Source organism: Phragmites australis, chromosome 3 (assembly GCF_958298935.1).
Source record: "Phragmites australis chromosome 3, lpPhrAust1.1, whole genome shotgun sequence".
NCBI lineage: Eukaryota > Viridiplantae > Streptophyta > Magnoliopsida > Poales > Poaceae > Phragmites > Phragmites australis.
Genome location: NC_084923.1, coordinates 25901605 through 25973693, shown reverse-complemented (window position 1 = coordinate 25973693; position 72089 = coordinate 25901605). Strand labels below are relative to the sequence as shown.

At 43.5% G+C, this 72089-nt stretch overlaps 3 protein-coding genes across 3 annotated transcripts; 2 read left to right on the top strand and 1 right to left on the bottom strand.

Moving 5' to 3' along the window:
* Window positions 1-14914: 14914 nt before the first annotated feature.
* On the top strand, window positions 14915-22759 carry LOC133910620 (UDP-rhamnose/UDP-galactose transporter 4-like). Its single transcript, XM_062352954.1, has 4 exons — window positions 14915-14985; window positions 21266-21359; window positions 21791-21952; window positions 22254-22759. The coding sequence occupies exons 1-4, from the start codon at window positions 14915-14917 to the stop codon at window positions 22572-22574; spliced, it is 648 nt and encodes a 215-aa protein (XP_062208938.1). The 3' UTR covers window positions 22575-22759.
* Window positions 22760-29083: 6324 nt separating this feature from the next.
* Window positions 29084-30842, top strand: LOC133910619 (uncharacterized). The gene is made up of 2 exons (XM_062352953.1): window positions 29084-29189; window positions 29275-30842. The coding sequence occupies exon 2, from the start codon at window positions 29307-29309 to the stop codon at window positions 30840-30842; it is 1536 nt and encodes a 511-aa protein (XP_062208937.1). The 5' UTR covers window positions 29084-29189; window positions 29275-29306.
* A 26454-nt stretch (window positions 30843-57296) lies between these two features.
* Window positions 57297-59550, bottom strand: LOC133912737 (uncharacterized). The gene is made up of 3 exons (XM_062355626.1): window positions 58756-59550; window positions 58303-58656; window positions 57297-58199 (listed from the first exon to the last, which is right to left on the bottom strand). Exons 1-3 carry the CDS (start codon window positions 59245-59247, stop codon window positions 57570-57572), a joined length of 1476 nt encoding a protein of 491 aa, XP_062211610.1. The 5' UTR covers window positions 59248-59550; the 3' UTR covers window positions 57297-57569.
* Window positions 59551-72089: the final 12539 nt, after the last annotated feature.

The window sequence follows — 72089 nt, the reverse complement described above, 5'->3', positions numbered from 1 at the left end:
GCTTACGACGAGCCCTTTCTAATAGATATGAGATTGACTAAATATTCCCTATAGTTTAGTTAGAGTTAAAGAACAAGGTGCTGCACTAACGTATCGGACCCTGTTGGGTCTTGTAAACGTGTCGGGGTCAGAGTCCAGGTTGTACACACCTCTTTCCATGGCTGCAGAATCCTAGGTCGACCTCCTCACAACCCTCCTATATACATAGTAGCCGTCGTAGTTTAGGCTCGAGTTTAGCTTAGATTACTCTATTTTAGACAGTTTCACCATTTATTGGTTTGTTGAACCCCAACTTGAGTACTTCAATGGTAATTAGCAATATTCAGATTGCATCTATTGTTCTTGCTTGTGTTCTCGATTCGCTTGCAGGAAAAGCCTTCTTGGCGAGGTCAAGCGTGTCTTGGCACAGTTGATAACAATATAGTAGTGGTGTAGTGGTTGTGAGGGTTCTCGATCTGTTCTGTTCAGAGCCTTTGGATCATCAACATTGAAGCTCCACCAATCGACTTATCATATTACCTTTCGGAAGATCGGGCAAACTCGCATCACACCATCCCCGACGGGCATTGGCCAAGTCAACTAAATGCTTCATTCCCGCAGCAGCATACCCACCGTGGATCCAAACTCATCCACCATGCTCTACTGCCCCCTCTCTCCGATCCAAACTCCCAACGAATGCCACCATCCGAGTTGAAACCCTAGGCGGCCATAGCAGACCAGAAGTGGTGGTCGCTGTTGAACGCGTGAGGTTGTTTTGTCTCGTCATTACCACTATTGGACATCGGTCCTTCTCTGTCCCTCCTCCCAATCTGCATCGCCAATGCTGCACCCTCTGCTCCCTGTGGCCCTACAATGGCACCCGCCGACGTACGCCCTAGGTCCGGATACTTGACAATGGATTCCTAAAGGAAAAGGACCAAATGCACACGGCGCCCCTAACTCATTCTCCATTGGATGCCTCATGCCTCGTAGGAACCCCAACCGAGCAATTCTCTACAGGTACTGTTGTCTTCATCCTTGGCTTGCAATGAACCGCTGCTACATCTAGGTTGTGGGGCATACTAGCACTAATCCAATCCATGCTTGGGATGAGATGATCTCAATAGATCATGGGTCATGCTTGCCCCGCTCGGATGAGCTCTGTGCTGCAGGCCTCTAGATCCATGATGGTGCCTTCATGCACTGTAATGGGTCAGCCGCCATGACCAAGCTCGTGTTGGAACAGTGATGTGTGCTGGTCCATGGGGCTTGGTGGCGAAGATGGTGCGACTGTAGCGAAAATGGCCCTATTAGGCTATAATTGTGATTTTGGTGATTAATAAAAAGATAGTCAATGAGACTAACATGTTTGTTAAGAATATATGTTAGTAGGTATCATAGATGCAATACATGAAGAAGCCACCGGAGATGGGACAAAGTTGGACTGAATTGGAGAAGTCCCAGGAAAATTTGCCTCACCAGATGGTACGGTGCTCTGGGTGTTGAACTCGCTGGAGCATATTTGACAAATGGGGAGACAGACTTGAAGATCTCACTGGAAGGTCTGGTGATTAGCTAGTGTGCTCACTAGAGCAATTCTTCTGGAGAAGGGGGTCGTACTGAAGAATGAAGGCTAAGCATCACTGGATAGTCCGGTGATCAAAGGTAAGCAACACCGGAGTGTTTCTCTCCAGAAGGCAGAATGGAACAACCCACTGGATGGTCTGGTGCTCCAGATGTTGAACACATTGGAGCATTTCCACCAGAGAAGGTTGCCGCCGTGGAAGATCGAATTTCAACATGTCGGAAGATCCGGTGATAAAGCAAGGCTACACCGAACAATACACCGGACAATGAATAGTGCAAAGAGGCATAACGAAATTCAAGGCATCAGATAGTCCGGTGATAAAGTGATGTGCATCGTATGCTTTCACCAGAGCAATTTACACAGAGAAGAAGGAAAAGCTCGGATGGCTCAGGATAACTCACCGGATAGTCTGATGATGCAGATGAAGTATACTCCGGTGTGTCTGGTGTTCACAGAGGCTTGAGTGGGGTTCCAACAACCGGATGATCTAGTGTTAGTACTATTGTTCTCACTGGATCATCCGGTATTAACAACTTTTCTAAGTCGTTGGGTTAATGGCTAGTACACGGGTTTGAGGCTATAAATACCCCTCTACTCAGACATTTAAAGGTGTGATGTTGCTGGAGTTTAGAGGAAGCACATACACACTTGAGAAGACATCCAAGCCACGAAAGTGCTTAAAGTGATTATCTAAGTCAATGAAGCACAAGATTAGAGACTGTTTAATGCTTATAGGCCTAGAGTGAGTTGTAGCTAGATGCTGCAGCTTGAAGAAGGGATGAAGGTATGATCCTAACTTGTACCGAGTGGTACGCCGACACCTTGGAGTCTTGGTGACTCGCTGACATATTGGATCTTGGCGGCTCAAACTTCTTGACCCTCCAACATGGTGTGGAGAAGCAATAAGAAATATGTATGGGGATGCGGAGACCCTTGCCTTGGTGGCTCAAGCTCTGAAGTGATCACGGTGGCAAGGAACCGGAAGAGAGGCTAATAGTGAGACCTTGCCTTGGTGGCTTGGTGCCTCATCCAGGTGGATGCCTTATCTTTGTGATTTGGTGGCTCAAGAGCCGTGTCAGGGTGTCGACTGAGAGCATATCCTTTGTGGAGCTCCAACATGGACTAGAGGTGGCATTCATGCCATCAATACCGCGGGATAAAAAATTCCTTGTGCCAAGTTTGCACTCTCTACCATATTTATGTTTCTACATTTACATTCTTGCAATTTACCTTCTTAGATAAGTTGCAAGCGCTTTGATTGGTAGAGTAGCCTCACTAGATAAACCTAGAGCGCATTTATATAGGAATTGATATAGGTTTATCTTGTGTAGTTTTTGGAGCCGAATAGATTCTAAGTGTCCTAATTCACCTGCCTATTAGAATGTCACTGATCCCTTCGGCGGCCATGGCATTGGTGCCCCCACATCATCGACCTCCTCAAGTTCATGACATCTTGATCACCGTCGCTTGCAGCCTGCCCCACTACATGAAAAACAGACAAAGGAGACACATACGTGATGGGTCATTACACGACCTGTCACTTATATCACCTTAGGCCGGGACCAGGTATTTACCCATCATAGATAACAGGTAATAGATGATGGGTCCTAATATTACTTGTCACCTATAACATTAGTGACAGGTAATGACTTAACCCATTACTTATGACTTGGTCACAAGTGACAGGTCTCCCTGCACCAGTCATAAGTGATGGGTCATGTTACGACTTGTCACTTATGACTTGGTAAAGGTGACAGATCTCCCTGGGCCTGTCATAAGTGATGGGTCATAATATGACCTGTCATTTATAACAAATAATAAGTGACAGGTATTATTATCACCGTCACTTATTACATGGATCTATTTTAAGACCTGGCAAGCCACTGTGCGGGCGAACAGTTACTCAACAGTTCTGCCCACACAGTGCTGGCGGTTTTCACCGGATCTGCTAGAGATTTTCTAATATCTTGTTGATGTGATGTTTAAATTGGTGCTAGGTCTTTCAAAGTTTGCATCTCCCCCTTTCCTCCTCCTTTTCTCCTCCTCTAATCCCTATTTGGTAAATTTGTTGTGCTTTGAGTTGTATTCGGCCATTTTGCTTATTTATCCAAAATCTTAGTACAAGTGAGTTTTATTTATGTTACATTTGATACTAGATTTGCCCGATCTATAGCGAAATGCCATAGATCTAGTGTTAAGGTAATTGTTAATGAAGAATGAATGTTTTTACATTAATTGTAAATGAGAAAAAAAGTTTGATGTACCCCGAGACCCGAACTTGTCCGGAGTACATGAACGGGGTGAAGCATTTCATGAGTGCTGCCTTTATGGATATGAAAGATTGTGGTAAAATAACAATATATTGTCCATGTTGCAATTGCAGGAATGAAAACAAGTTATCGAAACCAGACAATATCCATGCACACTTAGTCATGCGTGGATTTAAAGAGAATTATACATGTTGGAACAAACATGACGAGGAAGCCCTTAACGAGGGAGAGATGGATCATGCCCTCCATGCCGACAGTGTGGATCAAGGACTTACACCTGGTGAAATGGATCATGATCTCAGGGATGAGGACATATTAGGTTTGGATGATAATGATCTTGACGATTTTTTGTAGAATTTGGACCAGATGGTGCGGGATGTCGGGCAAGACATGAGTATAACAATGGTGAGTTTGCTAAATTCCAGGAATTTGTATGCAATTCCAATACACCCCTTTATCCCAACTGTAAGGAGAATTACACGCGGATATTTGGGAACCTAAAGCTTCTATAGCTGAAGGCAACTTGTAAGGAATTGTCCAAATAATATTCTAATTAATCACTAAGTTGATCATTTTCATAATCACGACTACAATAATTAACTAAAATACCACCCCGGTAGTCACAACATGTGTTGATTGCCCAAGATCGGAACACATACCTCTCCAACATATGGCATCACAACGCAGTTTAAGAAAGAGCAAATAATTAAAGTTATATTACAAGTTCTTAAGCATTTACCAAGTTATTACAATTGACAATAAAAGAGAGCTAGGAGGAGATAGAAACTGACTCAACTCCTAACCAACAAAAAAAACTATATAGCAAAAGACTAAAGACTATACAACAAAAGAAGGATAAAGCCATATGCCCTTAGACTCCATCACAAATGCCCGACCTCCAGGTAGTTGCCTATTCATGCCTGCCGCCACCCTCGATGGGCGTGAAGTAGACAAAGACCAATTCCTCCTCGCCGGTAGCACCTGAAATAGCAGTGTGAGTATGAAGGTGCCCACAAGACTTAATGCATAATGGGCAATTATAAATAGCCCGACTCCAAGGATTATGCATTGGGATGTTAGCAAGAATACGACCACATGGTTAAGTAAATTCATATGAGAAAGCAAATTTGACATAAACATGTGTGAGCATCTATACTTGACCAAAGTAACAAACTAGCCCATAAACATCAACTGAACATAATGTAAAATGAACCATAGGAATAAAATCTGTAAAGTGCCATCTCAATCCATCAACCACCTCAATCCACATTCGTAACTCTACGACTGCTGCAAATGGATAGAAGCATTCTCATGACTGAGAATACAGCTTGCACGATCACACAAGTCCATACAAGGGGTACTCATGTCAACCTTTTCCACTTTGATTAACTCCCGGAGCAACCACAAGTGTCTCTACAAGCCCGCCCGCTCACACCATCAATGTTCAAACCCAAATGATCACAGCTACACAGGTATTTAGCTTGTCTTACAATTAGATTGATATGTGGTAAGTACGGTAAGTGCTAGAGCCAACTGCAACAACGATCGGTGCTTAAGCGACGCAAGCGGTCTACGGTGTTCGAGTTCCTCTCCCGACCTACCAATGGGAACTCCACGTTCGGGTAGGAGAAACACCCCTAACACCGTCCACATCTCGTCTCATCCTCACCACTCATCCAACCAACACCATCAACCCATCATTATGATCAGTGTACAAGTAAGCCTATGTTCGCGGACGATGAAACATTTCACCACTCAACTTCTACCGAAGACCTGAGCACTTGCTAAGCATCACAAATAACATCTTAAGTTAGACAATATCATATTAAATCTAGGCTACAAGGATACGGATCAACAATTATTCATGATAGGAGAATTAGTGCATTAACATAGGTTCTACCCATCATAAACCCAACATTGACTCGAATGCATGCATAACATACATAAAGCATATTTATCATATTAGACACATATGATCCAAATTAATAAGAGAAGTATGCTTAGATACTTGCCTTATTGCTCTTAATGCTTGACTCATAACTGTTATTGTAGGAGAATTCTGGAAATGGCAAATAAATCTCCCACTTCTTGCCATATGTGAGGAAACAAGCCTGCAACATGTCCTCCAGAACCTGATTCACTCTCCCGGTTTGACCATCGGTTTGACGATGATATGCGGTGCTATAGAAGAGCTCGGTTCCCATGCCTTCATGAAGGCTCCTCTACAAGTGAGAGGTGAACTGCGTGCCTCAATCAGAGATGATCTTCTTTGGAATCCCATGAAGGCAAACAATTTGAGTGAGATATAGCTCAGCATATTGCTTGACCGAGTACGTGGTCTTGATGGGCAAGATAAGAGCGGACTTTCTCAATCGGTCCATAATTTGTCCTTTAGGACTGGAAATAGAAAAAAATACATGTATGTAAGCAGGATTGTATCTTGTTTCGTGGAGAGTATGCAGAGTTGGATAAATGCCCCATGTGTGGAACCTATCGATATAAGCGAAGAAATGATGGTGGTGACGGGGACGAAGGCAAGAAAAGTAAAAGTGGTCTTAGGAAAGTGGTGTTGTATTTTTCTGTAATTTTCTATCTGAAGTGTCTGTTTTCCAACAGAAAGGAGGCACAATTGGTGCGTTGGCATAAGGAAGGTTGTAAGAACGGCAATGATATGACACTCGGCGGATTCCACTCAGTGGAGAGTCATTGATTCCACATTTGGTTGGTTCGCTAAAGAATTGAGAAATATTAGGTTTGCTATGAGCACAGATAGCATGAATCCATTCGGTAATATGAGTACCTCATATAGCACCTGGCCTATTGTATTGTCGATCTACAACCTTCCACCCTAGCTTTGTAACAAGTGGAAATACATTATGTTGTCTATCTTGATATTAGGACCAAAACAACCTAGCAACGATATCGATGTGTACATCAGGCCTCTAGTCGATGAACTTAAGAAACTCTAGTCAGAAGGCGTCGAGGTTTGGGATCAGTATAAGCAAGAGTACTTTATCATGCACACCATATTGTTCATCACCATCAATGATCTGTCAGCACTTCGTAACTTGTCAGGTTAGGGCAAAAGAAAAGGTGAAGCTTCCCCCCATTACTTAGATGAAACATGCAGTTTGACGTTGAACAACTCAAAGAAAATAGTGTACATGCGGCATCGACATTTCCTTTCTAGGAAGCACCTGTACCAAAACATGGACAAGCAGTTTGATGGTACAAGGGAGAAATCGTTACCTCCGAGGTATTTCAGTGGGGAAGATATCCACAATCAGGTTAAGAATATCAATGTTGTCCGTGGCAAGCGAAAACAATCCTCTAAGGATGATGAACAATTAGGAATGTAGAACAAAAAAACATCAATACTATTTGAGCTAAAGTATTGGGAAAAATTAGATGTTCTCCACTCTATCGACAACATGCATGTAAAGAAGAATATTTGTGAGAGTCTGATCAGTCATTGCTTAAAATGAAGGAAAAAGGAAAGGATCATGAGAACGCACGAGCTAACCTTAAAGAAATGGGCTTAAGGTTAGAGCTCTATGCACAAGATACGGACAAAGGAAAACACCTACCCCCAGCAGTATCGCTCTCTCCAGGAAGGAGAAAAAAGAATTATGCGAGTTCTTCAACAGTGTGAAAGTTCTTGCTGGTTACTCATCCAACATCGCAAGACTTGTTTTGGTGGAGGAGCTAAAAATGAAATTCTCCATGATGAAGTCCCATGATTGCCAAGTGATGACGACATCATTGCTTGAGGTAGCTATTAGGAACATCCTCCCAATAAAGGTTCGCGAGACTATCCTGAGCTTGTGCTTTTTCTTCAAAGCAATTGAACAAAACATGCTTGATCCAGACTCGCCGAAGAAGCTAGAAAGAAGACACTTTGAGACTCTATGTATTCTTGAGGTGTATTTCCGACTATCCTTTTTTGATATGATGGTACATCTCTTCTCACCTTGTGAAGGAGATACATTACCTTGGCCCCATGTTCCTACATCACATGTTTCCTTATGGGAGATATATGGGAGTTCTCATGTCGTACGTAAGAAATTGAGCCTTTCCTGAGGGATATATCATGCAGGGTTACATGACAGAGGAAATATTGGAGTGGTCTATTAGTTACATTGACCCAAATTACCCAATTGGCATTCCTAAGTCTCCCCATGAGGGGAGGCTTGCAGGTGCGGGAGTTCTAGGGAAGATGGAAATAACATAACCCGTCACCTATGACTTATATGTACATGCTGAGTCGAAGTAAAAGGTGACGGGTGATATTCTTAACCCATCACCATTTACTTACAATAAGTTACGGGTGATACTCATAGGTGACAGGTGATATTTATCACACGTTACCTATGACTTGTATATACATAACCCTAGCTAGTCCCCCCTGTGCGCACTCTCATTTTACACAAGTCTTTTTGCCTATGCGCACTAGAGTTCACCATCGCCATCGCCCTCCTTCGAGCCGGTCACCATCATCGCCGAGCCCATCACCATCATTGCTGAGCTTGTCACCGTCACTGCTGAGCCTGTCACTGTCGTGGCTCCCGAGCCCTCTCTGCCCCTGTCGGAGCCTTGCCGCACTCGGAGCAGCATCATCACCCCAGGCATGCTGTTGTTGCCATGAGCCACCTCCCCCAATCTCCGTAGAGCTCAGTGTCCACCTCCCACCTCCGCCGAGCCCTGTGTCTGCCCACCCCCATCTCTGTTAGGTACGCCCCCGCTCCTCCCCCTCCATCTCTTCCTCCATCTGCGAAACTGTTATCGGCGTATCTACATAGGGTCCACTGCTCAGTGCTTGCCAAGATTGTGGAGATGTTGAGGTCGAGAGAATAGTAGCTCATAAGGCAATTGAATTGGAGCTATCGAATTTGTACTCACAGGCTGGCTTGTGGGAGGAGGTTGACCAGCTACGGGAGGTGATGAAGGAGAAAGGGTTGGAAAAGGATGTTGCTTTTACTTGGGTTCAGCATGGTTCTCGAAAGAACATGAAAACACTTCATGTTGACATTTCCATATGATTTGGCCATTATGATTGGAGTGGCAAGAGGTGATTCCCTTTTTGTGATGAGCTAACAACATATCCTACTATCCATAAGTATCAACAATAAGTGTAAGTATAACCGATTGGAGTGACAGGAGGCCATTCCATTGTTGATAGTCTCGGTTTGCACTGTGAGTTTTTATTCTTTTTGCACTGAACAGCATGGTTGTACATTCTTTAGCTCGATGATGATGTAGTACATTGAAAATTGAACTAGCAAGTTGAGTATAATAGATGAGATCTTGAGTAGTTCTCTTATTATTGGATGATCTACTCAGAAGATATTTTTGCACTTCGATTCCTATTGGTCGGTGCTATTGTTGTCCATAATTTGAGTTAGATCTGGTTGATTGAGTTATGGAAGAGTAGTATATATTATGGATTCAGTAATAGAGGTTTTAGCCTTGCTGGTCTATTATGCTGCTAGTCTTGTGGTATATAAGTGCTTGATTCTTTTTCTAGTGCTTAAGCACCTGCTCAATAGCCGTGTCCATGAAGCGTAGCATTTTTAGACAATTTGTGCTTAGGATCTTTATCTAGGTGTGATCTCATTTTCTTATTCAATTTTTTATTTGATTAGAGATCAGCTTGGGAGCAAACTTTAATAGTTTTGGAGCCAGCTGATAGAATTTTCTAAGAGATCTGATTCGGCTACCTATGATAGTTAATCTCTTAATTACCATGGCATGGCCCAACCATGATGATTCTTAGGATAGCAAGATTGTAAAGACCACAACTTCTTGATTTGGCTTATCTGTTTGTATTTTTTCGCCATCTCTTTTGAGCGCTGACATCTTAAGGTGCAAGTTTATTGTAATATGGGCAGTTTATAGTAACCTTGATTCCTTTTCTTTCCTCTATTGAGAATAGAATATAATACACTTGATTTCCATGGGGCAGAAGAGGACTGTCAGCCCTGAGAAACCAAAAGCATAGAGGATGCTAGCATTAGAGACCGCCTCGGCACAAGATGGGGTAGATAGGAGCCCAAGACCGCACCCATCGTCCTCCTCTAGCAGCAGCGAAAGCTAGTATCGTAGCCCAAGCGTTATTCCATGTGAGCGATAGAGCTGATGTCAAGAAAGTGACAAAGAATACAATCCCAACGAAGAGGTATTGATATGAGTCAATGCAGTTTATGCTTGTTGAGTGGTGGAATATTTTTTATTTATGTCAACTCTCCTTGTTTTCTCTCTAGATGGAGGAAGCGCAATCTCCAAGCCAGACATCTGGTAGTGGTTCATGAGACCTAAATCCAAGGATACAAACACAGTGGCCGATGGACAAGTTTACCATCATGGGAATCAATGCTGACGGTTGCCTAAGGATGAAAAGGCCCTGAATAGATTCTGAAGGGTCGTAGAGCTCATTGCTTGGGAGAGGGTGCCGATAACCACTAAGTTCGATAACCTCAGTGAGGAAGCAAAGAGGGACTTGTTTGATAATATCATCAAGGAGTATCTGGGGTACCCTAGAAACATGAGCAAGCATCAAACAATCGCCGCAGCCAACGTAGCAATATAAGTGATCGCAAAAGTTCATTGAAGCTTTAAGAGCAAGGTTGTGAGTCTGTACTTGGTTAAATGGGTGGAACCCTTCGAGAGCTACAAGCACTTGAAAGAGGAAGATTGGGATGCTTTTGTGCAGATGAAGAACTCTGAGCAGCTCAAAATGGAGAGTGAGGAGAAGAAGCAGTTCCGGCAAAGAACAAGCATAACCACAGAACCAGCACAACCGGGTACACTAGGAAAAGGTCGAAATGATAGGCAGAGAACAAAAAATTAGCTAGAGAAGGTTGTGACAACCGGAGTCTCAACATGGTAGTTCAACACCAACCAAGCAAGATACCCAAGAGCTCAATGATCAAGGTGGAATAGAACCCTCAGTCCTGATCGCGACCACAATGCCTCGAGACACAAACCTAGAAACCCGAGGGCTTGGTTCCAAGACTAATCCCGAGCCCTTATAAAAGCATCTACACTACCGCCGAAGTAACAAGGGTCACTACTTATCGGCTTAATCTAGCCTATGTCATTTAGGTTTAAGATAATAGGTCTACATAACTCGTTGGTCATCAATAAACTCTATAAGTCCCAAGTGTAAGTACTAAGAGTACATTTTTATAATAATAAAGATCATATTGCCTAGGAAGTTGATCGAATTCTTTTCCTGCCTTACTCGTTTTCTGCGCATCCTCATGCCCGACAAGCGGGGTAAGTCGCTTCTCAGGTCCTTCATCCCAAACGTGCACCCAAGGCAGTGAATAGCGTTTCTCAACTCAAAGGCAGTATGAGCTTTCTTTGCGTTATTATGTTTTAACTATTTAAACTACCTACACGCAATCCTTCTTTTCGAGTAGACAATCAGAGGCTTAATAAGTACTTGGCGTTGAAAACCGAAAATAGCATATTATGTACCTTCTGAAAGCAGATTCTAACTAGAAGAGATGAATCATTGCATTACAAACTCGGGGTTATGAAAAGGCTCCTTATCGCCTTACACGAATGACTGGGGGCTACATCGCCTCCTACTCAAGCGGACCTAAGGCTGGTCATAATAAGCACTCTGACTACCAACCAACGTGACCCAAACTAATCGAAGTAAAAATTCAATAAGAAGTCCATGATATGCTCTCAAGAGAGTCCAACACAAAGTACTCCTATCAAATGTAAAAAGCGTTTAAAGTTCCCATTCAAACTGATGAAAGCTACCAAGTGTTTTAATAGACTGTAGGTAAAGAAAAAGAAAAGGACTACAACAGGGATGTGATCCCAAAGTCCATCTCATCAACGAGGACTTTGGCGGCCCCCGTTGCCTCTTCCACCTTCTACACCGAGTGCTCCTCCAACTCGTCCTTGAGGCCCTCCTGGAGGATGTCAACGTTGGTCTTAGGGTAATGGGGCTTCAAGATAGCCAAGGAAAAAGCCACTGCTTGCTTCGTGCTCTGTCGGGATTGGCTCAAGACGTGCTTTCCCACCTTCCCTCGGACTCCCCCGAATGCCTCGTCAAGCTTGGTCGCCTGAGTGGCCAGTCTGACGGCATCATCATCACCATCAGCCTCCATCTGGATTTTGAACCTGGCAAGCGCTTCCTGGAGGATGTTCAGGGCTGTGATGAGTTATTGGTGGGTGGTCATCATCTTGGCCTCCTCCTGGGCTATGGCTTCTAGGTCTACAGAGAGTTCTGCAGAATGGCATGTTAGGGTGCAAGGGTGAAGAGATGTCAAGTCAGGAATACCAGAGATGTAGCCTTGGTCTGGCCCTCCACTACGGCGATCGCCCTTTGATTATTGATGGTCGCCTAGGATAGTTGCTGGCATATCACGACAGCGTCTTCTTCAAGCATGCCCACTCGGGTGGTTGCTAGCCAGGCCTCCTCGCAGACTCTCTTTAGCCGTACCACGTACACCTGTAAACCTCACCGTGTAGAAGGATGAGATGACACTATCCGGATCGTGACTAGGAGGTTCTTCAATGATCCACTTCAAAGTCATACCCTAGGGCAGCCCGTGCACCTGGATTGAAGGGAAAGCTTGGGATTCTGAAGGATCATTTTTGTTGTCGGTAACTGTCATCGGGGGCTCACTGGGCTTTCCCACATCTCCCTCAGAGGAGGTCACGACCAGGGCATGGGAAAGCTGAGGCTTGGGGGCTTCAGATAGCGTTCTGAGTAGCTTGCAAAAAGATTTTTTTTTTTGAATAATATGCTCCTATTTACATAGGAAAGAGGTCTACGGTACTTACGCATACTTGGGCCGCTTCTTGGCTAGGGAGGGTTTCACCGGGATCAAGAAGGGCACCGACCTCTTGAGGGTCTTCTCGAGGGTGCCTCCCTTGGTTCCTAATCCCATCGAAGCACCACTTGGCGAACTTGTGGGGACGACGACCTTCCCGCAGTTCTAGGTTGAAGGCTAAATGTGCCTGAAGTCAAGAATAAACCAGCTGTAAAGGCTCTAGGTAAAGCTCAACTTACCAGAGTTGGGGCCGCCACTCTGAGTGTGTCACACCTGGTTTTAAGACCAAACCAAATGTAAACTGTATGTATGCCAGGATTAGTTTACACATACATATAGCGATGTCATTAGTGGAAAATAGACATAGATCTCATTATTACAATGTTATTTATTACAAAATCACCACCACACAGTCTAAAGAAAAAATATGTAGCAACGGAAATAAATAACAACACAGTGCACACTCCTCAAGCAGTCGACCGGAAGCTCCATAAGCCTAGAAATCTGCACCGTCTTCAGGATATTGTTCAAAAACTTCACCTTCTGAAAAGAAAGCATGAGTATTTCCAATACTCAGCAAATGGAGGAAAGTATGACATGTAGGCTCAAACCAAGATTTCTTATCCTCTACGGTTCAATTTGCATAAAAGCCAATTTTTGCCTGAAGCTACGAAAAAGCAATTTTCAAAAGGAAAGATGTGCAACAGATCTCCTTTAACCACTAGAAATTCAACCATTTCTTAACCAAGGAAAAACATCCACCCAACTAATAATGTGAGAGTCCATGCCGCTCATAACCATGAGCACAACTGAATATTCAGTTTGATACCCTTCAGAGGTTGTATATTTTACCCACGAGTCATGACCAACTCTTTTGCCAGTACCCATTGCTACCTTACACACTTCCAAGTTGTGTACCAAGAGATCACTACAAGGATTTTGCAAAGAGTTTCTCAGTATGCACTTACCCATTAAGGTTTCACCGCTACACATAAGTGGAGTAACCCTCCAACCCAGAAGCCCCTTCTTGTGTCAGGTAGTCTCGAGAAGTTCCCCTTCCTTCTCTACACATCCAACTGGCTCATACATCACTGGGAGAACATCTAGTTACTTAGTCAAGCCATACCATGTAGGTCTCATGGTTGTACTGTTGTCATGGGTTGTCGCTCCACGAACCGGTCCTTAACATGGTCTGGGTAAGACTGCCAACCATCTAGCAAGGGTAATCACCGAAAATATCCATCCAAGGATAACCATGCCTGGAACACATCAACGGGCACACACCAACATTCCCTTCTTGCACAAACCCAATATTCCTTGTTGCTAATTCCCTTAACAACAACAAATATAATAACCTACTTTTATCTCAACTTTTAATTTCATAGCTCATAATTCATCACCTACATACTACAAGTTCATCTAAAAGCATGGCTAAGCCGAAACATGACATTATTGAAGTGTAAAATCTGTATATAAAGCTAGTGTTTGCTATATTACCCATTTCACCACAAAAATAGCATGCACGTTTTGTGAAACTGACTTTAAATAAAAACTGGGCTCACAACATGGTCAAGATACTTGCCTTCGTCAAGGTGACGCACAGTTCCTTCAAAGTCTTCTTCCTGGAAATTCTCGAAGTAATTTGTCTACACGAGCACACAATGAAACATAATAACAGTGTACCAAACCGTAATAAAACTTGGCAAAAAAAACCATATATAAAGATTCTACGCATTGCTACGAGAATTTGACCACAAAGATGGCCTAAATCGGAGTTATGTGCAAAAAGTTATGAGCGTTTAAAGTTCTAGGGGCTTTTCTATAAAGCTACCAAATTTTAGTGTTTATTTTATACTAAAAACTAATTATTGCGCAAGGCATTACTGATGCTGCTGTCATAAATCTAAAAGAATTATTTTAAAAGGGAAGAAGGGTGTGGGCCGGGTCTATATGGCCGTGGACTGAGAAGGTCCATGGTGGACCAGAGCAGCTGACGGCAGCGCTATACGGCGGAGAGTGGCCAGAGTTGGCTGGAATGGGGGCTTCATTTGCCGGGTTTCACCGACGAGAGGCGGAAAAGAGATAGGGAGAGTTGGCGATCTTACCCCCGAGTGTCAGCGAGGTGGCCAGGCGACGAGGACAAGCGGCGGAGATGGTCGGAGTGAGCTGGGGAGAAGGTTTCGGTAGCCACTCAGGGACGAGGACCTTCGGACTGGCCTCCAGAGTTCCCTGCGAAGCCGAAGGGGAGGTTAGTAAGGTCAGAGATGGCATGGCAGCACGAAATGGCGATGATGGCAAAACTCACTGGAGACGACAGTAATGGCAAATTGGATGAGGAGAGAGAGAGGGAAAGGTTGGACGGGGTGCACGAAAGAATGGCAAACTCGGTGGCATAGAATTTATAGAGGGGAAGGGAGAGGGAGAGACACATAGGGTGGAAATGGCAACGGGTGACCGTTTCACGCGATTGAAGAGGGGAAAGGGAGGCGAAATGGCATGTGTGCGTGGCGGTTCGGTGCTCGGATAGGGAGGCAAAAATTGGCGGCTTCGCCACGTGTCTCTACCTATTTTTCAGGCTGTATTTAGAATGTGCGTTCCATGGGAATCGAACTTGCGATGGCCCCTCGCGCGCATAGATGCGTAACCACCTCAACCTCGTGTGCGTCCTGAAGGGACTCGGATAAAAGATCCTTTTAACTATTTTGCTGAGGGTCATAAGTGACGGGTCACAACTGTGACCCGTCACTTATTACAAGTCATAAGTGACGGGTCACAGTTATGACCCGTCACCAATGTTAATTTTACAATAGATATAAAACCAGTTGACTCAGAGTGCCTTCAGTTAAATGGCCATAACTTTTGCATACGGATTCCGATTTTGACAGAAAAAGTTACATCCATTTCTCCCCAACTTTGTTGGGTTCGGTGAATTTTTCGAGGCCTAAAATAGCTTGGAAGATTGAGTTCTCGCCTCCGAAAGTTTCTGCACTGTTTTTGGAATGAGTGTTTGTGTCCATAGCCGTTACCCCTTACATCAAACTTGAGCAGTAATGTACAATGGTTCATATTCTAGTGCTTCTAAAGTGAGAAAAAATAAGAGAAAAATAAAATAAAAATAAAAAAGTTTTGGAATGTTTGAATCATTTTCTGTATTTCTGAATAACGTCATTAGTGACGGGTCATAACTTGACCCGTCACTTATGACAGGCCTATGAGACCCGTCACCGATGAGTTATTCATTGGTGATGGATCAAAACTTGATCCGTCACCAATGACCAGCCTATGATGACCTGTGAGTGATGAGTCGTCATTGGTGATGGGTCAAGTTTTCACCTGTCATCAATGACTGGTATTAGTGATGGGTTACAACTATGATCTGTCACTTTTATCATAAGTGACGGGTCATATTATGATCTGTCAATTATGTAGTGTTTCCTTTGTCTGTTTTTCACGTAGTGCCAGCAGTGGCTCATCATCACCGCAAATAGTAAGAGGCTTTACTTTTTTCGGCTTAATATCAAAGAACATTGATGCTAATGCCTTTTGAAGAGGAGGGGTGCCAGACAGTAGGAGGAAGGGGTGATGCACTGTGGTGTGGTGAGGTAGCCATGGGAAATTCATCTTAGCAAGATGTATGCTTTGGGATCTTATTCTGAATCGATGAGCTTGGAGGTACTCAGATGCAACCAAGTGATATATAATATATTTGCAAAGCAATGAACCTTGAGAAAGATTTTTCATTGCCATGTGGTCATTAAGAGGGTTAGGATCAATTCATTGTGTCCCTTTTAGCACAGGTTCAGGAGCTGTTTATTGAGCAAAAGCATTTCGGTTATGAAAGAGCAAAAATAGATATTGTTCTGAGGTTATTTCCTTTTGTTATGGAACATGAATCACAATATTTGTATAGCTAAGAACATACTCGAAGAGTTTTTTACATCTACAATTGTTTTTAACTTCTCCCAAAGAGTAGAGTAGTGTGTGAAAAGCAAGCTTACTATCAATATTTAACATTCTAAGTATTAAACAATATTATATTATTCGATACGTTATGGTAATTGTCACCTTTTTATTAGTTGGTTCACATTGTGTGGAAAATAACAAATATTATTGGGTGTAGCATTTGAGAACCATTGCAACGCATAAGCTTTATACTAGTAGTTTAGACATTTACAACTTTTCATATGGGTACGTGGTTGCTCAACTTAACCAATTGCTTCTTAGATGGTTTGTAACCGTGGCGTGTACAAGTAATACTCTGACCACTGACCAGGATAACGTCTATCCTTCCTGTTCGTTCTCACATTGTCCCTTCTTCATCGCATTCAGTTATCCTCTCCTGCACACGTGCCATACTCAACTACTACAAACACGCAGAGTAGAATACACCCCCGTGTTGCTCCCTGGAGTGGCTCGGGCGGCCCCTCCATCCGTCTTTGCAGCCACACGGGCTAAATCGCAGAGTCCAGTGGTCGGTGTTGAGCTCGTCAAGGCGGCAGGCCATGGCGAGTGCAATGGCGGCCTCAAGAGGGGAAGGAGTGCGGGTGTCGCCTGAATCTGTGAGTTGGTGGTGTCCTCCTTCATTTCTGCTTGGCTGCGGCAGAGAAGGCAGCGAGCTGAGCATCTTTGGCGGGTGGCCACCGTCTGCACGTGGGATGGGTAGATATGCCTTCTAGGTGGCCAATCTGCTCATTTGAGGGGGTGGCATGGTGCTGGCATCCATGCTTGACGGCTAGTCCTGCATGATAATGTGGCCGCACAAGTGACAGCTGCCACGCTAGGATGACGGCGGATGCACAAGGGTGACAGACGATGTGCTGGTGGTGGCCGCATGCACTAGACAGCGCCAGAGGAGATGGCCATGCGTGGTGTCCTGAGGGCGTGTCGGTCAGACGGCGCAGAGAAGACGGCCGTGCTTGGGTGATCGAGCGATAATTCGCACATGCCAATTACCAACAACCATTGTGTGGCAGCTCGAGGGTGCAATGGAGGTGGCTGCACGACAGCTAGATGGCATGGTGGAGTTGGCCATGGGTCCCGGTGACCTGTGGCACGGTCCTTCTCATGGCTCATGCCGACGGAGGCCGATTGGTGTTCAGCATGGGCGCAAGATGTTGGTTGGTGCGGAGGGTTTCGGGCGAAAGAATAACATGGATCTACCGATGCGGGCATCGACGACGCTCTTGGGTGCCCTTCCTTCCTGAAGGTGTCACTATGAGATCCTTATCCCCCCCCCCCTCACCCTGACAGGATCCTCCGAGTGAAAACCCTAATCTGTTTCGAGATTGGGCAACTGCGACGCTTTTGAGTCCGTATCCTCTGTGGAGGCATTGCCTTGGAGCTCCCTGCCCTGCGCTGGCTAGGATTGGCGTTGAGATTGACGGTGATGAGGTATGAGCCTGGGGTGATGATGAGGCTTCTGCTTCCTTGGAGCTGCGCTTCATGCTTCATGATGGGTGGCTGACAGGCTTGGGTTGATCGTGTTGGTGTGGAGTCAAAGCTGCTTCGTCGTTGGGGTGCGACGAAGCTTGGTGCTGACAACAAAAATTGACATCTTGTTAGGAGTTTCAGATCTAGAAATTTCAACATATCAGAACATCTGATGTCATCATCAGAACTTCTAGTTAAATATTTTTGTCCAACCCGAGAGGTCTGTGTTTGGAAAAAATAGACCTTTAGATCACATCGGAACATCTAATGTTAGGATTGGAACATCTAGTTAAATATTTTTGTCTAAACTGGGAGGTCTGTGTCACTACGTCAGGACAGGGATGTAGTAACACACATATGTGTTACTATATATCAATAAATGTGTTATTGAGTTACTATATATCAATAAATGTGTTACTGAGGTTTGTAGTAACATATTTGATATGTGTGCTTGTTGCCTATGTTACTACGGTAGGATCTATTATCACACATAATAGTTGTTGCTATATGTAATAAAAGGTGTTACAACTAAGCTATAGTAATATGATATATGTTACTATATGCAGTAGTACCATATTTTTCATAACTATAGTACCATCGTTTGTAACATCTTTTATTAGTTATAGTCACACATCTTGTAACACCTTTTCAAAATATTGCAACACATATCTTTATGGGCAACACGACCTAGTAACACCTTTCTCTAACTGAAGCAACACGACCTAGTAACACTCTTCTCTAAATGTAGTAACACAATTAGTAACACCCTTTTATAATTATAGCAACACGGTAATTTGATAATTGGTTACACTATTGTTTCATCAATGATAGAGAAAATGTAAGAATGGCACGTTGCACGATAACACAAACCACCATGATTATCATAACATTCAAACCTTGAACATATAGAAAATAATAAAAATAACATGTTACAGATAACATACATCACCATGATTATGATTATAACATCCGCCAAAGGAATAAATATGAGTATTGTTGGCATAATTCTACATACAGAATCCATAACAAATTGATTATATAGAAAACATGCATAACAAAATTAAATTTTCTAGTCTAATAGTCTAAACTACACGTAATGCTATCTAATCTTCATAGAATTATTTGATTTCTAATTTGGCCGCATAGAGAGCATCCAGATGTATGGATTTAACCATTCACCTTTTTAACCTGTAAAAAAAGGTTAACCATTAAGATTGCAATAACAAATATAATGTATGCTTCATCAAAATTGATGGAAATTGACATACCAAAATTTTAGGCCAAGCAATCAATCTTCCTATAGCACAGGCTTCACCAATTGTCTTGCAGTGCTTTATTGGCCTTACTAATTCCTCTTTTTCCACAATCGGATATTTGACAATCACCATTACAAATTGGGAACATCTCAACGCCATCAACTCTTTGTTGCGGCCTCTCACTCTGAAAACTAGCATATGCTACACATTCTCTGTTTGGATACGTTGAAGTCTTCAGAACTACTATGGTGCCAATCTATATGTGAGAATTAATACAATCAATAAATGACAATTATGACTGAGTCATACAAACAAAAATTTATTAGGAACATTGTTATATGATATGTTGTTACCTCCATCTCCATTGAAATAGTACGCATCTTCTTTGAGGGGCGTAGAGTCTTCTTTTGAGTGTCTTGTCTTTGTGTGCATGCCATAGTCTATTACGAGGGAAATAAAGAGGAAACAGTTGAAGCAGCAGCCTGACTAAGTAGTAGATTCTAAACACATAAGAGGTACCTCTTGTCTAAAATCATGGGCACAGCGGTGATGGTCTTTCTTGATAAGGCAAATCATTGTCATTTTCATTATCATCATCATGATGCTGGTTCCATAAAACAACTATGTAAACAAACAAATAAATTCAATGGTACTAACTAGTCTATAAGCAGTGGTGATACATCTAAAAAATACAGTATATGTATACATGTCATTCGTGATCTCTCATTGCACAAAGGAAATTAATTAGCGTCGTAACATTGTTTTGAGCTATATACTACTAATGATAGTACTGCAGTACCGCCTTGTCCCAAATGCTGTAAATTGTATCAGGTAGATAGATTCGCTGAAACTAGCTCGTGTACATGATGAAAATGGTTAACTAAATATAACTCATAGAAATATTGCTTCAAACAAATATAAGAAATATTAACACCACATACAAGACCAAAATAGAAGTAGTGAACCTATAACCAACGGTGAGCTACTTCGTCGATACGAACTACATACAGTTATCAACTCATTGCCAAAAATATAAGATACCGTCACTTTTTTAATTTGAATGAACAATCAACTGTGCAATAAACAGCCAAAATACAGTATAAGAACCTAATTATTTTAGAAATTTATGGCACGACAAATTTAGAGACATATAAAAACATCGAACTTATTTGCAACAACCTACATGAGGTTGTATTATCCTACATAAGGTCTAATCAAATTACGTGCTATATCCATGTCCTTTACAAAAAATAGACTATGGATTCAGATTTTATACAAAGGTGGGGATAACATGAGTTCAATCTAAGAAGTATTACACTACAGTGTCAGGTAACTACCAAATGCAACTCTTTTTAGTAAATATTATGTATCATTGCAACAAATAATCAGGAGGGTTTGCTTCAGTACTCCTATTTGAGAAAATTGTACCAATGTAAGTAATTACTGAGTATGGGAAAATACATATATTAGTTAGATTTCACACACTTAAAATAAAAAGAAAAACCATCCCTCTATTCAGCATAGCTCTTTTTCTTCACCGATGAAGACTAACAAGTGATCCTAACAAATCAACAATAATGAAAGGCCTGAGTAAACTTAGCTACTGTCTTAGTGAACATTGTCTGATTGACGAAAGCAGGATGCATGATGAGCTTAAATGTGGTGAGGGTGGGTATGTAAATATAAAGAAACAAAATCGGAAGAAATCATACATTCACACACTTGCATGCCTTTTCCATCTAAAAAGTTTGTAAGCATTACCATCAAAGAAAAGTTTCAATCCCCTAAAATCATGAGATCGAGATCGGAGCAAGAAGTCTCTCATGGATCATAAAAACTGAAAATTCTCACAAGGAGGTGATTTCATATCTTTTTGCTGCAATAAATTATATACATCAAGTGATAAATTCATTTTAAAAAATAATATCAACTTTAAAAACTTATAAGTGTTGCAGTCTGCACGGTTACCGATATCAGTGTGAATGCAAGAGGTCTAATTGCGGCTATTATAGCTGTTTGGAGCACATCTTTGCAGCAATACGTGAGTTTAACCAACTTATGCTGCTTTCTTATCTATCAGCTCACTAGTGAGATTGCTTGGTATAACTGATGGTCTGCTTCTGTTTGCAATTAACTGCAAGTTCTTTGATATGCCTCAAACCTTTTCAAAGGACAGGAAGCATCATGCCAGTATTTTGTATTTGTCATTTTTGTGAATTGTAAGGCTTGGTACAGTGTACTCATGATATTACTTCTTAATCTTTACAGAAGTAATCCTTCCATTTTCCAAATGTGGAATACATAGTTTCGTTTAATATCACAACTTTGGCATTTTTTACTGTTTGATTGCCCTTGCTGCACTACATTTTCAGTAATAGTTCTATGAGCAGTGCATGTGGGTTTTCGACCTATCACATACCCAATTAATAGGAGCCCAATTTTGATTCTTTTGTAATTTCTGCTTTTTTGAAGTATGTTCATTTTCTCCAACGGAAGTGCTCATTGAACTTATTCAATCTCCTGGGCCACACTGCTCCAGCCCAAGCAGGATCCCTGCTGCTAGTGGGGCGATTCATAGATTTCTTGCTGACAGGCAAAAGAGTGGATCACTTCAATTTCTCATATCTTGCTCTGGTAAGGGAACAGTCATAACAATGTTTCATCTTTGATCATATGGTGATCGATGCTGCAGTTTCTCTATAAATAATTCACCTATATATTTGCTTAGAGATAGGATGTTGATTAGCCAGCGTTTAGCAGGTTGAGATTTTTGCTATACTGCATGTGCACAATGGTTTGTGAGTTTATGGAACATTTATATTATGGTCTTGTGGATGTTATGTAAGAAATCTTTCTAGCGACTATTAGTTTCCTGTCATCCTAGAATTTTAGATTTGAGTGTCTTTCTTACCATAGTTTTTCCCTAATTCTGCAGTTTTTCCTTGTACTCTCATTCTTCATTGCCATTGGTGTTAATCTGAGCCAATTCATCTGCATTGGGCAGTTTTCTACTGTGTCCTTCCAAGTCCTGAGCCACATGAAGATCGTGCTTGTTCTGTCCCTCGTGTTTCTCTTCTTTGGCAAGGAGGGTCTGAATCTTCAGGTCGTCCTTGGGATGGTTCTCGCTGATCTTGGAACGACATGGTACAAAAATGCATCAGCCAAACCAGGTGGCAAAGAGCGGCATAGCATCCTGCCGGTGAGGTCTGAGAAGCACAAGGAGGATTCAGAAGAAAAGGTTGGTGCGGAGAAGTAGTCTTGTTATCTGACTCCAACTGAGATGACTGTGGGAGTAGGGAAAAGATCAACCGAGCTGCTGATTCTTTTGAAGACTCCGGTCAGTTATTAGCACTCTCAAAAGTAACAAAAGACCATACACAATTCGTGAATGAAAGCCCCCGAGAAATCTAAAGCAATTAGAGTAGCACTGCAAGAACTCGAATTATGGTACAAGTTTTGTTTTTTCTTTTCTTCCTCCTTGCTTTTTAAACTGTACTCTAACGGTGTAACCTAAAGTTCATATTTGTTTTGTATAAGGTTCAAATGCATGGAAATGCTATGGGCAGAGCTGTAGATTTAGAGAATGGATGGGTATCAATAGTTGATCAATGAGCTTAAAGAGATGTTCGAGATAAAAGACCTCAGCTTGAAAGAAACATGGAAGGTGACTTTCACTGATGATGAAGGTGACACAAGGGAAGTCAGAGATGATCCCTAGCTGTAAGCTTGCTTCTGCATGTATTCTCCATACAATAAAAAATTGATCAGCTATTCAAACTGATAGGAGTTGAATGGGTTATAACTGACATCTATACATTCTTCGACTCCTGTAGGGAATTTTGCCAGATGGTCAAGAAGATTGTGATCTACCCCATTGAAGATGGGAGGAATCTCGAGCCTTGCCCGGAGTAGGATCTCAAGACTGATTTTTAGAAGGGAAGGCATGGCTGAAAGGTGGATTTTTGGAGCCTTTCATTGCTGAAGCATCGGTGGCTATCGTTTTGCTGGAGATGGTTGTAGCTGAAACATGATGGCTAGTTTGTTGTGATGAAGCAACAGATTGGTTGCGGGCATCAGTTCTGACAATCTTCACAAGCATTTTGAAGAAGAATTGACGCGTAACATAGGTTCCCAAAAAGGAAAAGGTTTGATAATGTGGCTCTAGTTTGATTTAAAGAAAATTACAATGTCCATTTAGTAGTCTGCTTATGTTTAGCAAAAGACTTACTAGGGTAAGAAATAATTAATGAAGATATATAAGACCTGTGGGTATGTAAGTTTTGTAAATCTATAATCTGAGTTGAGTTCATATTTGCTTTTTTCTAGAGAACATTTAAGCCATGAGCCATACAATGCATGATCGCACATATATTCAGATCATAATTGACCGACTAGCAGAATAAAGATTACCCGATGATGGTCTGTTGGAGAGGAGTGAGGACTCACGTCAGTTATGCCTTGGCCACCGTCTCTTCGTCCGCTTCCCTTGTTGAGGTGGCCACAGTCAACTGTAGACCATTTGCTATATATATTTTAACTTACTCAAATAATCACCAAAATGCAATAGTTCTACTGGTGGCTCCTCTCTGTATCAGCTGCGCACACAGGTCTTGAGTTCAAGTGGCTCCCTTTAGGCTAACAAAATAATTAATTAGTGTTAAGCGTCTTAGGTTAAAAAAAATTGTACTTTTTTAAAAACTATTTTGTATAGTTTAAACAATAACTTTTAACATTTTTGCAACATATATTATATGTTCCTACAGTATGTCCATGTGTAACACTTTCACACCTAATAGAGTATGTGTTACTGTACATATTTGTGTTTCTATAGTACGTCTTTGTGTAAGACGATAGCATCTAATGGAATATGTGTTGCTGGCAAACTTTGTAACACACATGATGTGTTGCTGTAGTATTTTGCAGTAATACATTTTTTAATGTGCTACAAGAATATGTTGTGTGTTCCTATAGTACATATTTGTGTAACACGTTAGCACCTGATGGAATATATGTTACTGACAAACTTTGTAACACACATGACATGTTACTATAGTATTTTGCAGTAACACATTTTTTAATGTGCTACAAGAATATGTTACAAAAGCTGCGTCTTATAGTAGTGTGTTTGGAAAAATCAGACCTTCCAATCACATTGGAACATCCGATGTTAGGATCAAAATATCCGGTTAAATATTTTTGGCCAAACCGAGAGGTATATTTTTGAAACCGGACCTTCTGGTATGCTCAGAACATTCGATCAGGGACATCAAAATATCCAAAGATAAGTTTTGATAGATTTTTACTCGAAACGGGGCAAGACCAACCCTCCCTATAAATTTAAAGGACCATGGCCGATTGAGATAATCTAACATCAAATCGATTAAACACAATTTACTTTATTTTTCATTTTTACCTCTTTTTGCCCTAATTTTTTTTTCCAATCTCTATTGGTTCTCGTTCTTGATCTCAACAACCAAAACCCATTGCCGACCATCTACACTCAGACAGGGTCCCCCCCGAGCATGAGTGATAACGAAGATCCAACGGTGTGGCACCACGACTCGGGTTTCCTAGACGCTGCCTATCGGATACACCGATCAGAACATCTGATCCGGGCCGGAAGTTTCGGTCTAGAAAATTGCACACGAGATGCTCAGTGTTTAGCGTGGCACTTTTGCACATCGACACTTGACAACGATGGTACACAGTACGCTCTTTCTCGATGTTGTTTCAGTGGTAGTTGTGTACGTGAGTGCAATGATATTGAGACATAGGCTGAGGTCTGTCGTGAGAAGTCGGAGCTGATATGTCGCTATTGTGATGAGCTTAGCAATGACAACTTATGTCAGACATATGTAGGTTGTTAGTTTGTTTTACCGGTGTGTTGTGTGGTTTGATTTTTGTTACTACTAATGAATGATTAAGCAGTTCTCCTGCTTTTGGTAAAAAAAAAAAAAAAAACATACTCGACTACTGATGCGATTCCGTCTGTCTCGATAAATCACAATGGCGGAGATGGTCGGCTCCCTGGTCATATATCGGCGAGGGGGTCAACTGGACCTCGTCCTTCCTCATCAAGTCATCAGCAAGCACAGGGAGAGGCTGACCACGCGAGAAGGCATCGATCGAGAGGCTGGAGATGGCGCACATCAAGATGGAGGCCGCGCTGGACGTGTCGCTGCTTCTCTTGTAGCGGAAGCTGAGACGCGCGGCCGACGGGTGCGATACGGCGCTGCACCGGTGGAAGGTGCGTGCCCTGGTGGAGGAGGAGGCCAGGCAGAGGCTGGCACGAGCGCCATTCCCTGCGCGAGTCGCTCACGCGGTCTTCTCTTTCATCTCGACTCTCCTGGTACTTGCCCGTGGCAACGACGAGTCCTCCCGCGCATGTGCTGCTGTTCATAGGTTTGAGAGGCTGGCCAACGGCGCCGAATAGTTCCTGAGATACGTGGAGTTCAGCAGCGCGCCGCGGAAGTGCAGCTTGTTCGATCCCGTCGTTAGGAAGCTCGGTAAAGAAAATGGTATGTTGCAGGGAGCTCGGCACCGTTGCCTGGGCGTCGGATCCAAAAGTTCGGCACAGGGTTGCGTGGAAAGCAAGACGTACCGTGGTTACGACAGTCGTAGGGCGACCGGGAAAAAATTATCGCTGGTATGTAAATGTAGAGGCAGCCAGGCACACGATCAACTTCAGTCAACACATCAGAGTCAGGGTCACAACCTACAGGAGGTACCGGTCTCGACAAGGTCACTCCATTTGACGTTGAAACCTTCGCGATTTTGGGTCCCAACTTTTAGACCGGGGTATAGTTCAAATTCATCATGTGCGCGTTCATTAGACTTTCTATAGGCAAGTCGATCGAAAGTGCTGGCTCTGTTTTTGTGTACCATCCAAGCAGTTCAAACGAACTGCGAGAATTATAACATGTGCATATTTGAAGTCCTCAAGGTTGAGGCTGCCTCCCAGATGCGATTGTAGCTTTCACACCAGTGGTAAATATATCATTTTTTATTGCAATCCAATTATATGTTGTATTTCGCTAAATCTGGACGATGATCCAGCGAGTGACTAAAACACAGATCTAGTGTGATATTCTGATCTTTTTGCTGGCAAATGAATCACCGCCAGCACAGTGTCATGATGTAGTGAGCCCATAGCCAGTACAGTTAATTAGCAACACTTCTTTGACGAAACATGTTAATTAGCAATATGAGAGGTGAATATTTGGGCAATGATCTTTCTTATTCACATCTTTATGTATGTCCAAAGATACAGAGTTTTTCTTAGAGCAAATTTCATAAAACCACATGATTTATGGTTCATGTTTGAAAAAACCACATATTCATTGGCATGTGCCACTTGACCACGTATATTATAGTTTGTTAGTTTCATGTAACCCCACCCATAATTATATTCCAGTTTTCCTACATGTGGGGCTAAAACCACTAATGAGCCTCATGGACACTTGCTCTATTTGGGTCTACTGGTAACCATGTATGTGCGTATATGGTTTCTGATATGGTTTTAGAGTATAAGAATAAAAATGAACGATGCAATAAGTATTATATGGTTAAATAGATAGACATGTGCAAATATAATATCACAACTAATTTATCTTTTGAACCATCTAAGGCCTAATGCACTTAACGATTTCCCGTACACGGGAGGGGATGTCGTCTTCACATTCATTCCCGTTATACTTCAGTAGGTCTACCAAAAACTGTTTCCTCAGTTGATAGCTATCCTGCATGTGCATTGCATGTCCATAACAAGAATAATAATTGAACACGGATTAGTGTAATGATGGAGAAGACTTACTCTATAAACGGTTGGTTCTAATCTTTCTCCATTCCATGCACGCATGAACTCGATACTGAAGAAACCAGAAGCGTTCCTACAGAATAAATAATTGTTACATTTGCACTTAAAAAAAAGTTATAGTGAGGCTAGAAGCAAGTTACCAATCATGAAATCGAGGAACACCACGAGGTAGCTTAAGAGGCAATCTTAAGATATCATAATTTGTACTTGGGTTTGCTACGTCCTTGGTAAGCCGAAAGTTGTTGGCAATCTTTGTCACATAACCATGCATGATGCATTCCTCAGGAAAGGTTTGATTCCATATGTATGACTTGAGAATGCCCATAAATCACTCATATGGAAATATATGATGCAGGAACATGGGGCCAAGGTAGTGTATCTCCTTTATAAGGTAAGTAGTGAGATGACCATGATATCAAAAAAGGATGGTGAAAAATACACCTCAAGAATACATAGAGTCTCAAAGTGTCTTTGTTCTAGCTCCACAGCAAATCTGGATCGAGCACCTTCTATTCAATTGCATTGAAGAAAAAGCACAGGCTCAGGATAGCCTCACAAACCTTAATTGAGAGGATGTTCCTAATAGCTACCGCAAGCAGTGACACCATTATCACATGGCAATCATGGAACTTCATCATGGCAAAATTAATTTTCACCTTTTTCACCGAAACAAGTCTTGCGATGTTGGACGAGTAACGAGAGGGAACTTTTATACTATGCAAGAACTTGCATAATTCTTTTTTCTCCTTCTTAGAAAGAGTGATAGCTGCTAGGGGTAGATATTTTTCTTTATCTATATCATGTGCATAAAGCTCTGGCCTTAAGCCCATTTCTTCAAGTTTAACTTGTGCGTTCTCATGATCCTTTTCTTTTTGCTCTATTTGGAGCAATGTACTGATCATACTCTTACAGATATCCTTCTTTATATATATATTGTCGATAGAGTGGCGAACATCTAATTTTTCCCGATACTCTAGCTCGAATAATATTGATTTCTTGTTACACATGGTCACCAACTCAGCATATCACAGATGCAGACATTGAGATTTATACAGGTTTAGACCATATTTAGGATAATAGCCATACGTTATATGTAGAGCCTCGATTAAAGAGAAGACAATTACAATATTGGTGTACCTAGATCTAATCCTAAGCTACTCAGTGAGTTCTCTCGTGCTCTAGTCATGAAAACCTAGTTGGAGGCATCCATATGTGGTTTGTTACTCTTCGATGGAATGTCTCTGCGTTACTCTTGGATGGAATGTCTCTGATTTCTCTCTTGGCTGAGCTTGCTTGTCGATGTCTTCCGACGGGTCTTGATTGTATGGCATGGAATCTAATGCCTTTGCCTCTCCCTCTACCCCACCTTATATAGCCGGGTTGAGATCAGGGCTATCGTACGTACTCAGAGTCTATCTTCCGAATATCTAGAGAACTCTTTATTTACCGGGAATAATTTTTTGTAGAGAACACGATGACTACCTAAAATAACAGTATGTGCCTTATTGATTATGATAGTTGTAAAACCTATCGTGTTGGGTTTAGATACAGGTACAATAGTACCATATTCTCTTTATATACCATATTTCTGATATGTATGTATACTTAATATTTAGTTATAAATCCTCATCTGGCTCCCTCATCCACCAAAAGACAAAGATATATGATACGTCCATTTCCGCCACCTCTTACTCGTTATTCTGTCAAATTCCACTTACATTCTTCGTCAAAGTCCACTTATTCTGTCAAATTCAACTGTTACACTTAACGAGAGACCAATCGTTATTTAGTCACTGGCACTTGTCTCGTAGTCCTGGACTGGAGTGTGCACGTCAATACATTCCATGCCCTTTCTCTACGTTATGACCGCTTAATTTCCATGGTGTTTCCTCTGAAACCTCCCTATATATAGCAAGGATAGCTCCACCCTTCACATCTTCCATGAAATCAGTCATTCGTGCATTCTTACAGTCTTACTAGCTACCACTTCACTAGCTTTTGTTAATCATCGGCGCCATATATACAAGCCTACTATTGGCTTAATTTATTACAACGGTATGATTTCTCATGTATGCACCTTTAAAGTAAACAACTGAGGATTTCTCTAATGTCCTCACATGCATTGCTTTCTCATGAACAGGAATACTACAATCGCTAGTTCAGTCATCATTAATGGCGGAGATTGTCAGTTCTGCAGTTACCGAGCAGATAGTGAACCAAATCTTATCCAGCATGATTGACAGGCACGAGAGGAAACCGAGCGAGGAGCACTTGGAACGGCTGGAGATGGCTCGCATCAAGCTGAAGGCCGCACTCGAGACGTCCGATAAGTGGCAGATCAACGACGCGTCGTTGCTCCGCTGGCGCAGGAAGCTGAAGCGCGCCGCCCAGGAGTGCGACGACACGCTCCGCAGCTGCAAGCAGCGAGCCGTGGAAGACGAGGAGAAGCAGCGGGTTGTAAGATGCTCGTCCTTCCCCAGACGGCTCGCCCACATCACCAAGTCATTCGTTTCCTCCATCTTCAGCGGCTGCAACAGCAACGACGAGTACGGCTCGAGCAGCCCTGCCGTACGAAGGTTCGAGTGGTTCGCGGACGGCGCCACCGAGTTCCTGACGTTCGTGGAGCTCGGCGGCACGCCGCGGCGGTACATGTTCTTCGACCCTCTCATCGCGCACCTTCTTGCTGGTGAAGAGCTGCGGTACAGGCTCATCCAGGGAAGCCAGTACCAGCTGTTCTGCGTCCGTCCCATTAGCTTGGAAGATCGTGGGATTGAGGCGAAGCTCATCTTCATCTATGAAGACGACGAGGCACCGGACAAGAACCTGTGCATAGGCTCGATGCTGCGGCTGTCGGAGAGCACAGACATCGTTGGGATCACGATCAAGTGCTTGCAGTTTTTGGTCACACCTCACTTCAAGTCTACTGCTGAAGCCGCTACCAGAGAACTCGCTAACCTGCCGACGCAGGACTTCTCATGGGTGCCATATGCTGATTCTAGTCACAAAGAACATTGGAACAGTATCCACAGAGATATGAGCCAATGGTTTCGCCCAGATCCACTGTGCTGCAATCAACATGAGGCCCGCACGCCTTGTGGAAATAGTACAGGCACAACAAGACTATCAGAAGTTCCTCTGGAATCAGTCATCGAGGTTTACTGGCAGTGTGAGATCCCACTTTCCGAGTCCAACATGCAGAGGAGCCCAACTGTCGAAGGTCGAACAAGTTCTACGAAAGACATTCCACGTGTGAAGCTTGGGCTCCTGTTCACACCCCATGGTTCTTTAGGAGATGTGATGCCGAAAACCGAGTCTTCTGCGCTGGAGGTAATGAACGGCGAGGAGCAGCATGGTATGCATACGAACATTAGCCTGCAACAGTTGGACGAGATCATGGTACCAAAGGCGATAGATTGCCTTTACCAAAAGGCAGAAGCAACGGCGTATCAGATCCTTTGGACGTCCAAACATGGCCACGCATACTTTCAGATGAAGAAGACGATGCCACTAAAAAATATCAGAGGAGGCCAGAACAAAAGGTCGCTAATGCAACGATATCATCAAGACCCAAAGCTGGAGAGATGGACACATGTTCTCACAGTCTTTCTCAATTTGTGGGTTGCACGCGCACCTTATAGGCTACGGCGTTCAATGGTGGAATGGATGCAAAAGGCAAATGAGAAGCAATTAGATGTAAAAGGCAAATGAGATGCAAAAGGCAAATGAGAAGCAATTAGATGTAAAAGGCAAATGAGATGCAAAAGGCAAATCCTTAATAAACTGCAAAAAAAGATGCTGGAAGCAGGGTTCTCAAATGCGTGCGGACAAGCAGCATTCCGAACGTCCCTCTATGTATCTCCCTAACAGTTTCTGCACGTGGATCTCTTCTACTACTTTTCCTCTCTCTATTTAGGAATTCCACCTAAAGTCGAAAACTTATATCTACTTTTTCAGATTTTCCTTTTGGCAGCCGAGAAGAGAGAATCCAATTCAAGATGTTTAGAATTCTGCCTCAATTCAATGGAATTGTTTGATCTTAAAGGGGATCTTCTATAATTTCAAACATAAAAAACTGAGCCCCAGCGTGTTGATCGAATATCACGAATATCGATCGAAATTCGAAGAATTAGGTGAGAATGCGGCTGGAATTTGTAATTTTTTTGAATTTTTTTGAATTTGCATTCAAATACGACTGATATGCATCGGTTTTCGGAATGCGACTAAGCTCGAATTTGTCGATATTTGCGAATATCGTTTGAATTTTTGAACCCTAGCTGGAAGTCGGGAGCTCAAGGTTTCAGAAACAAGATTGGACCAATGGCTTTACTAGCTTTTTTTTCTTTGCTATCATGTTGCTTATTCTTATGTTCCTCTTTTATCTGTATGTTCTTGTTGTTACAAGTTGTAATCCCCTTAAACCACATTATTCTATATTTGTGTAAAACTTTATTCTTCAAGGAAGCAATTAGCCATTTCACTATGTTTGTCCATACCCTACCGTGCATGCTAACAATTGGAAGTATTAGATCCAAGAAAAAAGTCAATAAGAAATGAGCATCCATAACCCTATTAAATGACATGATACAACTATTTTTTTCTCTCTCAATGCATTTAATTAGGGGTATATATTGAAAATAATGCAATAACTACACTCTTAATTTTCTCAATGGACAAATATTTTGGAACTATTCTCTTGAGGCCATAAACAAACATAGTGCAATAGAGCGAGTATGGTTATATGAAGCTTTTCACAGAAGTGGATAAAAATAATAGAATTCTATTGACTACTTTGACCACTCAATAATCCTTGTTAGGAACATTCTAATAGGACGTTTGAGTGTTGGTCGCTCCCTTATTTTAAGAGGTTGTCTATACGTCACTTGGGTGTTTTAAGGCTTCACTACGTGAAAAACAAACAAATAAGACATGAAATTAGTGACGGATCATAACATGACATGTCAATTATGATAATAGTGATATATCATAGTTATGACCCTCACTAATGATGACTCATCAGTGATGGTGTTGGGGAACGGGAGGGCTATACTAGCCTAAAATAAAATTTTCTACCGCATTCACTTAGGAAACCATACCAGTAGGAGATCATAGATCGTTACCACTCGACGCGCAGTGTAGCGGAAAAAGAGTTGGAGCGATCCAACGTGAGGGGCATCGATGTAGAGGAAGCAGCTCTTCGACCAGCTCTTCTCGATCAGCTTCGAGTAGGTACGTCTGACCCTCGACCAACTCCGAGCAGGTATGTCACGTCCTCGATCGGCTCCGAGCAACCTTGTCGTGATCCGCGATCACGAAGGGGAAATCTCGACCATGTCCTCAACCACGAAGAGGAAGTAGTTGATCTCGTCCACCACCTTGTCGACCAGGTACTCGCACTCCTCGAGCACCCTCAAGCGGGTGCATTACACTCCTCGGTGACAGAGCACGACTAGTTCCATGATTAGAGAGCACGATCAGCACTACGATCTTCATGCCGAGGAGATCAGCGCTACAATAGCAGCAGTGCCTCTACGGTATCCACACGTACATGGATGAAACATCATACGCTGGTGTGCTAGCACCGTGCGCTTAACTAGAGTTTCGCAGGGAGTTCGAGAAAGAGATGGTAACCAGGGCTTTGGTGGTCAAATCAACTCATGCGTCCACAGCTCCTGCCACCTCTTATATAGACAACGCTAATGGGCCTTTAATCACATTAAAGTCCAACATGACTCTAAGCCCTAATAGACATTTTATCATATTAAATCTCATTTACAGATCCAATCTACATACGCAATCACCCTAGGGCATATCACCAACAATGTCCCAATTACACTAGAGTCGATTCATGCAAGTTTTAAATTCCATCCCTGTAAATGTGTGACCCGTCAAATTCATGTGTAAACGGTCACGATGTGGAAACCCTTTCTGCATTGAAAGTCAATAGCAGTACCTAGCAGCATATATTGACTCCTGAGGAAACATAAATATCATATCGGCTGAACCTTTATATACACATGCACCAATCCCTTTGACATATGGTACCAGTCAAGCTCAAGGCGAGATACATGTCACCCTTGTGATAGCTCAACCATTGACTCGATCAAATAGTGGATTCATCATGATTAACTCTTTAATAGTATTGGTATGGTCATGCACTTTCTCAATCCAACTACCTCGAGGGGCCTAGATACATCTCTCCCATTATCTAGGAGGGGTAAATTCCATCTTGATTGCTCACATCCCAAGGCATGTTTCATAATATACCTGAAAACAACATTTATAACTACCCAGTTACGGAGTAGCATCTGGAAGCCCCTAAGAGTGTTACTAAACATTGGAATCAATGACAATCTCAAGTTAAAGGATTCTGCAGGTATACCATTCAAGACTACAACTGATAGCACTTCACATAACTATCCCAGCAGTGTCTCGAGGTGGGTCTGTCCAACACCATGTTCGCTAACATGTGTCCATATTATTGATTTGATATCTACATATCAGTGATCCATGAAACATAATCATCAATCAATACATGTGTTGGTTTGTGAATCATCATTATTCCATATGATGATGTGAAACCATGAACTATTTTAGAATGATATCAAACAATGAGTCTCATGAGCAAGTCATGTATTTCCTGATCAATATCTATAATAGTCATTCAAGGAATAGAGTAACAAATTACTCAAGCCAACACAAACATAGAAGTGATACGATCATCTCCATGATTGCCTTTATGGTATATCACCAGAACTTTCCTACTTGCACTAGAGTCAATCACATAGCTATTCAATACCAACTGCTCGATAGTGCACCTTCTTTCAAGTTATAGGATAAGACAAGCTAACGGATACAATCTGATAAGTATCCAATACCCATTGCATGTATTTACATAACTTCTCCATTCAATTCAAAATGATATATCTATGCCAAAGTACATGCTCGAAATTGTAGTGGTACTAATGCTCCCAATGCTTGAGCGATAGGTCTACTATTGACAATAAAGACCCATTGGACTGAACACATTGCAAACTACACATAACTCAGAAACTAATTTTCTGATCCAAGCAATCTCGAATGCAACTTCAAAAGCAATGGTGTACATAGCAATAGTTGTAGAGTAGGCAACGGTTCTTGCATAGAACATTTCTAGCTCACCGTTCCATCATTTACATAAAACCAAATTCCACACCATGATTCCTTTGTTGGTTTGGGATCTAGCATTGATGAAACTATTTACAACGACCTTTTCTTTACTCCAAAAATCATGGTCACATCCTCGTTCTTATCTAGTACTAGAGGATGATTTTTCTTGATAACTATCAACATGACTTTTGATTGATATCAAGATTTTCCTACTCATTAGGTGTCACAACACTCTAAGTCTCACAAAGAATGATGATGCATGGCATTAGCAAGAAAACTCACTTGGATTCCTGCATATTAAACTATTTCAATACCTTGTTAATGCGTGTTCTTTAGCTTAATCTCATTAGCCTTTTCTAGGCATTTTATTCAAAATATCATGCTCATTAGCTGTCACCACACACTGATTCTCGCAAGTGCTAACATTTTGGCCTCCTTTTATCTATCTATATAGGTCTTTATACCCTATTTATTGTCTTTCCCACAACTTCATCTTGAAACCATTTGTCAATGAAGATTTGAGAAACTTAATACATTGGATTGTCATCTCCATCAATAATATGTCATACATATTTTTATATCAGAAATATAAATGTGCTCCCACTAGTCTTGTTGTAAAACACAAGGTTCTTACTCACTCTTGATGGAGTCAAACTCCTTTGACCACCACATCAAAGTGAAAATTCCAACTCCGATATGCTTGCCTCAATCCACAGATGGACTATCGAAGCTTGCATAGCTCCCTAGCATATTTCAGGATCATCAAAACTATTAGGTTGTATCACATACATGCCTTAACTTAGGTTTCCATAAAGGAAAGCTATTTTGACGTCCATTTGCCATATCACAATATGCAGCAATCGCTAGGATGATCTCGGTAAACTTTTAGCATTGTGACAGGCAATATGTTTCATCATAATCAACACTTTGAATTACCATGAAACTTCTCACCACCGATCATGCTTTGCAGATGCGAACATTTTCATCAGTGTCTACCCATTTTCCTTCAAACCCATTTACACTCAATAGTTGTTACACCATTGGGTGGATCGACCAAACTCCAAACTTGGTTTTCTCGCATGGATTCCAATTCGGATCTCAATCCATCTCTTAGAGTCTAGTTTCTTATTGTCCAACAATAATATATCACGCTACTCTGTGGTTAGGAACATAAGCATCGTGCACGACCGGCCCTTTCTGATCGATGTGGGGCTACTGTCTCAACATGTTCTGCAACATCCAATTGTAGTTCAATAGGAGCTGAAACATTTTCTGATGGTTCCCGAATCCTTCGAGTTTCACCGTGCTCCCATTAACTTTCTTTGAGAGAAACTCTTTCTCCAAAAAAAACACCATTCCGGGTGACAAAAACTTTGCCTTGTTCCCGGTTATACAAATAATATCCTTTATTTTCCCTAGGATACCCTACAAAGAAGCATTTATCTGATTTGGGAGTGAGCTTATCAGACGTCAAATGTTTTACATAGGTCTCACAACCCCAGACCTTAAGGAAAGACAATGCGGGACAATTTCCAGTCTATATCTCATATGATGTCACCTCCATAGACATAGGCGAAACTCCTTTTAACGTGAAAAAAAAACAATTTCTAGAGCGTACCCCAAAAAGACAATAGAAGATCAGATTGGCTCATCATACACCGAACAATGTCCAACAAAGTACGGTTCGTCCGTTTAGACATCCATTTCATGGAGGCATGTCATGCGGAGTCAACTGTGAAACAATTCCACATTGCTTTAGATGACCATCAAATCATAGATCAAGTATATATCTCCACAATCCAATCATTGGAATGTAATTATCTTGCCCGAATGATTTTGTACCTCATTCTAAAACTCCTTGCTTTTCAAAGGATTCGGATTTGTATTGAGAACCACTTTTAGCTATAGAGTTCCTCAGCCCACATACATCTGTATGTACAGGAGCTAATAACTCACTCACCCTTTCTCCTAAACCGGTGAAAGGCAACTTAATCATCTTACCAAGTAAACAAGATTCGCACATGTCAAATGATTCAAAATCAAATGAATATTGAAGACCATCTCTATGAAACTTCTCTATGCATCTCTTTATGACACAAGCAACAATGTCAAATAAAAGTAGAGCCAATCAATGTTATAGACTCACATATCCTCAAAATTCCATTCACCAATGGATCATGACTAGACCAGGTTGCTGCAAAGCTAAATAACATTTGCCCACAATCCTTTACTTCCAAAACAGTTTTTATGGTCATAGTCAAGTTAAGATCGGAATAACAATTATTCCATTCAAAACTCTGAGGATAATAATGAAGCTATAGTGCAATCAGCCAACACAACAACCATTTGCTATATTGTCGATGCACATATCAACTTTACATCTTATCAAAAACTCCAGTTTGATTCTAGTATCAACTACCCAAGAGTTACAAGAGAGAATGGCAAGATCCAAGTCTATATCATTAGTATCTAGGGCTAGAAATCATACTTCGTTTCCTTTTCTTGAGAACTTCCATGTAATCTCGGTTTCCCTTTGAACTATCATCGTATGATTACAGCTCTTTTTAAGTGCTATGCCCCACTTTCTGAATATGTACACAAGAGAGGCTTTCATGATCAAGTATCTTTTAGCCAAGCTTGTTTATCCACAAAGAAATATGCCCTCAAATCATATTGAAGTCATATTCAATGTGAGGCAATTGACATAAAATGAGTAATCATAGCGTTTCTCATAAACTCTTTGAGTTACAATATAGAAACTTTGAGCTAGTTCATCAGGATAAGAACCTCTAGAACATGTCCTTTGCATCATTGAGTGAGAACAATTCCCGATTGAATTTAATATCAATCATCACAATTGAATCTAGAAATTGTAAGGGGAGCTGCTTCTAAAATCTACAACAAAATATATGCAATGCTTAAACATAATGTTTGTACGTATCCTCCAATAAATAATTTATCAGAAGATACTCTCTCCAAAGTTGGGATAAGATCCATATTCAACCAGGTTCTAGTGAGCTTTGGCATCACTGCTAGAAACCTAGGTGACATACGTAAGCAACACAGTGCTGATCATATCTCTATATGACTCTTGTTTGTTGGGTGGCATTGAATGCCCCAACGCCCAACTCCATACACCAAAGCACAAAACCATTTTGGTAGCTTTGTTAAGTAAACCTACACTATACGTGTAGATGTTTGACATCCACTCTAACTAGTTAAAATAAATAATGGCACCCTGCTTTGTTAGACCTGCCAAACAATGATCAAAACTTATGTAGGTGCATCTATTGGAAAGGCATCAATTACTCCTAATTTTTATGAGGGAATCTATTCTACCATGGTAATCATATCCACTGCATATAAAACATGAAAGAATAGTATAACAGAAACAAAAAGCATCACAAATAATCATATTGACTGTGACATAGTATGGTCCCTTCACATGGTAATCTCCATCGCCATAGTCATGTCCTCCGGGTCATCATGCTCCAAGTTTCAATGATAATGTGCTAGTCTATTACACATAATAGCACTAGACGAATTACATGAGAAAAAGAAGCATCAAAAGTCGGCACGTAGGCCGTTATACAATAACATGACAATCTTTGGTTGCAATTAACCATGACACAAGGGTCATGAAAATTACACACATGCATCACATACATAAAAAGGTTATACTAGTCACAACATTCTCTGCAAAAATGAGTGAAGCATAGAATCAAATTCTAATGTCGCGACATGAACATGTTATTATAACAATCTATGCGTGTATGCTATGCAACGGCGGTCTCGCTAGCCAATCAACTAGCTGGGGTTCGAGGGGTGAGCCGTCCCCCACGGGTTTCTGGGCAACGCCCTGAAAACCTTTCTGAAATACATAGATCCTATCTATGAAATCGCTATAAAAATCTCATCGAATTGATGATATCAAGCCAATTCTGAGTCATTCACAATGCCTCAATTTTCACTAGACCAATCATATTGATCGTCACATGAGGTTTTCCAGAAACGATGACAACACACAAAACCTCGATCTGCTATTCTTCCAATCATATAGCAGCACGTGCTGTTAGCCATGATAGTGATTTTAGCTGGTAGGGGCAAGTTGCACGTGCGGCCAGGTGAGAGATCAAGCTAATCTTTTTGGTCGTGTGATTCCGTCGACTCACACCTCATTCTTATCCTAATTTCAACTAGCCTTGCATCAACCGATCCATCACATGAACCGATCACATGAACAATGATAGATCCAATCTACTACCACATATCAACTATATGTGACCGATCTAGATCAAAAATTACACATGTAGGCTCTAATACCACTGTTGGGGAACGGGAGGACTACAGTAGCCTAAAACAAAATTTTCTACCGCATTCACCCAGGAAACTATATCAGTAGGAGATAATAGATCATTACCACTCGACGGGTAGTGCAGCGGAAGAAGAGTTGGAGCGATCCAACGTGATGCACATTGATGTAGGGGAAGCAGCTCTTCGACCAACTCCGAGTGGGTACATCTCACCCTTGACCAGCTCCGAGCAGGTACGTCACGTCCTCAACCGGCTCCGACTAGCGTTGTCACGATCCATGACCATAAAGGGGAAACCTCAACCACGAAGAGGAAGTAGTCGATCTCATTGACCACCTTGTCGACTAGGTACTCACACTCCTTGAGCACCCCCCCAAGCGGGTGTGTCATGCTCCTCGATGACAGAGCATGACCAGCGCCATGATCAAAGTGTACGATCAGCACTGAGATCAGTGCTGCAATAGCAGCAGCACCTCTACAATATCTAAATGTACCGTAGATGGCGGCCATGGATTTGGTGGTCAAATCAACTCATGCGCCCACGGCTCTTGCTACCTCTTATATAGAGGACGCTAATGGGCCTTTAATCATAATAAAGCCCACCATGACTCTAAACCCTAATGGACATTCAATCATATTAAATCTCATTCACAAATCCAATCTACATACACGATCGCCTCTAAGGCATACCACCAACAAATTGGTCATCCTAGTCTAATCATTAGCGACGGGCCATCCTAGGCTAGTTATTAGTGATGGGTCAAATTGTGACACATCATTAATGACAAACTCATCAGTGACAGATCGTCATAAGCCAGTCATTTGTGATGGGTCAAGTTGTGGCCCATCACTAATGACGGTATTTTTCTTTAAGACAAAATTAGGTGGATACCATCACAAAAGTGCCCATAGATGACATGTGGGTCATGTCATCCTCACACCCATGGTATTTTCCAACTTTTGTGATTTTTGCAATGGTACCTAGCAAATTGCCCCTTTCTTTTATTTTTCTCATGCAGTACCAATGACTACATTGGTGAAGGTCACTGTAATGACCCGTCACTAATGATTTTATTGGTGATGGGTCACTGTTACGACTGTCACCAATGACTTATGGATGAAATAAGAGGAAAGCCAGAAAGCCCAATCTTGATGAGAATACAAATGTGACAAATGAGCATTTAATTGCAACAAAATATGAAGATATTTAAGCCAATCATAGTCAACAAGTTGTTTAATCCAAGTTTGCGAAATGTAAGAATTTATCCACACATAAACAGAATCAAGAACATAACAAAAAAAAGGAGAAAAATTGTGATGGGAGAGATGCATTATTAGATCTTTTGGTGTCTTTAGGTGATTGCTCATGAAAACTGTCTGAGAAAAGGAATACATATTGCAATATAGCGGGAGTATTTAACAACTCCAAAGTGGATAGTTTTCACTTCAACAGAATCACCACAAGACTATCTAGAGGAATTAGCTAACCAAGTTGTTCTATATTCACTAATGACCAATTCAAATATATTTTTATTTTTCTCTTATTTTTTCTCACCTCAGTAGCACTAGAATAGGAACCATTGTACATTTCTGCTCAAGTTTAATGTAAGGAGTGGCAGCTATAGGCATAAACGGGCGTTACGAAAATGATGCAAAAACTTCTATGGGTGTCACACCGGGTTTTAACGGCCAAAACCAGATGTGGCTTATGTGTGCCCAGGATGTTCAACACACATAAGGAAGTCACAGGTGAAGTAACAAAAGCAATACTTTTATTAAATAAACGTTAAACTCTTACAGCAATTGACATATATTGTCTTCTATGAAGATATCTGTAGCGGAACAGAAGCACTGGTGCCCAACAACACCGCAGGCAACCGACCGGGAGACACTCGCCTAGAACGTCACAACTTTGTCTTGATAGTCTTCAACATCTTCACTCACTGAGCAGCAGCACACATGTCACATAGCATAGGGAAAATAGCAAGTGTTAGCACATGACACACTCAGCAAGTGTGGGAAAGATAATGATATGCAGGCTTATATCAAGAATAGGCTAACAAATGGTATATTTCCATAAATACGAGTAATAAAAACATATTTGGACTCAAAAGCATTAAAAAATTATTAAGTGAATGTAACCCATACAATCCAGCACCCAGCATACAAGGCTCCCCACCTTGCATACCATAACCGTCTAGTACTCCCTGTACTATAACCAAAACCACAACCATCTAGTACTCCCTGTACCAGAACCATAACCACAACCATCTAGTACTCCCTGTACCAGAACCATAACCACAATCAAATCCATAACCACAACCCATAACCAACTAATCATGTGAGGATTCAAGTCTCTCATAACCGTGAGTACGGCTGTTATAACAGTTTTTACACTCTGCAGAGGTTGACCAGCTTTCCCCACGAGTCATGATTTCCATGTTGTCGTGTTAGCTAGACACTTAACACACGCTAGTGGTGTGTCACCCGGAAAGTCACTTCAAACCCGTTACAAAGTTTCATCCAGTATATGCATGCCCGCTAGGTTTCACCGCCGTCAAAGTGGCATTCAAACCACCCAGAAGCCCCCTTTTGCGCCTTGTAGCTTCGAAAAGTTTTCACCCTTCCCTTCCACTACACATCTCATACTACTAACCAAATGGTTCTGGCCTTTGCCGTCCCCACACAACCACTGTTCTGTTTGGCACGCACAAAAACTGGAATCCACTAATTAATATGCTAGGCCTGTCCCATACCAGGTCTCGTGGTTGGTACGATATTTCTTGGGTTGTCGCTCCACAAACCGGTCCTTACTTAGGTTACTTGATCAAACACTAAACCAACATCATAACCATGACAACCATCAAAACCACTTTGCTCAAGGCATAAGGTTCCATGTTGCTAAACTATTAACACATTAACGACCATTGTTGCATATGTTCATTAGTCAAGATTATGACACTTCTCAACATCCCAAAAGTATGGCTAAGCAATCTACCCATAAAAGACACCTAACTATAAACCATCTAGGTTCCAAGGGATGATAAGAGAAAATCTAGAGAAAAACCCTAACATAGGTGACTACCCATCATATTAACACTGCATGCAATTTTGTAAAACAAAACATTTAAAAACATAGGTTCAAGATGATCAAGGACACTTGCTTTTTACCCAATGATGCTTAGTGTTGTCGAAATCTTGGTCTTGAAGTCTCTCGAACTACTCTGGAACGTTATCGACTAATCGCGAGAACTACCGACAAACAACATAAAGCAAACACTAAGAACAACATACCAAACATCATCAAAACACTTTAAAGACACTATGGTTGGATAGGGATGATTTTAGAACATTTAGACACAAGAATCTCCTAAATCGGAGTTAAGATAAAAAGAGAACAATTTTAGGTTAAGGATACTACTGGTGACTCTATGTAACGGCGGTGGTTCGGGTTTCGTCGAAGATGGCGATCGGGCACGTGGCCACAAATATCAATGTCAGCTTCAATGGTATTTTAGTGAAACGAGGGAAGCACGGCGTAGAACGCGGAAAGACTAACTCAACGGTATGGTTGGTTTTGGAAGGGTTCATCCGAGGTAGCGGCAAAACAACGATGACTACTGCTAGGTTTGGTGGTGACCGCGAACATATGCAGGAACGAAGACGCTCGCATTCTAGGAGATTGACTATAAAATTTGAGAAACCGTTTGAATAGGGATGTTCATATATCCCGGGAACACAATGCTACGACATAGTTTTGGGTAGATCATCCACTGAGAGGAAGAACGATCAGCAGAGATGAGACGGGTGATGGCTGCGACGTGTTGTGGTTGGCAATGGCTCCTAGAGTCATGTAGAAGACTCCATGGGACATGCTGTGACGTGGTTGGTGTATTCATATGGCTTTCGGATTGACGGGGAACGCAAATGCAAATCCGGTGCGCGCGCAGAACACATCCAGAAACCGAACAGCGGGTATATCGACCTTGATTGCGGTAGTTTGGCTGATTTACTGGCCGACCTGGTCCGTGAGGGGGTGGGGAACATCATGGTACATGCACCGGTGAAAGGGCTTGGTGATTTGACCTCTGGTCGGTCGGGAACATCGATGTCAATCAGCTACAGCGCGGCTGTCCCACAGCTGTCCGTGACGGCGACTATCATGGTGGCATAGATCGGGCTTTAGCCGAGGCTAGAGCTTGGCTAGGGACTTAGTATGATGCTAAAAAAGTAGTAAGGGAGGAGAAGAAGGGGTCCTCACCTTGCTTTGATGGTCGAGGAAGGAGGATTCGCGGAGAAGACGACGTAGCGCATCACGGGCGGCGGTGGTAGCAGCTCCGGCAAATGGCGGCACTCCGGCGACACACGGACATGGCAGCAGCAACTTCTATGGCTTGGGTGCGTGCAATAGGGGTAGGATAGAGCGTGCAACTCATATTTATAAGGCTAGGGGCGGCTGGTTGAGGTGGAGTCCAAACCGAACAAGAATCGGATTCGAGTTCGAATCGGTTACGATTTTCTTTTTCGCGGCTCTCTATTACGAGGATGATATCTCTATCGTCCGGACTCCAAATTGGACGTTTCTTGATTCTAAATTGTAGTAATCGAAAAGATCTATAACTTTGGTAGTCATTAGAACTTCTGAAAACGCCATCTTGACTTTCAAAAATGCACCACAATATAAACTGTTTGAACTCGGACTTCTCTGTGCAGTACTAATTTCGGGGGCCATAACTCCTAGCTCCATTATCCAAAAGGGGACTTCCATAGGTTCAAATCTAAGCTCTCGACGAGACCTACAACTTTGGTATTATCAAGATTTGCATTTGAGACCGTTTTGAACTCCGAAACTTTATGGAAAGATGAGGCTGTCCAGGACTCCACGAAAATTTACAGATTTTGTGAATCCTTTGTTAGGCCATCTAGAAGACTTGGCTAAGGCTTTAGACTTGAGCAAGATTGAGCTCAAAGACACTTTAGGTATATCTAGGGTTTAGAAAAGAAACTTTTGCAGAGAAATTTAAATATGGTTTGAATTTGAATTGAGCTTAGAGTGCATTTAAGAGAAACGGAAAATGAGGTTGAACAAGAATAGGAGTAGATAAGGAATTTGGATTTGGATTTGGGTAGAATTTTGAGCAAGAGAAGTGATTGCCTTTAAACAAGGATTTGGATAAGATTTGAATTGAACTAGAGAAGAATCAAGTACGATCAAGGATTGAATGGATGATGAATTTAAAGATTTTGAATTCTACCCATTAAGATCCTTAACTTATTCACTAGTGAGTTTTGTAAAAACCTTTTCAAAATCTTTTTCACTCAAAACACTAAAGAGAAAGAAAAAGAAAAAGAACTCTAATGCATTTACTTGGATCCTAATAAAACTCAGCATGCAATGCACACAAAATAATAACCTATATTGATTGATTTATTAAGAAAATAGGTTTTAAACCTATGCTACTGTTGAAGCTATTCAATAATCTTGAAAAAAATTAAAAAGTTGTAAATTCTGAAAATCAGGGTGTTACAATGGGCGAGAATTCAAACTTACAAGCCAAATTTGGCGTCAAAAAAGGTGCCGAACCCAGCCAAGTTAGGGAGAATCAGATGTAACTTTTTCTCTCGATGTCCGTAGAGTCAAAAAAATGTTAAAATCAGAGTCCGTAAGCAAAAGTTATGCCCATTTTACCGAAGGCACTTCGGGTCACCTATCAAATTGCAAAATTTAGCAAAATCAGTCATTATTGATGGGTCAAGATTACGACCCATCACTAATGTTCAGTCATTAGTGACGGTCACAGTTCTGGTCACAGTCATGAGTCATTAGTGACGGGTCACAGTTATGACCGACACCTATAACCTTTGGCACAGAATGTAACAAGGATAAAATATCTGGTTTTTATCACAACTATGTGACAGGTGAGCTGGTAAGGGTGCTACAAGCGTGAGGGGAGGTCGCGGGTTCGAGGCCCACGGAACGCAGATTGGAAAACCATTTGAAAAATGGTGTGGTTTGTGGGGCATATACGATAAGCCTTTGCGTTGGGATGGCTCGAGTGATTTTTTTTTTTTTTTACTTTTTTTTGTCCAAAAAATGCAAAAATTGTTCATCAGCCATAAGTAATGGGTCACTGTTATAACCCGTCACTTATGTTCAGTCATACGTGATAGGTTGGGTCACAATTACGACCCGTTACCAATGAGGTTGTGACCCGTCACCTATGACCTCATAAGTGACTGGTCGTAACCCGTCACTAGTGACAACTCATCAGTAAGTTCAGGGTGACGAGTACGGGACCCATTACTAATACCGATTGTCACCCATCACTGAAATCCTTTTTTCACGGCACCTAAAATTTTCAGCTATTAGATCTTACTATTTGTGGTTCAGATTTGATCTCACTTGGTATGGGACAAAAACTTGGATGGTTGTACAGATCTGAGACCCAAACATTTATTTCCACCAGCACTATTTGTAGATTACAGCAAAACGAATGGATGTAACTTTAGTATAAAGTAATTGTAACTCTAATATAAACTAGTAAGGTGGCCTGCGCATTTGTGTGATAGACTTGATGTTTTCTTTACGACTATTTGTCTTTGTATATATTATTTTGTCCCTTATACGGTCATTTGTATACAACACCTCGAGCCTCATCTACGTGCAACCACGACCTAGAGATGAGGGGTCATCGGTGTTGCTCAGTCTAGACGAACGGGAGAAACCAAGATCAAATCGAGGTGAGCGAGATCCAAAGTCAAGACAGAGGATATAGGTCTGATTGCTGCCTCATCTCTCTCTCTCTCTCTCTCTCTCTCTCTCTCTCATCTCACCATAAATTTGATCTAAAATCCTTTTGATCTCCTAGTTGCATAACCTAGTTCAAACCTAAAAATTGGAAATTCAATAAGAAATTAGAAATAAAATTTAGGTGTGTTTATACCAAACTGCTCTATTCAGCCATGGAGAGCAAGTGATCACCTCTACCTGCGGCTCGTATGATATGACATGTTGCTCCGAGTCCATGTAGGCTGCACAAACCATATCACAACTTGCACCGTAACTTCAACATACGCTAGAACGCATGACCAACCGCTGCTTGAACAACCTTGAAACTCAAGCGCGCAACCATGTGTCTCACTTGGCCCACCAATCGCCCACCATCGCAAGCTCAGGATTGGTGGCTGAATCGCCTTCACCATCGCGTCCTGTAGCCCGCTGCCGCATGGCACAAAGCTACCCTCGTCATCAAACTCAAGTGCGACGGTGACGCTAAATTGCTACCTGATGATGCATAGCTTGCCACTGTCCTAGACGGTGTCGCACTGCTACCTTCCGTCGAATCTACACCGAGATTGAAAGCCATGTTGGCAACTGAGCCCCACATGACCTAGCCGTTATCACCTTGAACACCAGTTTCAAAGTCGGCATACCCCGCTAAAAAGCTTGGATTGGCTTCCATCTCCTTTTTTTTCTCCCCAACTGCATCTTCGCCTTTTGTTCGCCTCCACAAGGTCGTATCGATGTCCCTCTCACTAAACGTTACGTTAGGAAATTGCAGGTTGGGATTGGTATATTTTAGAATAGTTTTTATACGGACTCTAATATAGATTGACATCCCATATTTTATCTACATAGGATTATGTTTTATTTTTGTTTTCAATCCCTTATTCCATTTACCAATCATATCTGAGAAAATTGCGTGATCATTTAGATTAGTTTCCAAAAGAACTCTTATTTTTTAATAATAGCATACGTTAGTAATAGAGAAGCATGTATATGGGTATTATGGGTTTCATATTTTGTAATGGCAGTGTTGGTTTTCGTAATGACAGTGGTGGATAATGTATAAACATATATAGTGACACTTTATTTTTTATCTGATTAACGTGGTAATTTCTATGCCCTGAGAGCGAAAGATGAAGCTTCTTTTGCTGGCCAATTACTAATATAATAAATAGGAATCATATTAGTTTCCTTCTAGCAAAAAGATTGCTCTCCAAATAGGACTCTAGAGTCCTAATTTTAGTTTGTTATGCGACATCTCAACTTCAATACGGACTTCTCTAGATCAAATTTACATCGTTATAACTTGGTACTACGGAAATCAACGATTTAGATCTTTCTCTCTTTTTTCTATATTTTTAAATTTTTAATTTATCTATTTATTAATCATATTTAATATGGACTATTTGGTTTAATCTAGACCGTTAGATGTTTATAACAATCAATGGTGTAGACTCTTTTCTTTTTTCCGATTAACGTGGCAATTTCATGATCTTGAGATCGAACGTGGATGTTCCTTTTTCTCCTCAAATATTAAGATAATAGATTGACTGTAATTGTGGTGTGAAAAAAAAAAGGTGACGGAAGGTCAAGAAATGCATGAATTTTTCTGATCCCAAATCCCTGAAAAGATTTAGCATGCCCCTTCTTTCAAAGCTCTCCTCGATAGCATAGGCCATGTCACCAGGCATTGGATCAAAACTCACAAGGAAAGCATAATATATAGAACTCCACTTGAGAGTTGACAGCATAACAACCAGAACTATGAAACACTCAAGCGATTGTCTTATTATATTTGTGAACAAATGGGTGGGAAGCACATGCTATATGATAAGAGAATACTGGGCATTTTCAAATCTTTAGGGCCTACAGCCCAAAACAACATAAAATAGGGAGAGAAAAGTATGCCCCCTCTGTAAGGTTCAACATGGAAGATTGGAAAACAAGCAAACTGTCACACCCTCTGCCTTTGCGTGAGATAAGCCACACCCTCTGCTGAGGCTGCAGTTGATGAGGCCGTCCCATGTGAAGGCGACGTGGACCTAGGCAAAGGAAAACGGGCTCGCAGGCCTGTAGTCTGAATGGACTTGTAATAGGACTAGTTGGGCTTGTATGTGAAGCTTGACCCAAGTCGGGTAAGCAACGCTCGATGCTGTAGAAACCTGGGACTCGGGATCGATGACAAATGTGTAAACACTTATCCCCTGGAATCCTAACATTCTTCCCCAGTCTATCTACTGTTCTATCGAGTTCTACACCATATTCTCTCTGTTTCCACTCGAGTGTCGCGATTCTCGTGGCACAAACCAACCAAATTGTTCTGGAAGGATGTTGGAACATCTTGAAGACGACAAGAAATTTTAGTACCACTCTTGACTCTTTTTCTTTTTTGCAAAGGGGAAAGGGATTGTATTAGAATTTGAGTACAGTACATCCCCATGTTATAGAAAGAACCCTAGAGAACACAAAAAATATGCAAGAAAACCCAGGTCCATCTGCCATCATCTTCTTCCCGTGACTTCCATTGTATGTCTTGTCACCGCGGATGAACAGAACAAACGCAGAAGAACGGAGCCAGATAATAATCCTCGTACCGAAATCGTTGAGCAACCCCAGCTATGGAAAAGCTACAATAACCAATGCCTCAGGACCAAACCAAGACGCATCTGACCCTCTAAAAGTACATTGGCTATTGCCACGCCGAATACGGTATAGGAAATTAAAAACGGCATCTCCAACCTCACAACAAGCGAAGTTGGAAGCCCAACATCAACCTCCATGGCCGCTGACACCCAAGCCAACGACCCAGAATCCAAACTCCCAAAGGGGAAGAAAAAGAGCATCCATCCATTCACATACAAAACAAGTACCGCTAACCTCGCACATGGAGTACATATCACACATAGACAACCACAAACGCAAACACCTTCAATAGTTCTCCCTGGGGACATCGTCGGAGAAGGCAACATCACCAGAGAAAACTCGCGGAAGCAAAAGCCCGCATGGTGTTGTCGCCGACGCCGCCATCGGAAAAACTACGTAACCTCCCATATCTACACCGAAACCACCTTGTACCTACCCTATAAGCTACATCCGGCATTGATCCATCGAAATCCCCACACCTCCGGCGCCAGAGAGGCAGCCAGAGGAAAAGAGTTCAGCGAGATCGAAGCCGAATTCATAATCACCCCTGGAGTCGCCTAAGACTACTGTAGCAGGGGATAAGAACGGGTGCCTCTGGCGGGGGAGTACATATCACTCATACTCTTGACTCTTTGTTGACACAATGTGATTGGGCGACTGCCTAACTGAAGAAGTTTGATCAAAGGGCCAACGTCAAGTGTGAAGGTCTAACGCAAAAAAAAAAGTGTGAAGGTCTAACGAAAAAAAAGTGCGAAGGTCTTCTATTCACTCCTAAAGTAGATTTAGATATCTTTTCAGACGAGAAAAAGAATATTCAGATGGTAATGCATCTGCCTTCGAATCACTTTTACTTAATTAGAATCAGACGAAAGGCATAGCAGCAGGAAATTTGAGGGGCAAAAGGCTGGATTGGTTTCTTTCTGATCAAGTATGAGCGAGACACTTGCCAACCTCGGAGGCAAATGTTTCCAGATCTTTAAAGTATATGTAAGATAGCGAAAAGCCATCCTCTAAAAGAAAAACACCGTGATACCTTCGGCTTAATCATCGCCTACTGATGCCTCTCAAGGCTAAATTTCCTCTGATATGATTTTACTTCACTCCACTTTGATGATCTGATATGATTTTTCCTTTTTGTGCTCCAATTTCTCTTATCTGAAATTACTTTACTCTTAATGTCCAATCTGATGCTCTCGCCTGAATTTTGATGCTTTGCCTGAAATTTTTGCTCTGATTGAGCTTTGGTATGAAACTTGTTCAGTTTTGAGCTCTACTTTGTAGCTTTGCTCTGAAATTTTAATGCTTGATGCAATGTTCATGCTTACTGCGATGCAATGGGCAATGCATTTTTCAGACGCGTTGCTTTCTGCTTAATATATTTGCACAGCTCTTTTTTTTTTCCTTACCAAAACGGCAGTTTTCAGGGAAGAAAAACTACCTGTCTTCTCAAGGGGATTCTTTGTGCACGAAAATTACAGGTGGAATTCATATTCAGGTGAAAAATAATCCGAAGCTTCCTGACGCCCCCTTAGGCCATAGCAAATCAGCGCATTCGCGCTAGAGATTTTGGAGCCGAAAAGCATCAGGGTCTAGCTTAATTGGCCCAACAAGGCTCAGCGGTTCAGACCAGTTGGCACAGTCTCTCGTTTGGGTCACAGCTGCTGTCGGCATTTTAGTTGGCTCTGTCGGCGTGGTTTGCAGAAGCCTGGAAGGAAAATTCATTGGAAAATTCATTGCTGCATCGGCTGTGGTCTTCCAAGGTACAGTATTACCGAACCATCTGTGTTGGAGGCTCATGCTTGCAGTGAAGCCCTCAATGTGACGCACGATGTTCATTGCCTCATTGGCCACGAATTTGTGTTGACTGCTGCCAACAGGTGGTCAAGAACCCGAGGAACCGACGAGATGTGCGTAAGTTGCCACCCTCCAAGAGATCAAAACAAAATCAAGACATGCTTGTTCACATAAGGTGAACCGCCACGTTCGGTTCTCAATCCCCCATGTTTCGTTGGGGTAAATCTGAATGTCATGCAGTAATACAGTCCGGCTTTCACACAAAAAAGCTATTTCCAAATGTTCGCCGTGAAATAAAGTAAAAACAAAAAAGAAAAATCATCCTAAAGAAATGGGTACCAAACTAACTCTAAATTTTCATCTAAACTAACTCAACTGAGCACTCTCTTTTGTTGTTGGGGATGGCAACGAGTACCATACATGTAGGTAGAAGCTATATAAACTCATACCCGCGAGCTAATTTTTAAACTCGTGCGCACATCTATTACCCGTCACGGATAAAAACTAACCCGTACCCACCACCCACGGAGATGCTCGTATACCCGCAAATATAGTAAACAAGCATGACTGCATGGTAAGATTAAGCATATAATATTAACACATTCACTACTATAGAACGAGTCAAAGTAGTGGCATATTAATGCCAATTGTACTGGAATCGAAACTGAAGATGTATCAGTGCCGATTCTTAAGCTTCCACGCGCGAATAATGAGTGAGCCGCTAAGAACCGGCTCTGAAATCATTTATCATTGCCAGTGCGTGGCTGGAACTGGCACTGATAAATCAGTATCAGTGTCGATTCTAACCACGAACCGGCACTGATATACACTGATACATCAATACTGATTCTATCCACAAACCGATACTGATAGTAAGTATCAGTCGATTCTAACCATGAACCGACACTGATGATTGTTACTGTCACAGTTTATCTAAAAAAAATCATACATTTTTCACACCAAGTCGGATAAGGAAAAACTTCGTATAAAAATTGTAGATCTCAATGAGATCTACAACTTATAGTTGATAACTTTTTATTTGTGGTCATTTAAATACCAAATAATCTCAACAAAGCTTCAGCTATGTTCGATGATAACTCATCTTAAAAAATTCATAATATTTTCATACAAAGTCGGATGGAGACTAACTTTATATGAAAATTATAGCTCTCGACGAGATCTACAACTTTAGAGTTGATCAATTTTTTATTTGAGGTCATTTAGATGTTTATATAGCCATTCAAACATTCAGTTAGAAGATGTCAAAAGGATTGATTTTGTTATTATAATGGAGAACGAATGATAGCTGAGATGGTTAGAGCGGTCACACGCGAGGGTCTGTTGTGAGGTCGTGAGTTCGAGTCCTGGTTACCGTATGCGAGTAAAAATCACGTGACTTGTGCGATCGAGAGAGCAGCATGACTGGTCGGGTACCTCTAGTTACAAAATAAAATTTCTTGCTTTTTTTCGACCCCAAAAAGTTTGAATCGGGAAAACCATATAAATACCGGCTAGTGGCTCCAACCGGCACTGATATGGTTTTCAGTACCGGTTGATTATCAGTGCCGAGTAATCAGTGGCGGTTCTAAACCCAGCACTAATGATGATTTTTGACCCGCCACTGATATCATGTTCTGCTGTAGTGATTACAAGTACATCTCAAGTTCTCAACACTTCTAGCATATAACATATAACAAGTCAAACAACATATATACCAAATTGAACATATTAGTACTTTAAACATGCATCTCAAGTACTCAACTAAAGATAATGAACATCTCACAGATACAACATACATCTCAATAAAGCATAGTTCACACATAACAGTAACACATTACCAGTTCATCACATGATTCACACATGACACATTAACACATACAACATAATGTTTCACAACCATGCTTACTGCAACATAGAACATTGTTCAACAACAAGTAACCATGCAAACAAATATCAATAAAGCACCACTAAACAGCGGATAGTTTATTAATCTGAGTCAACTTAACTGATGCAAGATTTTTTCTTCATTTCTTCTTCAATGTCTTCAAGGCATGACTTGAATGTATTTACCTTTCCTTCATCTTGATCTACAATCAAATTATAATGTACATTAGTAGCTGCAGCCTATAGTCTATAGATCAAAAATAAAATACATGGAAATGCAAATTTGTTTACATCTATCACTACAAATAGCCCAACTCTGAAAAATGGTTGGAAACTTTGATTCTAGAGAGGTCATGCAAAGTTTGCAGCTCATTCGTACCAACTTAAGAATTCTGAGTAGTCTAGAGCAACAAAAACTCAAGACGGCTTAAAAAGCTAGGAAATTGCCAAGAAAAATCAAAGTTTGATCTATCGATGTGCCATTTTAAGATTTAACATCTATTCAACTGCTACCTTTCACTATGGAGACATCTCAGTTATGCTAGTAACTAGATCGATCATGTGACTGTAATACAAAAATGAAAGCCCAATACTTTAGGCCACTAATATGGATTTGGAAGTCAAAATGTATGCCAAAACTGATGTTATTTGCCTGGCTCATGTGTGTTGATCGACTAAACACAAAAACATTCTCAAAAGGAAAATTTGCAAAATGCCAATGTAGAGGAGACAAGAGACCACATGTTTCTACATTGCAACTTCAGAAAAATATGAACTTTTCAGGAGAGAAGAGACCACATGTTTCATTACCTGATTAAACAAGAGGAACGGCTGCAACACGAGGTTCAGATGCAAGTGGGGCGGAGGCGGATGCCTGCGATTGCGAGACTTCAGGGATGTTACTCGTAGGGGTTGACATCTAGGCGCATGGACGGTCGATAGGAGGTCAGCGTCGGGCGGGGACGGCACGGTCGGAGTCCAGCAGGGGCGAGCATGGATGAAACGGTCGGAATTGGGGACGGCGCGGTAGTAGTTGGGGGCTGGTGTGGCAGATCCATGGACGGTGTGGTCGAAGTCAGGGACGGGCCTACAGAGCAATGGGCAGTGCGATCGGAGTCGGGGACAGGCGTCGCAGAGCTGTGGATGGCATGGTCAGAGTCGGGGACGGGTGCAGTGGGGCTGTGGATGGTGCGGTTGGAGTCGGGGATAGGTGCGATGGTCTGTGGACGGCGCGACGGATTCGGAGACAACATGCAGTGGATCTGTGAACGGCACATCAGAGTCGGGGATGGGTGCGGCGGTCCATTGGCTGCACGATCGGGGAGGGCAGAGGGAGGGCTGGGCATCTCTTAGCCTCATCGTCTGGAACTCTAGATCTAGGATTTGGTGTGTGGGGGAGTGGCCAAGTGGCTGACTGGGGGAGTCGGGGAGACGGGCAGGCGACTAGGGTTAGGAAGTTGAGATTATAGATTTGATAGGAAGTGCACCCACATGTTAGATTTGTGGAGCGGGTACACGGGCGAAGCGGGCACGGGTTAGCCAATTTCATACCCGTCTCTCTGTATCCATTGGATTCAACTTCAATCCTACACACATACCTATGGGTAAAAATTGAAACCCAAACTCGTGCCCGTTTGGGTTTTTACCCGCAGGCACGTACGTAAAATATGCCCATTGCAATCCCTAGCTATTCTATCATTTTGACGTGACAATAAAAGATAATAAATATTTATTTATCGAAAAAGATTTTCAAGTGTTCAAGAATAGAGTAAATTCTGTTAAAATATGTGCATTTCTAACTTATGCTATGCTACGACAGAATTAACAAACTCATCATAATTTATAGGAACATCACACAAACTATTCCCTCCTTTTCATGGCAAAAGTTTCTCAGTGTTGATTTGGCGTGATCGTTTAAAATGCACCTGAGAGACCAGAACCTTATGGAATCGGAGTATTTCTAGTACATTATACTCCTACCATTCTTCCTAAATGTTTGGGCCCCCGCCTCATCACTGTGTCAGAAGCATTTGATGAAGGCAGGGTCCATCAGTAAACGGCCTGACATTAGCTGCGAATCCTTCAGGGAATCCAGCCAGAGGCTTAATCTATATGATGAACACTGCATAAGTTATAGCTGGCCCCCAAATGTGCATAAAACAAGACACCTTCAGGTCTAGGTTGGCAGTGGTAGTGCCAGTGCTCTAGGAGCCACATAGCTTCCACCAACCGTTTTGTTTCTCTCTTGAGAACGTCAGTAGAATACAAACATTACAAATCTCAAGTGTACTCATTAGTTAAAGAAAGCTGATACCCCAGATGCCAATCTAAAGCAAGGCTGACAAAAAAGAACTCTGCAAACCGACAGCTTGGATAGTTAACTAAAGCAAAGAAGATCAAGATCTACCTCTTCTGTTTGTTAATAGTATATGCAAACAAAGGGGCATGAAAAGAGCAAATGTATAAACAGGAATGGATCGATCGGATCTTCGTACCGACGCTTCGAAAGTCGCAAACCGTGAAAATTACTTGCCATGATCGAACTTGGATTCGATTCAACAGGAAGAGTTACTCAAATGAGCAAATGTTTTGTCCCACATGGTGGAAAACTATCGCATGTTAAACATTTTTATGCCTCAAGATTTCACAAGATATTTTGTTCGAACAAAGTTGTGTAACCACTTGGTTGTTTCGATAAACGGTAGGGTTCAATTCCCACCGGTTACAACCTAAGTGAGCTATTTGTAGATTTATTGGGTATTGTTATGGGTATTTACATTTTCGTTACCCGATAGGTGTGCTAAACAATTAGCTACACCGTATGTTTTTTCATTGGATATAATGATGTGCATAGGATCTAGCACATATGGTCTTCTTTTTCTTTTTCGAGGGAATTAATTAAAAGTACAGATGATATTAAAGAGGTAAAGTGTGCGAATGATTTGAAGGGATGCACGAGGGTATCAAAAGGAGAACACGAACTTCAGATGGGTAAAGAAGAAACGAAGGTGAAGCTGGAATACTATGCTATTGAAAACGAACTTTTTTCGATTCCTACGGGAATCAAATAGTTCCCTATAAATTTTGATACTATCGTGAAATTATGTCATCCCAAGCAGTTTCGCTCCAGCCATGTGTGCTTTTGTTCATGTAGGATTTTGGAGGCACAACATTCTATTGTTTTTCTTTAATTCCAAACGGTGGCAACCGAAATGTATATATAGTTGCCGTATATAATATGAACCATTTCAGAATGGCGCATCCGACAAGATCTGGTCTGAAGTCTGATAATAGTTGCCGTACATATAGCAGTCTGTCATCAGTTATAGTGTTCACCACAAGTGCTATGGTAATCCTATACGATGGAAAAATAATCATAAGAACCTAACAGTTTTTGTACCTGGTGTTCAATAAAGGAATTTCTGAAGTGTTCAACATTATAATTTGTTTTTCTATTGCACGTGGATTGTTAGCTTGGCATGGCGAAACCTAGCACAACTCCATTCCGTGTTGCAGTTGCACTCAGGTCTGCTTGAGGAAGGAAAATCGGCATAGATGCCAGTCGGAGTCGGGCAGGCTGCTCTGCTCCAAGGTCACAGAAATGTTTCCTGTTCAGCACTTGCATCATCCATGTGAAGGCAAGGTGTCGTTTCTGTTGTCTTCGGCAGAAACAGCTTCTGAAATGTCACCACCCATGGATCCTTGAGATCAGGACCTCATTCGTAGAACCTCATACACGTTTCATCCTCACGTATATGCACACATCACATGCCCACTGAACAGAAATGGAAACATGAGCAGTAGCTTGAATATACGTGAGGATTTCATCTAGAACACGGCCATGGACTGCACCTCTCCAGTGGTCGTTGGTCAATAAAGGCCAACACATAAAAAGTCCTGCTCCTGCACAGCACAACAGAAACAGATGCCACTACCACACAGCAGAAGGCCAATGGCAGTCCCTAAAAAAAAAAAAAAAAAACAGATGCCACCACCACACAGCAGAGGCCAATGGCAGTCTCTCACCCCACACCTCTTTCTGCATGTGGGCCCACCCATCCCTGCAATAGTGCAGCGGTGCAGCCAGCCATACCACCATGAGCCATGAGGTTGTCATGATGCCATGAGCAAGCAGGGACAAACTAAACAACAGTACACTGGGGCAGTGGCCACATGCAAGGGAGGTCACCTGATCTACCGCTGTCTACTGACCTCAGCATCCAATGCTAGATGTACTGCCCTGAGTGTGATAGTTTGGTTCGGGGCTGCCATGGCTACAAGCCAAAACTTGGTTAACTTGTAAGCAATGAACTCTAGCCAGTAGCCACCACAACAAGGAATATGGGAAGTAACTCTCACAACTACCAGGAAAGATAGATGTGAGATATGTAGTTATTATTATTTTTTAAAATAGATATCGTTCTAATAAATACAATTAAATTTTAGAAACTTTGACTACTAATATACATAAAATTATTAAGATCTGATATATGAAAATGATAGTAATGAATTTGTCATGAAAAATACTTTAACATTATCTAATTTTTATTAATTTTTATTGAGAGGTAATTATTAAAAATAATAGTTAAACGTGTTTATTGGAGACCGTATCGATTTTCTAAACGAAGTAAAAAGAACCGAGGTAGTTTGTAAGCAAAAGAAGCAGTACAAGTGTACAATTCCATTTGATTGAATTATTTATTTATTTTGAACGATGAGCAGGAGCACTCTCTTTGTGATTCCACAGGAAACCATAGTAACGCCTCAAATTGGTATTCATCCGAAACATTATACCCAACAACAGGCTGCCCACACGCCATCGTATGCAGGTTGATCTCCTCCTTGATCAGTCTGAATACTTCCATCGGTGGCTGGTAGTTGTCTTAAAAAATGCGCCGCTCCTTCCGTAAGTTCCACAGCGTGTACATGATGATTGCTTCTGTCGTTCATCGTTGTGTTGCCGAAATCCTTTCCATTGTGGCACTACACCAGTCCATGAGGAACTGCTCTTGCGATTGCGGTACACTGATTGCGTCCTGTTTCTATGCTCTAACCATTTCCCAAACTTCCTTGGCATAGCTGCACTGCAAGCACACGTGATTTGTTGTTTCATGTTTTTGATCACATATAGTACAAGTTTGATTGCAAGGCCGATTCCTCCGCATAAGTTTGTCCGTGGTCAGAATTTTGTTTTGCAGCGCCAGTCATGAAAAAACTTTTGGTTGTATTTTGCATGGGCACCTTAAATTAGGAGGAAATTATATGAGATTCTCTTAATTGCACGTATCAATTGTTAGATAAAAAAGGACTGTATGTATCAGAATTTTATTAAAATCTTTCGATAAATGGTCTCGTAGAATTTTCTTCCTGTCAAATTGCTTTTGGCATTGAAGGTATTATAGGACCCTTGAAACTGAACCAGATAAGCTGATCGAGCCGTGTACTGGCCATTAGCCGTCCACTTGCCATCTGATTTTCTCTACCAGCAACGGAAATGAAGGATAGAAAGCAAAACATACCAACCAACTTGGAATCCTAGGTACCTACAAACTGTGACGTAGAAGAGCAAGAATCTCCATTTCTTACATCTCAAAATTAGGTATAAGATCTGGTATAATTCTGTCGATTTTTGTTCCTGAACCACCGAGAGAATTGTTGCAAATGTTACAGTACAATTGAACAAGGGGACGGAGGAGATGCTTTACTCATCTGTGCAGAATACGAGACACTAGAATGAAGTTAGTATTTGAAGAAAGATTTGATTTCTGGTACTACGAACAAATTGGATTGGTTGAATTCTCCCTAGCCAGCTTCTTAACTAATCTGAATTCTTAAGAATCCAATCATGTAATCTCTCCACTTCAGTTCTCAGACTTCCACTCTACAGTGAATCTTGTGGCCAGCCACATTGCGCCGCGGGTGCACGCGCTCCACCGCTGCAACACGCGCGGGGTGCACGGCGCCGGCCTTGACGCGCTCCCCCCGCGGCGGAAGCTCGCAGGGCTCACCGACGGAGCCGCGCCGGATGTCGGCGGGTGGGATGAAGCAGTCGGTCGATAGCCCCGGCACGTTGAACGCCGCCTCGTCGATGGTCCACGCCTCCTCCATGCGCGTCTTGGTGTGGCTCATGGCCATCTCGCCAAACCGGAACAATGTGACGGCGGAGCGGCCGGCGTGCGCGATCATGACGCCGTCGACGGGGCGGTAGTCCTCCAGGAAGGAGCTGATGGTGGTCTCCCAGTAGACGGCGTCCCCGCCGTCGTGCGGCTGGATGCGGGTGAGGTGCGAGTCCTCAACGTGCACCAGTAGGCCCGTGCGCTGGCTGAAGTAGCCGAACAGCACGTGCCGGATTATCTCCGCAGGCCCCTCGCTCCGCTGCCGCAGCATCTCCGCGTCCGCGGACAGCTTCAGGATGAAGCAGTCCTCGCCGCTCACCTTCTTCTCGCCCACGCACCGCGCGCCCGCGAATAGCCCCGCCGTCGTCAGCGGGTCCAGTCCCTGCAACACAATGGCAACTTGTTAGAACGAGTTGGCACCAACTGCAATGTGGGTCGAGATGAATCAGATCAAGAAGTGGCAGTGGTGGCGATGGGAATGTGACCTGGAGCGCGCGGCGGAGGGGGCGGACGGGGCCCTTGGCGGCGTGGGCGCCCAGCCAGGGCGTGTGGCGCCAGACGAGGCGACCGTTGCATCCAGCGCGGACCTTGCTGCCGCCGACGGCGAGCTCGACGTACCACATGTCCGGGGACATCTGCCAGAGCACGAATCCCCCCTGCTCCACGGCGGCAGCGGCGCCGGAGCCCCGGTTCTTGACTACTCGCGTGGCCGTCTCGAACTCCGACGCGACCATTCGCACTTTCCCCATCGCGTACGCGTTCCGCACCGACCGCAGCAGCTTCGCGCCCCCGGACGCCGCCATGTACTGCTGCAGGATGTACTGCGCCGACGAGGACTCCTGCAACAATAGATCGAGCACCGCCGCCGGCGTCAGAACTCGAAAGCTGCCCTTGACGAAGTGAAACAGAGAAGATTCAAGAAGCCGAGGTGTACGAACAATGGGGGTGCCCTTGACGGAGAGATGAGGCAACGGCTCGGCGGCAGAGGCTGAAACGGGCGCAAGCGGCGCACCCATTACGCCGAGGAGGAGGCGGAGGTCGGAGCGGCGGAAAGACCCGCTGCTTCCGTCACCGCCGCCGGCCATGGACGGGGCACGGGACAGGTGGCCGCGGATCCAATGTCCGAACCCATCTCGGCGGTCGGGGTCTTCAGCCCCATTGTCACCTTCACCCAGGTCTGGGCCCTCCATAAGAGGCGCCAGGACCTCGCCGCCAGGCCGAAGGCTGCCGGAGTGGGCGATGAGCGGATCCGGCACGTACTGACCGAGCTGCTCGAGCGGCGGCGGCGGTGCCTCCGCCGCCGCCGTCTTGCGGCTGCGCGGAAGCAGCATTCGCGCCGGCGACTTTCCTCGCGGCCTCGCCGGCGAGAGGCCCCGCACCACCTCCCCCTTGAACGCAGAAAAGAACCCCTGCTTCCTCCCTTTCTCCATTGCTCCGATCCCGAAAAAAGTAGAAGCTAATTAGCAGTAATTCAGTACAGAATGATTTTGCTTCAAGAAAGCAGGAAGCAGTGGAGTGCAAGGGGAAGGAAGAAGCTGAAGCAAAATGCAGCTCGACAAGTGAGGGGTTTTGGAGTGGGAGATGAGAACAAAAGATAAAAGAAGAGGGGGCAGAGGAAACCGCTTGGGGGCGAGCGAGGAGTGAGATCGCAGGGCGAAAGCGAAAGGGGGCGAGGTGGGATGTCGGGATGCCGGGGTAAGAAAAGGTCTACAACGGGAATGGCGTGTTTTACTTGTTGCCTAATTGCCTTGTTGGTTGCAGGATTATGATTCTATTATATTAGTAATTGAAGAAAAAAACATCCTTCTCTAACTATGTTAATGTGACGTCCGTTCTCTTCACATTAACCGCCTTCACGATCCTCGCCTTCCGCCCCTGTCCAACCACCCATCGAAACTGCCACCACGATGTCATGTCTCGGTGTGCGTGTTTTTTCCGTCTCCGCAACAGTCCCTCCCCCCCGACTATAAAACCCCACCTAATCCCTGGCCGAGTTTCCTCTCACTTCATTGTGTTCAAACCCTGTTTCCCGTCGTGTAATCAAAGAAAGGGCTTAACAATCCAGAACTGCTAACAAACCAAAGATATAAGAATATTCATTAAGTTAGTCACTTTTCTGTGTTCATTAAGTTAGTCACTTGCCTGGTTATACCCGTTGGACCGAGCACGGTGAAACTGATATCATACAAGAAGGGTAATACATTGAAAGAGAAGACGAAGACATGTGCATCGATATACTGGTTGATGAATACATCGACATGCCACCTGCCGGAGATACATTGGCCGATGATGATCTAGAGGAGATGTTGGCCGACGTTGACGTCAATGATCTGGAGCATATGTTGCGTGATGGGGAGGGGAACTTCACCAATGAAAGAGAGTTTCAAAAGTTCCAGTGTATGTTAGAGGACTTTAAAACACCGTTGTTCCCAAGCTACGAGAAGAAGCACACAAAGTTGCGTACCATACTTTCACTACTGCAATTGAAGGCAAGTAACAGATGGTCTGATACAAGCTTCACAGAGTTGTTACAGTTCTTGAAAAAATTACTTTCAAATGAAAATGTGCTTCCAGAAAACACGTACCAGGCCAAGAAGATTGTGTGCCCATTGGGGTTGGAAGTACTACATGCATGTTCAAACAATTGCATATTGTATCACGGAGAGCTTGCAGACATGCAAGCATGTCTCGTCTGTGGTGCAGCATGGTACAAGTGTAACGGTAATGATATCGACGGTGAAGGAAAGAAGAAAAGGCGTCCTGTGAAGTTTATGTGGTATTTTCCTATAGTCCCCCGTTTGGAGTGTTTATTTGCAAACAAAAGGCATGCCGAACTGATGCGATGGCACGCCGATGAGCATAAGGATGATGGAATGCTAAGACACCCCACTGATTCTACGCAGTGGAGAAACATCGATAGGAAATACAAGAAGCCATTTGCAGAAGATGTGAGGAATATAACATTTGGGTTGAGTACGGATGGGATGAATCCATTCAGCAACATGAGAAGTAGTCATAGCACTTGGCCTGTGACTCTATGTATCTACTACCTTCCTCCTTGGTTGTGTATGAAGCGGAAGTACATTATGATGCTGGTGCTGATACTAGGGCTGAGGCAACCTGGCAACGATATCGATGTCTACTAAAATCATTAATGTAAGATCTTGTAATACTGTGGAACGATGGTGTGCAAGTATGGGATGCATTCAAATGAGAGAACTTCACCCTACGCGTAAAAAGGAGAGGGAACATATAGAAGAAAAAATAGCACAAGCATTAGCACAAGCCCTCATACGTGAACGAGGCACCATTGTGAGCCAACAGGAATGGCCAGCAACATCTCCTGAGGTTGTGCGCTCCAGCCCCGATGGTCGTCGGAGTAGTTGTGCGTCCACGGGAGTTTCGGGAGATAACCCCATCACTTATCCCGTGGACCTCATCACAACACGGATACCATGTGAACTACACATTAGTGCTAGGAACATTACCATCAAGGTGGCTTCCCGCGTGGCTTATCCCTGTGGCTCCCATGAACATTTGCACGAGCGTCCGATACCAGAGGGCTACGCCGCGGTCGAAGTTGATGAGGCAGTTGACCAGTACCGCCATGTTGAGGTGGACTACCCCGTAGAGGAGGGGGCGAACACTATAGGAGAGAACGAGCACACATTCATCGTGTGGGAGAAGGTCTACATAGTATTTCCACCAGGAATAGCTCTCGAGACTCTCTACTCTCCACTACACCTCAGGCCGTTGTTGCCTCAAAGATCTCCCTCTCCTCAACCATCTCTCAAAAGAAGGCCGATGATGATCTAGAGGAGATGTTGGCCGACGTTGACGTCAATGATCTGGAGCAGATGTTGCGTGATGGGGAGGGGAACTTCACCAATGAAAGAGAGTTTCAAAAGTTCTAGTGTATGTTAGAGGACTTTAAAACACCGTTGTTCCCAAGCTACGAGAAGAAGCACACAAAGTTGCGTACCGTACTTTCACTACTGCAATTGAAGGCAAGCAACAGGTGGTCTGATACAAGCTTCACAGAGTTGTTACAGTTCTTGAAGAAATTGCTTTCAAAGGAAAATGTGCTTCCAGAAAACATGTACCAGGCCAAGAAGATTGTGTGCCCATTGGGGTTTGTTGGGATCAAAGTCCCAGACAAGATGGGCCTTCAGGGGTGGAACTAGCGAAGGCTCCTTACGGTGACGTGTACTGGAAGTAGAACAGTCTCGGTTACCCTTCATATTTACACTGTGGCTCTATTTATAGCCCGTACCCGGCGATCACGGACCCAGTTTACACATATTACCCCCTAACCTGCTACATTCCCGGAATATCTGAGGGCAATATAGTACAAATAAGCATGATCCCATAATTACAACAGTGCCCATGACAATTGGGCCCACTGTCCAACTGTTTTTCCAACCAAGGGTATCGAAGCCCTCTCCGTCCGACCTCTTGACGAGCTGTCGCACTCCGTAAAAAACCACGCGAAGCTGCATCCGAGTATCATGCAGAAACATCGCCGGAGGGCTCCGCTGCCTCGCGCGACCTGACCCGTCGGGAGAGTTCTGAAGGAGCGCAGGAGGCCCAGGCGCCGAAATCCCTGTTTTGCACTCGCGTCGATCTTCCAACGTTGATTCTGAGCGACAACGAAGAATTGACGGAGACGGGCGCAGCATTGGAGACCGGTGTTCCAGAGGAGCCTGTTGAAGAAGGTGGCGACGACGTAGAGGTGGCTGCGCACTCGTCGCCCTCCTCATCCTAGAGCTCATCTTCCGAGAGCGAAGATTCCACGCCAAGTGCGCCCCGTCGCAGGGGGAAGGGCCTGATGGGTCTTGGCGGGCTGCTTGACGCGAAGGCCCTTGCCCCCGAGGCTTTGCGGCCCGCCGCTTTTGAGCCGAGTGTCGGGGAGGTAAGCGATGCGAAGAAGATTTTTGGTACCTTCGTTCTTCCTGAGGTCGAGATCCCGCTTGGTCAGAAGTCTTCAAGCGAATTGATTGATGCTTCCGATGTGGCTATCGCGAAGGTATATCGGATATTTTCTTATAATGAGAGAAAGAAAACTTTGTATTTTACTAACTTGTAGTTGAAATTTCAGGTTTTACTTATCTCCCGAGCTCAACGCAAGCAAGTAGAAAAGTCCGAAGCCCGTGCCCGAAGCGCTCAGGCCCAGATTGAATTGCTACAAAAATGGGCAGAGAAAGCTGAGAGCCAGAAGCGCGAGTTGTCATGGCGGGCGAAGGATGCAGAGTTACGATCGGAGAGGCTTGAAGCGGAGCTCGAAGCCCTTCGCTCAGCGAAGGGTATTGCTGACAGCGAAGTGAGTTGCCTTCGCCAGAATCTGCAATCTTCCGAAGCGCAAGTTTGCGAATTGCAATCACAGTGTGCATCGGAGAGAGAGAGAGTGCGGAGCGGCTGCAGAATGAACTAAGCGAAGTGAAGGCTTACAATGACGATGCCCTTAATGTCATTGGGGAGCTTGAGCCGAAGGCGGTTGCCGCTTGCGAAGCAATCAGCCATACCTTTGAAGGTATAGGCGCCTCGGTGACTCCTCCATCACTTGAACTCGTTGGACTGGGTGGGCTTATCGGTTGGATCAACGAGACCAGCAGTAGCCTCCTTCCAGCTGCTCAGCTTTACGGCGATTTCTGCGCCATGGTCGCCGCCCGGAGTCTCGTGCAGTCTGTGGAGATGACGGGTTGCGACCATCACACTGCTCTTCAATGACCTTCCTTCCAGTATCCTTCGGATCTGTCAACTTCGGCTGTTACCAAGTTGTCGAAGAGCACTGCTCGTTCATTCACCACTAATTACTGGTGCAAGCATGGCCGCGAGCTAGCTCTTCGGGAGGCCGAATTGAATCGTCAAAGGGTACAGATACCAAACTTATGTTTTCTCTTGTCGAAGGTTATGAAAGTGGTTATATGTGGCAATAATGTATTTATTGTTGTTGAAATTTTTCAGGCCAAGGCGAGGGAAGACACCTCGTCGAAACCGACTAATATGGCGGCCGAAGATACTGGGAAGGTGGGATGAATTGGCGTGAAGGGTCGTGTTTATGCTTTGGTTTTTGTAATTAATGATGTGATACACTGGCTGTGTAATACATTATATATTCATGCCGAAGTGATATTGACCTTTTTGCGCTCCCTGCGCAGGTCCTTGCTTCGGACACTGCGCAGGTAGCCAAAGAAGCTGTGCCTTTGACTATGATGAGGGATAATTTTTATGTTTCCTGGTCCTGCTGGGAATCATTTCACCGACGTCATGCTAATATCGACTTGGAACGGTATTGCCACGCGAAGTGTAGATCGTATGACGATATGAATGCTAGAACGAAGGCGTTTTGGAAATCTGTTTGTCCTTCGACGATAGTTAGTCGACGAGCTGAACGAAATCTACGCCGTGCGGCGAGAGGGGATGTTGACGGCACATCGGTGCTCGTTGAGCCGAAAATTGAACCTCAAGACGAGGAGCCGTTTTCACACAGACCCCAATTGTGTTATCGGCGTGGTCCCTCTTCGCAAGTATCTAGGCGAAGTGGTAGTGATGGCAAAACTCCTATGTCGACGTCGTATTGTAATCAAGTTGGGGCCACTTCGGCCCCATCGTCGCGTTTCCATGCCAGCGAAGGCATCGAGTATCAATTTTATTTTAGTCGTTTGTATAAGGATTTTGTTGATCCAGAGGTTGATTTGGATGCGGAATAAACTAGGCTTGTGTTGTGATTTGCTCTTTTTGTACACCCTTACCGGCATGTCGCGCGAAGTGTTTGTTTTTTTTTTGGTTCGATGCGCCCTGGACATAAGTTGAATTCTCCGGGTTAGACTTTCTGGACGAAAACCATCCCCCGATTTTTGCCGCAGTTTCCTGCGATTCTATTGGGATGATAATTTTCTCTTAGTCAGTGTTACCTTTGCGAAGCGCTGTCCCCCCCCCCCCCCCCCGACTTTTACTCGCAGGTAACTTCGGCCTATTTTGGGTGGGTTGGTCTCTGACGCTTAGCTTTTGAAGTTTTTTGCATTCAACTTGTTTGATCAGTTGATATTTGGGCAGGCAGTGCTAGCCCCCTGTACTTGACGAAGTGTGCTGCCTCTTGGTTGGCTTAGGGACATTTTTTCTCGAAGGTTTATTTATTCCTTCGGTGCGGGGGAAGGCACTCTTAGCCCCCGACTTTTGGCGAAGTTGGCCGCCTTTTATTTGGCTCGACGTTACTTAGTTTTAGCGAAGGTTTGTTTTTCCCTTCGGTGTGGGGGCAGGCAATCTTAGCCCCCAAATTTTGGCGAAGTTCGCTGCCTTTTATTTGGCTCGGTGATACTTAGTTTTAGAGAAGGTTTGTTTTTCCCTTCGTTGCGGGGGCAGGCACTCTTAGCCCTCGTCTTTCGGCGAAGTTCGCTGCCTTTTCTTTGGCTCGGCGATACTTCGTTTCAGCGAAGGTTTGTTTTTCCCTTCGTTGCGGGGGCAGGCACTCTTAGCCCCCGACTTTCGGCGAAGTTCGCTAGTGGTTTTTATAATTCCATGAAGGTCGTAAGTGTACGCTTGCTTGCCTACACTTTGCACCTTGTTCTAATCGTCGATTGGTGCGCCAATCTCCTAGTGTGGCGCACTTCGACGAAAAGTAGTACTACTCGAGACAAGCAATATTTTTTGGGGGCCACTATCTTTGTTCATATGGGTTTCTGCCTCGTTAAAAACCTCACCCCCTAGCGAAGGGGTCCCCCTGTGAGGAAAAGAGTGCAGTACCCTTACATGGCGATTACAAGAACTATTACGAAAATTAAAAATTACATTGGAGTCTCGGACTCTTGCTGTCGATCTTCAGGCGTAGAACTTGCAAAGGTTCTCTGCATTCCAGGTGTGTGGAAGCTCTTCACCTTCCATATTGGCTAGATGATAAGAACCGGGTCTCAGAGATCTTTTAACTATGAAGGGGCCATCCCATTTACTCTGAAGTTTGCCAAACGATGCTGCTGTACCAAATCTTCGTAACACCAAATCTCCTGGTGCGAAGGTCTTTTCGGATACATTCTTATCTCTCCATTTTCTTGTCTCTTTTTGGTAAATGGCCAGGTTTTTTGCGGCTTGCAATCTTACTTCTTCGAGGGCATCCTTCGATGAAAATTCATCGCATTGTTCTGGTTCATTCCAGACCCTGAATGATTTCACTTTGCACTCTTTTGGAGTCATGGCCTCTTCGCCAAACAGTAGGTGAAACGGCGTGTATCCTGTTGGTCTTGCAACCATTGTTCTTACTGACCATAACACCATGGGCAATTCTTCGACCCATTTTCCTTTTGGCAATCCTTGAAGACGCTTCGCAACCCCTGCGAAGATGATGCCATTTGCTCTCTCAACTGCGCCATTAGATTGTGGGTGGTAAACTGATGCAAACATTAATTTTATGCCCAGGCCATTACAGAATTCTCTAAATCCCACGCTATCGAACTGAGTACCGTTGTCCACGGTTACTTCGCTCGGAACCCCGAAGCGGCACACAATATTCTGCCATAGGAATTTTTGTATGTTTTTTGACGTTATGCTCACGAGTGGCATTGCTTCTACCCATTTTGAAAAGTACTCTACCGCCACCACGGCATAGCGCAAATTTTCTGGGGCTGGCGGCAGCTGCCCGACAATATCGATTCCCCATCGCCGTAATGGCCAGATCGGCGGAATAAGTTGTGTCTTTGTTGTCGGTCTGTTTGATCCCTTCGCCCAGAATTGGCATTGTTGGCAACTCCTTACCAACTGGTCTGCATCACTTACAGCCGTTGGCCAATAGAAGCCCTGTCTGTAAGCTTTTCCTACCAAGGCTCTTGTTCCAATATGTGAGCCGCACAACCTGCTGTGAATTTCACTCAACAGTTGTTGGCCCTCTTTCTGAGATATGCATCGCAAAAATGGTGCGCAGACTCCTGCTTTGTACAGATCTTCGTCTATAACTTTATAATTTCTTACTCTCTGAGCCATGCGCTTTTCTTTGACGTGATCTTCGATATCCCTTTGACCCCGCAGATATGCCATTATCGGGAAACACCAGTCTTCGCTCCCAACTGATGCGACCAGTCGTGTTTGGCTGGACTTGTCATCGCAGGCCGGTTCACTTAGTTTCTGATAGAAGACATCTGGAGGCATGGGCATGTTCTGTGAAGCCGCTTTGGCAAGCTCATCTGCTTCGTTGTTATCATTCCTTGATACACTTTTCACCGTGAATCCGAGGAAGTATTTTTCCATCCTTCGCACTGCTGCTCTGTACTTGATCAGCTCTGGTTCCTTTGCCTGGAATGTTTTTTCAATCTGGCTTGCTACAACCTTCGAGTCTGTTTTGACAAGTATTCTTCGAGCTCCCAAAGCCTTCGCCTTGCGAAGTGCCAGGAGTACAGCTTCGTATTCCGCCATATTGTTTGTGGATCGGAACTCCAACTTGGTGGCGTATCGTAGCTTCGCCCCTGACGGTGAAAATATTATTGCCGAGACTCCTGCTCCTGCAGCTCCCCAAGCTCCGTCGCAGTACGCGGTCCTGATTGATTCTGCTGCTTCGTCATCCGAAGCCTCAGATGAAGGTGTCCATTCTGCCACAAAATCCGCCAGCGCTTGCGATTTTAACGATGTTCGTGCCACGAAGACAATCATGAATGGAGCTATCTCCGTTGCCCACTTCGCTATTCTTCCGATGGCTTCTTTGTTTTTGAACATGTCACGAAGGGGTAGGGAAGTTGGCACTATAATCTTGTGAGAAGTAAAATAGTGGCGAAGCTTGCGGGATGCCATTACAAGTGCATACGCCACTTTTTCCAACTCTGTGTATGACTTCTTCGGTCCTGCTAGTACTTCGGATACGTAATACACTGGTGCTTGCAGCAGTTTGGTATCTTCGGTTTTTTCCTGCACGAGAACAGTGATGACTGCTGATGGGGAAGCTGCTATGTATAACAGCAAATCTGCGCCCGGATCCGGGCTGGTCAATGCTGTAAGCTTCGTCAAGTATACTTTTAACTCATCGAAAGAAGCCTACTGCTCGGCACCCCATTTGAAAGGTTCAGGACTTCTTAACACCTTGAAGAGTGGTAGACTTCGCTCGACGGACTTCGCAATGAACCTGTTCAATGCTGCTAGTCTTCCTGTCAAGCGTTGGGCTTGCTTTCTGTTATGTGGCGGTTTCATATCCAAAAGCGCTTGTATCTTCTGAGGATCCGCTTCGATTCCTCTCTTCAACACTAGAAACCCCAGGAGTCTTCCGGATTGCACTCCGAAGACGCATTTCTCCGGGTTTAATTTTAAACCTGCTATTTGCAGATTATGGAATGTTTCCCGAAGGTCTTCGATGTGTTGGCTTTTCCTGGTACTTTTTACTACTATGTCATCAACATAGGCCAATACATTTTGTCCCAGCTGCGACTTTAACGTGGCTTGTACCAATCTTGTAAAGGTTGCTCCAGCATTGCGGAGTCCAAAAGGCATTCTTACGAAACAGTATGTTCCGAAGGAGGTTCTGAAACTTGTTTTTTCTTCGTCTTCCTTTGCCATCCATATTTGATGGTACCCAGCATAGGCATCAAGGAAGCTTAACATCTCGCAGCCAGCTGCGGAGTCTATAAGCTGGTCAATTCTAGGCAATGGAAAGTCATCTTTTGGGCAAGCTTTGTTTAAATCTGTGAAATCGATGCACATTCTCCATTTTCCATTGCTTTTTCTTACTAATACTAGGTTGGCCAGCCATTCCGAGTGTATAACTTCGCGTATTACTCCGGCATCGAGCAATTTTTCTACTTCGACTTTTGCTGCTTCTTCTCTTTCCCCCGAAGCCTTTCTAAGCTTCTGTTTTCTTGGCTTCGCTTTGGGGTCCACATTTAACTTGTGTTGAATGATGCTTCGACTCACTCCTTGCAGGTCCCTAGGGGACCATGCGAAGACGTCGCTGTTTCTGCGAAGGAACATGACAAGTTGTTGCTGATCTTCTTCCGGGGCCTCTGCCCCTATTGTAATCTTCTTATCTTCTTCATGATTTAGCAGCACTATTCTGGTATGTCCTTCTGGTGCAGCCTTCGTGCATTTCTCTATGATTTTCCTGCTTTGCCCTGCTTCGGCCCCCGTCGAAGGGTCTTCGATGTTGTGGACATTTCTTCTCCCTGGGGCTATGCCTACTTCGATTCGCCTAGCAACTCGCTGATCTCCCAACACCTTTATGACTCCTTCTGGGCTAGGCATCTTCATGCACAAATAAGCGTGGTGCAGTATTGCTCCGAATTTATTGAGGTTCCCCCTCCCAAATATCACATTGTATGGGTAATTAATGTCCACCACGTCAAAGGTAATTTCTTCTGTGCGGAAATTTGTCTGTTCGCCGAATGACACTAGGATTGTTAATTTCCCCAGGGCATTGATTGCGCTTCCGCCGAAGCCCAGCAACGGCGACCCAGCTTGTTTCAAGTCATCTCTTCGCAGCCCCATCTTATCGAAGGCATCAGCGAAGATAATGTCTGCAGAACTTCCTCCATCGATCAATATCCTGTGTACTTCGTTTCCCGATATGTTCGCAGTAATGACTAGGGCATCTGTGTGCGGATAATCTAATACCCTCATATCCTCTTGCGAGAATGTAATGGGAATGTTAGACCATCTTGAATTGATGTACGTTGGTCCCACTCCGACGTGGTTAACCCTTCGTACGTATTCTTTTCACTGTCTCTTGGATTCTGTTTGCTGGTTGGACCCCCCTGAAATAGCCAGCACCACATTGTACCCATTGTTTATGGTATTGACTGATTTGCTACTTTCTGGTGGTGCCTCGATTGCTGGTCTTGGCGGAGGCGGGGGTAGATCACCCCGAATGTTCAGTTGCCTGGTTTGATCAAATTGGACTGGAGGTGCGGGTGCAAATTGTGGTGCTGGAACTTGATGCCATTGGTTCGGAAATATCATGTTTTGATTGTGGTTCTGCCACCCTTCGCCTCTTGCGAAGCTTGTTGCGTGGTGAACCGCTCGTCCGTTATCTACTGACTGCTTCGCTATACTTTCTTTCATGGCCACGACTTGTGGACAATGTTTAGTCCGGTGGCCTGCTCCTTCGCCGTGCAGTTCACAGTAAAAGGTTGCTGGGTCATGCGAAGGTCAACCTCCTCTACCTCCGCGGCCTCTTCCCCTGCCCGTCCGGTCCCCTCTATTGGACGAGTTGTAGACTTCGCACGAGCTTTGGACTGCTTCAGGCGGGCCGGGGTTGATCTGGTTGATTTGTTTTTGGCATGGATAATCAGGACCTTCGGGTTTTCTTGGTCGCTGAGGTCTGTCTCTCGGATTGCCACCAACTGCCTCCTTATGTGGTGCATGCTTTGCTCTTGAGGCCGTAAACTCGTTTTTCCTTCATAGAAGATCTAGTTCAGATCTTGAGTATTCTTCCATCTTGTTTAGTAGCTCTTGGACGCTTGTGGGTCTTTTTCTAGTGAGCTTCCCTGCCAAAAGGCCCCCTCTGATGCCCTGTATTGCAGCATCGATGATGGTATCTTCGCTCAATCCCTTCGCCTGACATCGTATGTGTACGAATCGGCGCATATAGCTTTGTAAAGTTTCTGTTGGTTGTTGCTTCAGCGCCAAGAGGTCAGTTGCGGTGATGTTATCCGTCCGGTTCCCTTGGAAGTTGCTGTATAGGGCAGTGCGCAGCTGTTCCCATGAATATATGGACCCCGGGGGCAGAGCGGAGTACCACGACCTTGCTATTCCCTTGATTGCCAATACAAAAGCCTTCGCCAAGGTTACACCGTCTCCGCCAGCTGACTCCACGGCTGCCTTGAAGCTCATGACAAATTCCCTCGGATCCGATTCTCCATCGAACATAACCACCCTGGGCATTTTGAATCCTATCAGCCATGGCTGATTTTGTAGGTCCATTGCTAGGGGTGACTCAGGATCTCCTGTGGAAGATCTTCACCGAACTTCTTGCGAAGCTCGTATGAAATCTCTTGGTGGCGTCGGTCGGCGAGACATGCCTTCTATTTGGAGTATATCAATTTCCTCCTGGATCCTTTCCAACGTTTTTCTTTCTTCTTCCGCCCGCCGGCGGTACTCCGCAGCTTTCCGGGTTGCTGCTAGGCCATCCAACATGCGCTTTTTGTGCGCAATCTGTCTTTCCATTTCCTCAGCTTCTAGCCTAACATTTCGTTCTTCGTTTGTTTCTTCATCTTGTTCCAACTCGGCGAAGTCGCCTAGTTCCTCCCATTCTTCGCTTTGCCCTCTTTCACCTTATTTTTTCGGAACATCGAAGCGAATGCGATCTATTGGCCCCATGATCGGCATTTGCTCCGCGTCCACCCGTAGTGTGTCGTCATGTCGGCCATCGGCAGTTTGTTGTTGCGCTGTGTCAACTTCGCAATGCTGGTGTTGTGCGGTCGAAGCCCCCCCGGCTGAGGCATTTCCTGATTCTGGTACCGCCGGAGTGGTTCTATCGGCCGAAGGTCTGACTGTGGCTGTGAGTTCTAGTAGCTCCTCCGCTCCTCCAGGTGGCTTCGCTTTCTTTTTCGGTGGCATGCCTTCGTGGGTTCGAATCCCATGGACGGCGCCAACTGTTGGGATCGAAGTCCTAGACAAGATGGGCCTTCGGGGGTGGAACTAGCGAAGGCTCCTTACGGTGACGTGTACTGGAAGTAGAACAGTCTCGGTTACCCTTCATGTTTACACTGTGGCTCTATTTATAGCCCGTACCCGGTGATCATGGACCCGGTTTACACATATTACCCCCTAACCTGCTATATTCCCGAAATATCCGGGGGCAATATAGTACAAATAAGCATGATCCCATAATTACAATAGTGCCCATGACAATTGGGCCCACAGTCCAGCTGTTTTTCCAACCGAAGGGTATTGAAGCCCTCTCCGTCCGACCTCTTGACGAGCTGCCTTCGCCGCCTCCTGGTGAAGGCCTGGTCTTGTCTTCGCACCGAGCGAAGGGCGCGGGACGCGAATTGGAGCTTCACCCGACAGTTGAGGCAGATCAGTCTTCGCATACGCCAATTCGGTTATGGAAGATGCAACCAACACAGCGGTTGTCCCGCAGCACCTCCAACTAACTCCGCAGTTGCCTTCGGGTACGGGGACGGCAGGAGATGATCCCCAACAGGGTTGGAAGTACTACAAGCATGTCCAAACAATTGCATGTTGTATCATGGAGAGCTTGCAGACATGCAAGCATATCTCGTCTGTGGTGCAGCATGGTACAAGTGTAACGGTAATGATATCGATGGTGAAGGAAAGAAGAAAAGGCGTCATGTGAAGTTTATGT

Coding starts and splice junctions, on each gene's coding strand:
- LOC133910620 (XM_062352954.1), top strand. CDS start 14,915: ATGGCGATGATGGCAAAACTCACTGGAGACGACAGTAATGGCAAATTG. Junction 21,360..21,790: donor GCACATCTTTGCAGCAATAC/GTGAGTTTAACC, acceptor GCTTTTTTGAAG/TATGTTCATTTTCTCCAACG. Junction 21,953..22,253: donor ATTTCTCATATCTTGCTCTG/GTAAGGGAACAG, acceptor CTAATTCTGCAG/TTTTTCCTTGTACTCTCATT.
- LOC133910619 (XM_062352953.1), top strand. CDS start 29,307: ATGGCGGAGATTGTCAGTTCTGCAGTTACCGAGCAGATAGTGAACCAA.
- LOC133912737 (XM_062355626.1), bottom strand. CDS start 59,247: ATGGAGAAAGGGAGGAAGCAGGGGTTCTTTTCTGCGTTCAAGGGGGAG. Junction 58,657..58,755: donor CCGTCAAGGGCACCCCCATT/GTTCGTACACCT, acceptor CTATTGTTGCAG/GAGTCCTCGTCGGCGCAGTA. Junction 58,200..58,302: donor CCCTCCGCCGCGCGCTCCAG/GTCACATTCCCA, acceptor ATTGTGTTGCAG/GGACTGGACCCGCTGACGAC.